We start from the raw sequence: 72089 nt of genomic DNA on the forward strand, positions 1-72089 counted from the left end.
GAAGGTGGTATCTATTGTCCATCCTAACGTGGGCCATCCTAATTTTTTTAATTTTATTTTAAGTCTGGAAATTACTAGTTGACACTGTCCATTGTCTGCCCATTTATTTCTGGCAAGGCTTCCTTGTTTGTGAAATTTTTTTCTTAAGGAAGCACGGAGCCAGTTGAAATGCTTCATAGTATTTTGTATTAAATCACACTGAAGACAGAGGCTTTGCATCTTAAGCTGATGGCCAAATCTGCCAGTTCTTGTTCTCTTTGATGCAGGTAAAATGGTTAAAAGCAAATTTTGAAACGTGGGTGCTTTGTATCTTTTAGAAACTTGGCTGAGAGGCCCACAAATGGATCCCAACTTCTTGCAAAACTCAGTGTTGAATGCTTATGTTATGTTGTTCCATTGTTCTGTGCTGTTAAGCAGTTAGGAATCTGTCTAATCTTCTCTGGGCTCCAGTCCATCAGTAACTGGAATCAAAGAAGTGAAACTGACTAGTCTTTGTGACTGGAAACCTAAAACACACACACACACGGGGGGGGGGCGGGTAGGGAGGGAGAGACTAATAGTCCTTAAAAGTGAAACCAACTAGACTACCCCAGTGGCTAAATATCTATTCCCACACAGTCATACCTTGGTTCTGGAATGCCTTGTGACTCAAACGTTTTGGCTCCCGAATGCCAAAAACCCGGAAGTGAGTGTTCCAGTTTGCGAATGTTTTTTGGAAGCCGAACGTCCGACGAGGCTTCTGAGGCTTCCGATTGAGTGCAGGAAGCTTCTACAACCACTGCACCTTGGTTTTCAAACATTTTTGGAAGTTGAACGGACTTCCGGAATGGATTCCATTCAAGAATCAATGTACGGCTGTATTATGTTTTGGACAACAAACATGCAGTTGAGAAGTATCTAAATAGTCACCTTCCGGCTAGCATATCACAGAGAAATGGCATTTTACCAACATTTATGATATTCTTATTTAATTCAGTTTATTTACACACCTCTTTTCTACAGCAAGCTGTGCTCAAACAACAGTGAGCTGTGGCTTTACAACAGATACCCATTTATTATCAGAATACATGGGAGAGAAACCAGTTAACAAATGAAAAAACAACAAAACCCAACAAACAGAATAGGTTCAGCATTACAAAGAAATAGCCTAGGCTTCACTTTTATTTTGCTCTGTACTTGTGTATAAACAAGCAAACAAGCATTACATGAGTAAATACAGTTCAGAGGAAGAACAGACTTCTTGCCTGGCTAGGTGAGTCACAGCTGACTCCCTCCTTCCTCCTCCAGAGGGGGCCGACAGATCTCCAGAGGTTCTAGCTGCATTCTTGAGTGGAAGTCTGGATAGACGCATAAACTTTGGGATGCAGCTTCCCAGTGGTTTTAGCTGGATGAGAAGAGTGCACAGATCCTGCTCTGGGAGCATCCCATAAGCAATCTGGTTGGGCACTGTGAGGGCAAGGATGCTGGCACCTTCTTGATCTCAGCAGGCAGGGAGTTCCAAAGTGTAGTTGCCACCACACTAAATGATCAATTTCTTACAAATGTGGCCTTATACTACCCAACAGGACAGGTCTGGATCTAATGGACTTAAGGTACAAGCAGGAAGGCTTGGGTGCAATATTAGGCAAAATGTTTTGATGGTAAGAACACTTTGACAATAGAACCAAATACCCACCAGCGTGGCTGAGGACTCTCCCTCCCTGGTGGTCTTTAAGCAGAAGCTGGGCAGCTATCTGTTAGTGATGTTCTCACTCGTTTGATTTCCTGCTTCAAATAGGGGGTGGACTACATGCTCTACGAGCCACTCTCAATCTCTAGGTGCTTTTGTGCTTCTATGCAGTAACTGCTGTTGCTGCATCACTGTTGAAGCCGTCAAGGAAGAGGTTGGTGTCACAAATCCAAATTCAGCGCAAAATGATTCACACAGATGCAGGAAGCAGTTTGTATTATAACACTATCTGGTAGTTTCCAGCTCATTTCTAATTCTTCAACACTGACTTGTTAAAACAAGCCTCTTGTCTTTACACTCTCTGAAAGGAGTTGCATAACATCAATTTCCTACAGGAAGTTGTCCTTTCATCCATGACTACCCCTGCAGCATTATCTTAGTGTTTTCTGATGCAGCCAAGGAATGTTTGTGTGTGTGTGTGTTATTTGAAGAATTTTGGATTATCCATAGCCGGATGGAAATCTGATGTGTGAGATGGGATTGTCAGTAGCCTATCTCTCCATGCTGACGAGAAGCATTTAATTCTGTTATTGGGATATGACATTCTAGATCACTGTTGAAAATCGATAAGCTGCTAAAGGGCAGCCTTACAGCTTGACCTAAATCCATTTAGAGCCACTTTATATACCTCATTAGTAATGTAATTTAAGGGTAAAATGCCTTACCCACATACTGTTATACAGTGTCATTAGTATGTTTATTTTTATTTTTCCCGTCACACAGCATCTTGATAACTGCGTATGTGCCTGGTGGTCTCTCGACGCACACATTTACAGAATAAATAGATCAGAGGTTTTCACATTGTGGTCCAGAAAGCTTTTCCGGGTGGTTTGCAAACAACTGATGGATGACTTGATGGTATATCGTCTTCCTTATTTACAGAGGCTAAATTGTATTAGCAGAAACTAAAAACCCATTTAAATATTTCTCCCCTCATATTATCCATGTGAGTAATTGCTGTAATTTCAAAATGATCTTATGCACTTTTGGGAGGGAGGAGTGAGCTAGTGCAGGAATGCCTGTCTAGCAAATAATTCATGGTACAGGCTAGTACAACGCAGAGAAACCTTTACAAACTCGCAACATTTGAAATGTCTTGACATCAAATGTAAAACAAAGTTTCTAATGAGTTTACTGAGAATTCTGCTAAGAATAATCATCCTATCAAGTATGAACAATTGGTAATGATCACTGTGTGTGTGTGTGTGTTCCTACAAGCAATTATTTTTATTCAACTTCTGATAGATAATGCTTGTTTGTTTCGGTTTTCATTAGTAAAACTATCCCAAGCCTCCCTCAGTTATTCATTTATGCAGCGATGGATTCTGTAAAGGGAGGAAATTGGCACAAAACAATTTCTCAGACAACCACAACACTTTCTTTACCCTAAACTCAGACAGTAGTGCTTTAAAGGTGATCAAAGGACATTCCTTTGTATAGTAAGTCTGGTGTGCCATTTGTAAATAGCTTCAGGAAACCTTTAGAAGAGAAAAGAAACAAAGGCAACGTTTTTTCCATGGAGAAAGGAACGGGTGCTGTGTTCACCCAATCTGTAGCGAAAGGACATAGTGGGACTCTGGGGTTATGCGAGAGACTACAGGCTAAGGTGGTGCAATGACTTTTCCTTTTACAGTAAGGATTCTGAAGTCTCATCACAGGCAGAACCACGTGAGATTTGGACCCTGTGCGGCCTGTTCTTTTTTATGGCTCCTCATAGAGATAAAAAAGGGAGGGAAGAGAGTGTGATGCTAGAGGTGGCAATGGGAGCTGCCCCCTGCCTAGGTGAATAGATGAGGGAGGAAGATTCCAGTTGGGACTGCACTTCTGCCCACTTCTCCCATTTCCTGGCAATTGATTATTTTATTAGAATATCAACTATGCAAGAGCAAAGCATCTGACAAATGTCACATGTAGTTTGACCCTAATGAGGACATCTTTACTGGACCTGCAGACATCAAGGGGGAAGCTATAGATAAGACTTGGGAGAGGCTGGGATATTATTATTTATAAATAAATAAATCTTTTTATTGAAACAAGACTTGAGTGGGACTGGGAGATTTCTTTTTATTATTCATTTCATTTATTTAGAAAAATAAATTCTAGACTGCTTATTATTGAAACAATCTATAAGCAACACGTGTCAAAAGACAATGAAATTGCCAGTATAAAATTTATAAGATGAATAAAAACAGCATCAAGCTGTACAAAAGGTATAGGGCCCAGCATTACAGTGCTGGGAAAGCTCAAGCACCAAGGTATGCCTTCAGGAGATGTCTAACATACACATAACTGATGACACTTTCCCTAAGAGAGAATATTTGTGTGTGTGTGTGTGTGTGTAGATAGATGATAGATAGATAGATAAAACATATTTGGGTATTTAGTAGAAAGTTACTGTGTTTAGCTGTGTGCTGAGTTAACAACCAACACACACACACACACACACACACACACACACACACACAGGCTTTCTTGGAAGATCTTATTTTGTTTAATCCTTTTGTTGTTAACTTTGCAGCAGCAGAAGTAGCCGCCTCTTCAAGCTCAGGTCTGTTGATGAATAAAAAAGAATTTGCCGAACCTGTGAGAATGGGACTCATAGGATTGGTTGTGGTCCACTTTCTCTCCCCCCCTTTGCTTTCTCTCCCCCCTCCCTGTTTCTTTTCATTTTGTTTGAGATTGAATTTGAGAAAGAGCTTTGTTCCAGACAGTTGCTTATGGCAGTGGGTTGAGATGAGATTTCGTTGAATCATAGAACTAATACACAAACAGAAAATATGTGAAAATTGAAATGACAAGGTAGAGTAGCTTGTTTGTTGAGGTAGATAAAATAACTAGGTTTGCAGGGAAATGAGAGGAGGTATGTGTGCTTGTGTGTAAGAGAGATAGATATCCGAACTGGATTTAACCTGAGCCAGGGTTTGTTCTTCATATGCTTATATTCTCCAAACAGCAAACAGGCACAAGGGATTATTTTGCCTCAGACAGACAAGGGTGTTGCTAATTTCCCACTCCTCAATTGGCTACTTCTCTCTTCCTGGTTATTTCCCCCCTTGTTTTTCTGTGACATTAGCTCTCTGTGAGGATCTTCTTGACGACAGGGTGGAAACTGATGCAGAACCCAGCAGCCATGGTACTGGTAGGTCCCACTGGCTGGACACACATTACACCTGTCTTGAAGGAACTACACTGGTTGCTGGTTCATTACAGGGCCTATTTTAAGATACTTCTGTCAACCTATAAAGCCCTAAATGGTTTGGTATCCCTGTTGGTGCTTGCCAGGACTTATGGGAATTGTAGTCCCAAGCATCTGGAGGGCATCATGTTAACAAAAGCTAGGCAAGCATACTATATTAAGCTTCCCAAAGAGGTGGCGTGTTGATGTGTCATTTATATACGATTCAGCTTTTCTTCCAAGGACCTCAATATCCCCTTCCCCATTATAGTTTCACAACAGCCCTGCAAAGGCCTGAGAGACAGTGTGACTGGCGCAGGGTCATCCGGTGGCTTGTATAACTGAGTACAGTTGACTTTATGTGTGAGAATGGTTGTGACTGTGTCATCTTGGTGTCACAGCAGCCATCCAAATCATCTCAGTTCCCTTGAACAGAAGCACATACTATATGGTGGATCTGCATGGCTGCAGACTAGGGCCACCCAAAAAGACCTCAAGGGTTGCATGCGGCCCTCGGGATAGGCATTGGACCACCCTGGTTTAGAGTAACCGGGTACATTTGACACATTGTGTGTTGGTGCACAGGTGTGTACAAAATATTTGTGTAGCTGCAATATTTCTCCATTTTGAGTCATTCATTTTACCATATGAAACAACCAGGGGCGTCTTGCCCATAGAGGCAAGTGGCGCGGGGTGCCAAATTCTGGAGGGCACCAGGGAAGAGGCGGAGGCTGGGCGTGGCGCCTCCTGGCGTCAGCTTGCTGCCCTTGCCTGCCTCACACCGCGCCTGGAGCCTCTGCCTCTTTCCCGCTGGAGAAGCCACCCTCTAGCCGCTGCCTGCCTCCTCCAGCCCCGCAAAAGCTGCCAGCAGTGCCGTAAAAAGGTTGACAACTCTGGGAAAGGGGGGGGGACCGCCGGAGGGATATTTGCACCACGGCGTGGGATATACTTAAGATGGCCCTGGAAACAACATTCTTTTTAGAAAGGTTTAGCTGCTTTCCCTTATCAGTCTGTGGGGCTTTCCAATGTCAGGACACTTAGGTAGGTGGAGACTTCTCAGAACAGAGAGCTTATCAGTGTTTGCTTAGGATCTATTGCTCCCCCTTTTGCCATAAAAAGAGCTATATTGCCTACAGGTGCCATAAACCTTAAGATCAAACTTTTCTCAAGCAAGTTTGAATACAGATCCTCTGCGAAAACAACAGGAGTCAGGACATTTCTTCAGCAGAGCACTTCCAGTCTCCAAGCTCCTCTGGTGGCAGTAGTTATCATTACCTTGCTAATTGTAGCAGTTTCACTACTACAGTGAGATACTGCTGTGCTGCTTATTAGGAGAAAAATAGCTTGCACAGATAGATTTGATAGAGCTATCTATTGCAAACATAACAAAATTCAGATAGTCATATAAGCAATAGACTAATAAAAGTATATCATATTAATAACTATAAAGTAAAATTAAACACTATTCATAATAATATTTAGCAATAAAAATATAAGAATATAATCCAGATAACTAAAAGAATCCATAATAATAATAATAATCTCAAAATCTAAAGATGGACCCCAGTAAAATGTATGTGTATTGTTTCTTTCTGCGAGCTGTAAAACTTAATTGATCTGATTTTAAAAAAAGCTTTAGATTGAATGAACTTTTATTCTAAACATGCAGACTTCTAAAAAAAACCAAACCCAAATATGTTATTTTTATATGCATACTAAAAAACTGGAAGTAGCAATTGCCATTTTAGAAGAGGCATTTGATCTGTGCTTTCGTAGAATAAGGAGTGCCTCTTTTCATCCTATGGGTAATGGCTATTTCTTGCATATCTGCACTAACCCTGCATGCTGCGCTCTTGCCTTCAAACTCTTATCTTCATATTGTGTGGGAGACACAGCAGAACTGCCCCATCCCACAGCGCAAAGGTGACACAACAGATCACATGGGAAGGGCTCATGTCAGAAACACGACAAAATGAGTTTAAAGTGACCAGGAATGGCTTGATCATCAGCCACCTCAGGTGGTAGAAGCTGGAGAGCAACAGAACGTATGTGCCATAAGTCCTGCCCCAGCCAACAAGCTAGCTCCCCGACAACAGGTGTGGTGGATGACATTGCCTTGTCCCCAGTGCTGAAGTAACATTCAGTTGCCAGTCCGATCAGTTTTCTACACGTGGAGTGGGCAGTGGGGAGAAGCATCTCGTACAGGCAGCAAAATTCCCTGAGCGAAACTGGACAAGTACGTGAATTCTACGGATTCTACATTAGAGAAAAGCTCTCCAGAACTTCTGGGCTGAGGTGGGTGTGGGAAAACTGGTTGTGTGATGCTCTCCTTAGCCACAGGCATTGCCTGGTACGAAGGTCTGTCATTAAGAAGCATGGCTAAATAAACAGGTTGGGATAGGATTACTTTAGTGCCCTTCCCTTCACTTTATGCCATTTTATTGTCCTACTAATGGTTATTAGATTAGGTGTGTAAGAGCTCACGAAATATATGCGGTGGAAGAAGTATGCAAGAAAGTAAATGTTTTCCACAGAGAGTCTAGCTTTTCTGTATTTGATGGAGAGACTAATTTACCTTGCATAGATAAGTGATGGTATTGGAGGTGGGTTTGAAACCCGGTCCATTCCATGCTTTTATTATGCTCAGTGCTGTGCAGCCATTATTTTTAATGTAAACTTACAGAGGCCCCTTTGGGAGAAAGGCTGTTATTACAGCCAATGTTTTTGTTTTTAAGATTTACCCATTTTTGATCCGTGTGCTGTGAAAGTGCTCAGTATTGAATTGTATATTATTTTAATTTTTAAATACAGTCCTTCTCGCCATTGTGGATATTTCCAAAATAAATCTGGGAGATTGGATTAGGAACAGTACTCCCAAGGAGAAAGAACAATGATGGCCTACAGTAATTTTTGTTTTCTATCTTGCGTTTGCTGCAGGCGATGATAATAATAATAATAAAAATAATAAAAAAGAGGAAGCTGTGGATGCATAGTCAAGTTGTTTTTTTGGGGGGGAGGGGGTATACAACCTACCTAAAGTTAGGCCATTAAATTAGATTTTATTAAGAGACAGTGTAGCCTACATTAGGATGTCTGAGATGCATACAAAATGACCTGATTTGCATCTCGCTGGCTAATTTGCAGATCTGAACATCTCTAAAAATTGGATTTTGCACTTCTCCAAATGTGGGGGTGCAATTCTTGGCTTAAAAAAAGTATCAAAGTGCATTTAAAGTGCATGGTTTTTCAAATAAAATAAGTTAGAACATTTTGACAAAACGCATTGTGAAATGCATATTTTAAATAAATAAAGTAAAAAAATATGTTTAAATGTTTTTTTTGACGTGGATTTTCTTTTCTTTTTCAAACAAAAATAAGCCATAGATGTGGGAATAGAATGAAATAGACTGAGTGAATGCATATGAATGTAATATGGATCAGAAGCAAACTGGTTTGTCCAGTCCTAGTCTAGATGTCATTCAACAATTTCAGTGGTGGACTCATAGAGTGAGCTCCATGTAGGTTATACAGTGGTACCTCTGGTTACGTACTTAATTCGTTCTGGAGGTCCGTTCTTAACCTGAAACTGTTCTTAACCTGAAGCACCACTTTAGCTAATGGGGCCTTCCGCTGCCACCGCACTGCCGCCACGCGATTTCTGTTCTCATCCTGAAGCAAAGTCCTTAACCCGAGGTACTATTTGTGGGTTAGCGGAGTCTGTAACCTGAAGCGTATGTAACCTGAAGCGTATGTAACCCGAGGTACCACTGTAACTAAAGATAAATGGCAAAACCCAGTGTATTTTAAGACAATTTATCGTGATTGTTTTTCCCCGTGTGTGTGTGTGTTTGTTTGTGTGTGTTTGCGCAAATATATAGGGCCAGATTCAACTAAACAGTTGCGCTTGTGAGAACCAGTACAATGGCTTTCTTCCCTCCCCTCCCCTCCCCTCCCCTCTGTCATCCCAAGCTTGTCCCCAACACAGGGAGGAGAGAGGAGACCATTCCATCAGGCATGCAATGCAGGAGCAATCTCCCAACACTGCTTAGCATTCCAACCATAATTCCTGACTTGAGCAGCGTTACCAACAGAGAATGAATTGCTTTCTGACATTTTTTATAGCATAGGTGCCTATGGCATACACACGTAACATAGGTCTACTTCATTGTTCTTAACACTAGTCACTCAGTGTATAGGACTAGCGACTGCCCAGTAAGGATGTACGAAGGCATTGATTTATCTTCCGACCTGTGTTTGTCACATTCAGCGATGCTTCCATTGCACCCCAGTTTGGCTTCTGACGAAACAGTTGGTCACCTCACTGTGATGGAAAGTTGCCTAGTTAATTTATTACGTTACGTTCTGCACAATTCATTTCAGTGCAAAGGAAAAGCTATGCAAATGCGGGGAAGGGGAGTCATCAATTGCGTATTGTTTTCAAACTGGAAACAACAGGGACTAACAATTGTGTTCACTGCACCAATTTTTGTTAGACATCAGATGGAAAAGGAGACACCAGCAATCTCTGCTCCCATTTCTATCATAATTCCCTGATAGCCGTACGGACCAGAGACGCAAATTTTCCTGAGGAATAGCCAAATGGTCTGAAACACAGAGGATGGGGAGGATGCGTCCTTTGATCTCCTAATCTAGTGAGTAGAGGTTTGGAAATTGAAGGCCTGGATTCGAGTTCTACATCATAGACTCATTGCCTGAGCTTGACCAAGGGGCTGTGCTTCACTCCTTGTTCCCCATGTCATCATTGCTCCCATTTTACACATGTTTTACAAGGTTGTTATGAGAGTAAACACAGAAGAGATTGGAAACTGTTTCGGAAACCAAATTTTTTCTGCAGTTTCTTAGTAGTAACAGCTGCCCAATATAGAGCCTGATCCTAAGTACTTTGGCTACAATCCACTGCAGGTCAGAAATGCTGCTGAAATAAATTACAGCTCTCAGCTGCAATGTGGGAGTAAAGAATGCCGTGTGGTAAAGATCAGGCTTACATGATGAACTAATTGGCTTAATAGGGTTTGAGCTAGCTTAATGTGGATTGCAGTCCTTGTGAAGAAAGGTGTTCCATTAAAATCACTGCAATTTACCATTAGGTACATGAAGTGCCAATCTAAACGAAGACAAATTAAAATCTTCTCCTTGCACCTATGGTAATCACCAGTCCTCAGCATCTATTAATACTTTTTCATGTGTTTACTAAGGAAAAGAGTGTGATAGATGGCCCAGGGATTCTAGTGAAATAAGCCAGATCTCATGGTCACAGCCCACGCCTGGGTTTGCTGCAGGCTGTGTGTGTATTGGAAGGAGGTTTCCCTTCACTCAGCTCTGCGGTTAACTGCTACCAAGCAAGTGATCACCCTTCCGATGTAGAGCTTCCCTTTTTCAGGGGTGGACTTTGTTTCAGAAGTTGCAAATTAGGTAAATTCACATTAGAATGTCAGCCAAACCATTTTTCACCACCACTGCAGGGTCAGTGTTATCCAGACAAGTCCCAGTTTGCATGGTTATCAAGAGTTTCCAACTATTGCTTTCTGTTGGAAAGCTCTGAAGAATGTAAGGCAAGGAAAGCTAAAGGGGAGAAAATTGTTAAGAGTGATGTCAGAGAAGGAAACCTCCACTCTGATGTACAAGGATGCTGCGTTCATGATCAGAGGCCAACAGGCCAACCCCCTCCCTGCTATGTTGTGGTGCTTCTTCCCTATACAGGGCTGCAGTTGATGTGCGCCATATAATTACAAGCAGTCATTTATAGCTATTGTTAAATCAGATGCTATGCTTTGGAATGGAAAAGGGGCAGAGGCAATGAGAGAGATTCATCATTGCTTCTAAAGTCATTGGGATTAGAAGCAGGCATTTCTAGCTTGAGAACAGCATGGGAAACCCTGACTCACAGCATCTGGAACACAGAGTACTCATTTCAACAATTCCTGTAGCCTCGTAGGTTCATGACCTATACAGAGATCTTTAGACCTCTGGCTATGTTTGCCCAGTTTGGCTGGGGCACCACAGGGCAGACGGATGTAGCTCTGGAAGCAGAGCACGTGTCGCCGTCTCCGAGATCTGAGATGGTTGGATCAAATACCTGCTGTCTCTGATTACAATCCTTTGAAAAAACAGTCACCCCACCCCCCACTCTCATCTGTGGTATGTCAGCACAGAAGAGGCCTTTTGTCTCTTTCCCCCTTTCAAAGCTTTATAGGTTATATTTTAGGACATAAGCCCAACCCCCACCTTTCTCCCTAGTAGAAGGAAATCAGGAGACACAAACAACGCTTTTGCCCTTTAGATTTTGTATGTCCCTGATTGTGTAGCCCAGAAGTAGTGCTAAGCAAATGGCAGGCTCACAAACTTGGGTATAGTGGATCTGTGCTCAGCTTGGTGGTTCAAAAATTGTGCAGGTATGCAACAGAATGAGATACCACAATATTTTAGCTATGATTTGTCACATGGCAACAAATCTCAAGAAGGCTGGAAAAAACCAAGGATGGAGAAAGCTAATAAGAACATAAGAGCCTGCTGGATCAGGCCAATCATCCCTCTAGTCCAGTATCCTGTTCTCAGTGGCCAACCAGATGCCTGTGGGAAACCAGCAAGCTCTTCTTCTCTTTGGCGATCACTTGTAGCCAAGTAAGATTGTCTTCCATAAACACGGTTTTAACAATGAGTCTGTAAATGACTGTGGAGACCAATTCTGGATCCACACGTCCTTCCACAGTGGAGACATTGATTTCCAGGCAGGAGATGACCACGGTGTGTATTTGCCAAGTGTGCCTTCCTCTTAGCAGGTTTCTCCCTTGCGTCCTGAGTTCGAGTGTCTTCAAAGCCCATGACACCTTTGGTGAAGGCTGTTCTCCAACTGGAGCGCTCGCAGGCCAGTGTTTCCCAGTTGCCAGTGTTTATACTACATTTTTAAAGATTTGCCTTGAGACAGTCTTTAAACCTCTTTTGTTGACCACCAGCATTACGCTTTCCATTTTTAAGTTTGGAATAGAGTAGTTGCTTTGGAAGACGATCATTGGTTTCTAACAACTGCTATTGTGTGCTTGAATCAACTGTGTGAGAAGTGCTATACATTGTTGCTCTTTTGTGTATTGGAGCAGGGCGGAAGTGGTACAGGACAATTCAAGGCAAATCTATAATGTAGTTCATGCTTAGAATTCATTTTGATTTCCACCCTCTCATTTCTAAAGCATTTAAATTGAGCAGCTCTTTAAACTTTTTTTGGCAACTTTTTCCACTGAATATTCTAATATGGGACAAATTTCTTAACGGGTGTAGCTTTCTTTTGATTACAAAGCAAGTACAAACTGGTTCTTTGAACTGAGGCCATGTGAAAAAAGAACTAAGGTATTAGAGACACCCTCCTCTCCATAAATTGTTAAAGGAATTGCCACCAAGGGGTAGTCTCACAACAAACTACAAATACATTTTCAAAGAACGTCTTTTCATATTTAATGTACAAAGAGTTCACGTTTTCCTAGAAATGTCTGGCGGATTTTCTTTGAACTTAAGAAGTTGCTAACTTCTTCTGAATCTTGAGTTGCACCTTTGGCAAAGGCTCTTATATTTTCAAAGGTAAGAATCAAAGTAAAAAAACAACAACCCTCAAAACCCTGGCATACATGATAGTGAAATCATCAGAGTTTAAGGTTCGAAGGAACCCCAAGAGTCACCTATTCCGATGATTTGTGCTAGAGAACTCATACACCAAAACCGTTTCTTACAGATGCTTGCCTAACACCTGTTTGCAAAAACCCTGGAGATCAGGATTGCACCACCACTCTTAACAACTTAACCCAGCCAACCTGCCAGGTAATATGAGTTTCCTTTGCCTAACATTTAACTGAAAACCTTCTTTGTGGTATCGGAAGTGGCGGAGAGCAGATCTTTACTACCATATATATCTGGCAGCCTGAATGATGGAGTTAGCAATGGAAAGGCTTTTCAGAAGGAATGGAGTATTTAAAGACAAAGAAGAAGTTGGCTTGATGGCTATAGTGTGTAAGGGTGTTTATTGCCTGCCTGTTGCAATGGCCTTCACAGAACTTGCTTCTCCTTGAACTTGCAGTTGCCCAGTAGGACCATCCTTTTAATGCTTTCTTCTCACTCATACCTTCCTCTCCTTCCTGCATGACGTCCTGCCCCTTGACAGCCCCAGATGTGTCTGGGCTGCTCAGCTGACCTGGAGTGATTGGGACAGTCTCAACCCAACCTGATTAGGCTCAGAATCTGCTTCACAGCCCTGGGTACAACATACAATAGAGACAGGGACTGGAAATATATTTGTCCATTGCTGAACATCCCTGCCAGACTATGCTTTGGGTATAGTATTCTCTTGGCATTTGAAGAGTGACTAGGGATGCCTGTTCACATGTGTGATGTCACCACACCTTGAGCCCAGCATTGCAGTGTGTGTGTGTGAACTCACACGAGCATAGTTCATGCTGTTAGTCCAATTATTCTCATTTATTCAGTTAGTTTAGGAATAGCCCATATTCTGTGTTGATTGGAATGGGGGACATTTTCCAGCCCAAGGGCTGCATTTGACCCTCAGGCCTGATTTTCCCCATCCCTGATGTAGTTGGTCATCCTTTTCAGGTGTTACAGTTGGGAAGGAACAACACATAGAAAAGGGCTACAGGCCCTTTATATACCAGAATATTAGGTTTGCAGACGTCTTTAGCATATGTGATGCCGGGGTGCAAAAAGCTGCCCAGCACCCCCAATTCTTTTTTTGGGGGGCAACTCAGAATTGTTGAGCTTTTTTGGGGGGCACGCAACTCTCTGCTGCGAGTGGAGGAAGAAGAGTAATCCCTGCAGAGGCACACAGGAGGGTAGCTGGCCGGCTGCCTCAGTGCCAGAAGAAGAAAAGCCTGCAGCACTCCAACGGGCTCTGCTCTGCTTGGCAGCAGCTGTTGGCTAGCCTGGCTCTTCAATTCCCGGACTCCAAATCTCAGCCTGGCACCCCTGAGAGCCCGGCGCCTGGGTGCCCCGCACCCCTAGGGCCTGTGGGTAAGCCGGCCCTGTTTGCAGATTTAAAGTGGATAAAGGGCTCTGTTGCCTTAGAGCAACAAGTTGACTTAAAACAAGAACAAAACCTTGACTTTTTAGGGTTTGAAAAGTGAAGATGAAATGTACTGAAGATGTGGGAAGATGTGTAAACACCCTAGAAGCAAATCAGGACAAATGCTCAATAAAGACTGGATCAAGACTAACCTTTGCCTTGTGCAAGCAAATGAGAGTAATGCTCTAAGCAGGTTCTCTGGAAAGCCCTAGAACTCCCTAATAGGGAAACTTTATATAAAGCATAGGACACGACTGTATTCTGAAGCAAGATATCCTTAGTCCCAAATATACCTTTTACTGGTTGAGCAGAGACTATATTTCATGTTAATTTCAGACATGTACATTATATAGGTACAGTGCAGGCAACCTAAAACTTTGTTACCAACTCACTTAATGACAAAAAGGAGACTAATTGCGCAGCCAAGCACATGTATTGAAATTCTTATCTCAGTGATGTGCCAACACACATACCCCTTGGGAAGCTTTAAGCAGTTAGTCATGGCTCCTTTGAGCAAGAATCTGCTGTGTCAGTTTAGCTTCTAGTTAAAATGTAAAGCTGTCTTGAGTAGGCTGAAAAATAACAGATCCCACTGTCCCTGATGATTTGCATAGACTATACTAGAGGTACATAATAATTAGTAGAGGTAGAGAAACTTAGATTGGATTTTTGAAACACATTTACCAGCTATTTATTGCAAAAGAATGATTGAATTAGTTTGATTTAATGAGGCTAGCTTGATGTGTGTGAGTCTGTGCCACGTAAAGAATCCAGCGACTGATAGCTCATGACTCCATGACCAGCTTGGTCTAAACATGCAGCAGGATGAGTTGGTAGTGTAGACTATGCCACTTTAGAGTACAGGTAGAGGATAACATTTTTGAATACCTCACTTTGTTTAAAAACTCAGTTCAAATACAAAACGAGTATAGCAGGTTAAAGGCTAGGATAGAACATATTCCCTTAAAATACTAATTTGTGGGGGTTAGGATTTTTTGCAGGAGTCACGTAGTGCAGGATTAATATATCGCCGTCAGTAATCTGAAGTGGGTCAGTCCACTCTACCATCTCATTCTCACCCCCCCTTTGTTGTAGGGTTGACCAGGGTTTGCCAGCCTGCCTGAAAGCTACTGACCTGTCTGGTTTGTGGGATCCTTATCACCTTTACTGAAAGGGTGGTGAGACAAAACCCACTTTTTCTGCCCCTGGCTGGTTTCCCATGAAATAATTGTTATTTGAAATTGCTTTCCTCGTGCCTGCAGAAACCCACCAAACACAGAAGAGACCCAGTCACCTAAGAACTACATGTTGGTAGGAGAAATCCAAGTCGTGGCCCTAAAGTGGTGCCATGCCATGTTACCTTAAAAAATGATCATATGGAATGGTCTCAATAGACAAACTTCCATTAGAGGATCACTGAAGAGAAAGCAGATAGAAAACTGGGATTAAAAATTTGGCACCCCCTTCCATTTTCTATTATGTTATCAAGCTCCAGTCTCGGTTTTTAGCATTCCGCCTCCCTTTCCAGGGGTAAAAAACCCCAAGCAAACAGTAATTCTCCAATAAAGACAGCCGTTTTATGAATGTATGTGTTTCTCAAGGTAAATGAGGATAAGATGTGTATAAAACTTATCTAATCATCTACATAAAATGTTTATGATCAAACATGAGCCAAAGTTTTCCATGAAAGATTATTAACGAAGTACTAATTGCCTAACTATTCTTCAACAAGGTTTTTTATCATATATAAACCAACCACAGCATGACATTTATCTCACATGTGAACTCTCTCCTATTTCCTCCCCTTTTTTCACTCTACCCTCCCTCAGTTTTTCTGTCTCCTAAATTGGAAAAGGAATAAGTTACTTGACTTAAGCAATATTTAACTAACTGCACTAGTCACATGTCATTTAACTGTAACTCAGCAAATCTTCACCTGATGATTGCAAATCTATACCCTAGAACACTTTGTCTTCTAGAGAATGAAAATATTATCACCATCCTGATTATATAAACACAGCAGAAATTGAAACACAGGTTAACACCCCCCTCTCCATTTCTGTTACTCACATACTGTAACAAGAATGGAGAACCTAGGGTTCTCCAAACGTTAGACTTTGGAGCTCCCATCAATCTGAGCTACCATGACCAATGGACATGGATGATGGAAGCCATAGACCAATGACATCTGGAGGGCTGCAAGTTCCCCATCCCTGTTCTATACCACATTAAATATGGAAGCACAATCCCTAGAGGCAGTGTGGTGCAATGGTCTCCTTGGAGCAGATCCATTTAAATTAACCAACCTAAGGTAGTCATGTTTAATAACATTCGTGTGCCTACTGTTGAGTGTGGAATTAAAAATGGTGCTCTTCCAGTCACCTGTGTTAATAAGCATTCCAGCTTGCTAGACAAAACAATCCTCCTTTCTCCCTCCCCCTGAATGCTAATCCAGAGGCTCTCACAATCCACCCCAGAGCCAATTCTGGGGGGCGCAGGGCATGGGGGGGGAGGAGAGGGAGGAAAGACCCATTGTGTAAATAGAAGTCCTTGCTCAGGGCTTCTGCTGATGGGTCTGGTTATGTCAATCCTGCCTTTAGGCTGCAGTCCTAACCCCACTAACCTGAAAGTGGGCCCTGCTGAGTTCAGTAGGACAGACTTCTGAGTAGGCATGGTTAGGCTTGCCTGGTCAGACAAATGTTAAAGACTGAACACTTTCAAAGTGATCTCAGTCTCATCCTCACCTATTAAAATTGCTCTTTGTCAATTTATAAATGATCACATTAGTTGACACAGCTATGAGATTATTGTTTGCAGCCCTAATTTACACATCCCCAGGGGATCGCTTGCAGAAACTTTCCTACATTCAAAATATAATGATAAAGCACCAAGAGGACATTCATATGCACAGCTATCGTTTTAGGGACTGGATGCACTCAGCCAATGCATTTGTTGTTTATAGTCCACACATGTGTCTGGTTTCAAGATATTCTGGTTCCTATTCATTCACATGGTGGAAAGAAGTAACTACAAACTGAGTGGTCAAAACAATGGTTTTTTTGGGGGGAAATTCTGGCAGGATTCTTTGGAATAAGCCTCGTTTGAACTCAATGAACTGAACTCATCTACTGGAATCCCATGTATATCACCTTCTTTGATGAAAAAAAAGGGGGATATAAATGGAAGAAAGTGAAATTATACACTGAGGAAGATGTGCTGTACAAATAAACTTTAGTTTCTTTCTTTCTTTGTTTGTTTATTATATTCTGCCCTTCCTGGTTTAAAAACTGGGCTCAGGGAGGCTAACAGCAAATATAAAACATTGATTAAAATGCGACTTAAAACCAGCATAAAACAGCATAAAATACAACATAAAATGCAGCATCAATATCAATAAAATTCTAAAATTCAGGGGTCATTTTGGGGAAAAACCAACAACCCCAGTCAGTAGACATCAAATGATCACCAGGGCTAACTGGCCAAGTTGGTCCTACTAAGGCCAGCAAGGAGACCAGGGAAGAATTTAAATGTGGGCTCCTAGAAAGGGTTTCTTCAGAGAAGAGAAAAGGGAAAAGGGAATAGAGGATCAAGCTAATTCAAACTGAAGGCCAGGTGGAATAGCTCTGTCTTACAGGGCCTGCGAAAGAAGATCATGTCCTGCAGGGCCCTAGTCTCGTGGGACAGAGCATTCTACCAGGTCAGAACTGTCACTGAAAAAGCCCTGGCCCTGGTGGAGGATAGTCTGGCTTCCTTAGGGCCCAGGACCGTAAACTATTATTATTCATGGATCTTAGGGTCCTCTGCGGGGCATTACCAGGAGAGGCGGTCCCATAAGTACGAGGGTCCTTGGCCTCATAGGGCTTTAAAGGTCAAAACCCAGCACCTTAAACCTGACCCTATACTCCACCGGGAGCCAGTGCAGCTGGTAGAGCACTGGGTGAATGGTAAGGACCCCGTGAGGAGCCTTGCTGCAGCATTCTGCACCCGCTGGAGTTTCTGGGACAGTTTCAAGGTCAGCCCCGTGTAGAGCGAGTTACAGTAGTCAAGCCTGGAGGTGACCGTCGCATGAATCACTATGGCCAGGTCGGGGCGGGAAAGGTCAGGGACCGACTGCTTGATACGGCGAAGATGGAAAAATATTTCAGGTGGTCATTAGTCTAATGATGCGTGCTAGCAAGTTGGCCACAATTCTGTGTATGGTAGCCATCTTTTGTTCCCAGCAATGCTCCTGGGAACTAGTATAGTCGCATGCTATTTGAAGTTGTGGAAGTGTGAGAACAAGATGCTGGAGGAGGAGGAGAGGGAAGGTGTCAGGGACTGGGCAGAGAAGGAAGAGTGGTGAAGACCGCCTCCCCATTCTGGCCCTTCCAGGGAGGAGGAAGAGGAAGACAGTATAGATTTACAACAAGGGTTTGAGGGAGGTAGCAGCTCAGAGGCAGATGGGGAAAAGCTGCGAAATCATGGAAGAGCTGGAACAACACCCAGTTGACGTGTTGTCATTAGAAAGCATTCCAGACCCTCCATCTCCCAGAACCTGGTGAGCCTGAAAAGTAGGAGAGCAAAGAGCTCGAAGACAGAGGGCATGTAGCAGCACCTGTAGAAGTGATGAAGTGGGAGAGATGGGGGTGTGTGAAGATTCACTCGGGACAACACCATTATCCAAGAGGCTCGGTTCTATAGCCTCTCTGTGTAAGGACTGAAATAAAAAAGGACTGTAAGAAGCTTTTCCTTGTCTTTATACTTTCCTGGGCAACCAGCCGGAAGCCGCTGCCAGCATCCTGACAGAATTGTATTTAAGGGAAAGACAAATATTCTGAAAATTCACTCATCCACTGAAGATCAAGCCAATGTTCGGGGAATGCTTTTGCCCCACCTCCTTGAAATTTAAGGAAATCTTTGGGTTGATTACATCTTCCCAGTGCTACTCTTCAATATAACATGGACTACCAGTGACGCAGGTGGCGCTGTGGTCTAAACCACAGAGCCTAGGGTTTGCCGATCAGAAGGTCAGCAGTTCGAATCCCAGCGACGGGGTGAGCTCCCGTTGCTGGGTCCCTGCTCCTGCCAACCTAGCAGTTCGAAAGCACGTCAAAGTGCAAGTAGATAAATAGGTACCACTCCGACAGGAAGGTAAACAGCATTTCTGTGCGCTGCTCTGGTTCCCAGAAGCAGCTTAGTCATGCTGACCACATGACCCGGAAGCTGTACGCCGGCTCCCTCGGCCAATAAAGCAAGATGAGTGCCACAATCCCAGAATCGTTCGCAACTGGACCTAATGGTCAGGGGTCCCTTTACCTTTTACCAGTGATGAGAGAGTTAACTATTGGTGATTGATAGAGCATTGGTGAGGATTGGCAGCCCAAGAACAGTGACATGAAAGAAATGTCTCATAAGTATGGTGGATGTTTAAGGAAAAGAGAGAGTTTGATAGCTGTTTCAGGGTGCAAACCTGAGAATTCACAGTGGCTGTTTGAATTGGTTTTTCAGGAAGCTTTTTATAACCTTGATTTTTATTAGCCTGTTTTCTATTCTATATCCTGCTTTGAATGATCAAACTCTAATAGAAAACAGGACAATTAGCATGCCAAGGGAGCCTTGCAGATAGCACAGGAATGCTTTCTGATAGCATTCTTATCAGCTGGTAATGAGCGCAGAATCTTTTAAAAGTACAGTACAATAACTTGAACTGCCATCCTTCCTCTAAGGGTGAGACTATGAGTAATAAGAAAGACAAGGCTGTTGCCAGAAGTGGTGGCTCCATCTTGCACTTCTCTCTGTGTGTCTAGGGTAGTATCTTTTAAGTCCTCTTATCATTAAGCTGTGCCCTCTTCTATTCTCCCTCTTGTGTCCAGCCCTATCTGCATGATGCACCACTATGTGAAGCCCCTCTGGTTTTGTAGAAGAGCGGGCCTCAGTAATGAGCAACTTGTGACCCTACAAGTGTTGGACTACCATCCCCAACATCCTTGATCACTGGCCACGCTGGCTGAGGCTGATGAAAGCTGGAGCCTGACAAGATTCGAAGGAGCACAGATTTCCCATTCCCTGGTGTAGATGACAAATGTGCATATATATATATATATATATATATATATATATATATATATATATATATAATTAAAAGGTGTTTTATTTAAAGAGTGAATGACTAAAGGGCCTGTTATTGTTATTGTGTGTTTTTAAAGCACCATGGAGGTTACACTTAGTTCAGATATTAAAATTAAATAGAAACCCTGCCCCCAGAACAGGAATGCAATAAATAACATACAATTCTCTCCAAGCTAAATTAAAGTAATTGGTGGGAGCGGGGGCGGAAGGTCGGGGATTTAAATCAGTGGTGTCCAAACTTTTTTCAAAGAGGGCCAGATTTGATGAAGTGAAGGGCCGTGAGGGCCGACCAAAGGGCCGACCAAAGTTGTGGATTTTACGATTTCACCCCAAAGTTGTTGAGCTTTTCTTAGGATTGAAGTTGTTGAGGTTTTTTTTTAGGATTTTACCCCAGGAAATAAACTGCCACAGGGGCCGGATTAAACCGACCAGCGGGCCAGATTAGGCCCCCGAAACGGAATTTGGACATGCCTGATTTAAATGGGAAACCAGAGCCAAGATGTCCAGCTCAAGTGATGGCATACAAGCAGCTCTATGTACAGTGGACGCTCGGGTTGCGAACGTGATCCGTGCGAGATGCACATTCGCAACCCACAGCTGTGCGTCTGCGCACACATGCTTCTGTGCATGCACAAAGCGTGATTTAGCACTTCTGCGCATGCGTAACCACCGAAACCCATCCGTAACCCATTCCGGTACTTCCGTAACCCGAAAAAATGCAACCTGAAGCATCTCTAACCCAAGGTATGACTGTATAGGTAATTTTTTCCAGAAGCCCCAAAGACTTCCTCTTTCTTCCCCCATAAAGGAAACCAGGGAGCCAGGCCAGTGTTTGGATCATCCCCACAAATGCCTAAGATGCCCCTGCCTGGTCCTTGTATCCCCCTCTCCTTTGCAGAAAGCGCACAACCAAACTAAGTCAACGCAGGAGGCTCCTTCAGCAGGGGCACTGAAAGGGGACAGGGAGTCAGGGAAACAACTGCATACTTTTGAAATCAACTTTGAGGCTGAGGCTGCTACTAGAGTGTTAAGAGGGTCTATATAATGAGAGAAATTCTAGGCCAAGTGATTTTGCTGAATTAGTTACTTCCTATAACATCTCTCTCTCTCTCAGGATGACTTTATGTTTAGTTTAGACCTGACTTTTAATTATAGTACCTGGAGCTGATCTTTTAAATTAAAAATCCAGATTTATAGAAAAATCAATGGCAATTGTAAAAAAAAAAAAAAGAAAACTTCTCAAAGCTTACTTTATCTCTTCTGCTGCTGTTCCCAGGAGGAGCTTTGAATTGAATGCAGCTTTCATATTGAATCCTGAGGGATCCTAGACCATTTGGCAAGGAACTCAAGAAAAGTTTTGTTCAGCTGCTATAAGCCTTTCAAGTGAAGATTTGCTTTCGCGGTTTATTTCGAGGAAATCTTAAAAATGCTGTTTGAAAAAGCAATTAATAAAGTTTTGAGAAGGATACTGGGGAGAGAAAACCTACACAAAACCACACATACGCAGTGCACACAGAAAATAGTATTAGAACAACATTCTTAATCCTGACACTTCTTGGCATGAAACATTTTAATGCTTGAGATTGTAATCCTGACAGCTTGGTAAAAGTCCCAGAAATCATAATAGTTTCTTCTCTTCTGCTTCATGGTGCGCCAAGAACATTTGCAGTTATATTGATCACTGCGTGAAAGTCTTTAAAGTGGAAAGTGGGGGGAAGGCATGGCATGGCATCTCCTTTTCTGATATTTGGTTTAGAACAAGATGTTTTATTTAGAAACAAATGTTGCTGCTGTATGAAAAACACATTTGAAGGCTTCTTAAATAAAACCCTAACCTTTCCCATCCCTGACAAGAGATGGGACCTTCTGTAGGCTAAGGAAATGCTCTACCACTGAGCTAAATCCCGTTCTGTACACACTTCAGTCCTTCCATATCTGTTTTGAGATTTGACAACCAGAATCGCAAACACACTCCTGGATCTGTAAGTTTAAAAATGCTCAAGCCTGTGAGATTCTAACAAAAGCCTGAAGGCCAGAAATACATTACATTATCACAAACCACACACGAGCAAGAACACTAGTATTCAGGGCTTGTAATTTGCCTATAACCTAATTCTTAAGCAGATTAACAATTATTAAAAAACTGAAATATATATATACCTGTAAATAAAATAGGAATGAGTGGAGAAAGATTGGGACATGGGAATGTGTTGCATCTGCTGAACACGGGCTCAGGTCCCCATAGCTGTTATGGTCAAATGGGATCTCAGAGCCGTAGAAATAACTTTTATGAGTCTCCTGAGGGAGTAAGACAGAAATGGCGCTTTCCCCCTCCACCGCCTCATGGGTTCCAGGCAAGAGGAGATAAGTACTATAAGCTACTCAGAAGAAAAGAGTCTAATTGGCTATTGATTCCATGGATTTAAAGTTAGATGGAACATGGCTTGATATATTTATTTTTAGAAGTACATCAAATGGTTTTCCATTCCTTGCCATACAGTTTCCTGCTGATAGTTCAGGAGTGACGGTTTGCCTGCTCTAGTATGAATGTTTTCTGGGGTTCACAAGTTGGGCTGGCCTTTCTTGCCAAGCCCAAAAACTGTGGTAACCTACCCCAGCCTATTTGTTTGCTGGTTTGGCCAAGCAGACTCCACCAGCAGCAGCTACGGAAATCCCCTCTCATGTGGGAATGAGATGTGTAGAAGTTGTGTGGGTACCAAGGTGAGTGCCTCAATCAAGTGGCAGCCAAGGACATAGGCTGCTTCTCTTTCCTATGAGAGAGGCCTGAGGGCTTTCCCCACTTGACGGCCATAGAGCTAAGGAGCTCATGCTCCGAAGCAGGAAAGTGTGGAGACTTGGCAACCAAACCACTCCCAGCTAACCTTGAAGCTAGCAAACGGGTGGAGGACCACACATCCATGCTCCCACAACTTCAAAGCTCCAAAGAGTGGTCAGCATATTACACTTGTCAGACTGCAGCAGGTTGCCCACCACAGCAAGCATGGCAAGTGAAAATGTGGAAGCCTGAATGTAGTATTTGTGGAATTGCAGGATGGCTACTTTGTGCTTCATCAACAACTTCAATTATCTGAGACTCTTTCCCCCATTTGAACAAGGTTCAGAACACCATGTTAACTATTAATGGGATGCAACAAGTCACCGTTTTACAGCTCTTTCAGGGGAGTGTATCATACAAAGAGTACATTGCCAAGTAATGAATTACTTTGATTGGTGTGTGTGTGTGTGTGTGTGTGTGTGTGTGTGTGTGTGGTAGCTTGTCAGCAAATGTTCAGAGAACACAAAGTAGTAACACTGAACAGAGGATCTAAGAAAGTACAGTGGTACCTCAAGTTACAGACGCTTCAGGTTACAGACTCCGCTAACCCAGAAATAGTACCTCAGGTTAAGAACTTTGCTTCAGGATGAGAACAGAAATCGTGCAGCGGCAGCGGGAGGCCCCTTTACCTAAATTGGTACCTCAGGTTAAGAACAGTTTCAGGTTAAGAACGGACCTCCAGAACGAATTAAGTTCTTAACCCGAGGTACTGCTGTATTTGTTCTGCTTCAGCTAGTGCATTTCTGTGGAATGGGCGCACTTGCAACAAAGAACTGGATTGACTGCTTTCATGAGGGTTGCTAAGAATGTATTTGTGTCTCTCTAGTGAGTAAAGTGTAAATGTGTAGGGTGCAGGACCAAACTATGAACTTGCACTTATAATCATAATCATAATCATAATAATCATTATTATTTCCTTATTTATTAATGTTATAAAATTTATATACCTCATGAGTGCAGGAAAAACCTCAAAGACCTTCCCCTGAACAGAATCTCTAGGAATAATTGAGGGCTAAGTTGGTAAATTCAAACACACAAACATGCCACATATATTTAACTAATTCACTTATTTTCTGTGGTAAGTTATGTGTGTGGTGGAGACTAGTTATGCAGAGTGTACATGTTTTAGATGCTGTTTACAAGTTAAAGAGGCTTGCTGCCGTAGCCTGTTATGTTTGCAACTTATACACTATGAAATATTGTGAACTACCTTTATAGCTACAGTTCTAAAATTTCAAAGCAAGATACACCAAATGATTCCCCCCCCCATGAGGAAATCATCTTATTTTTCACATTAAGAAAAATACGTATAAACCAAGCTAATGAAAATAAAATTAACATTTCCATCCAGGTGGGTAAGTGCTTTTCCGGCTAGGATAAATTATCTAGAGAAATTCTGTCTTTACAATATATGTTCCTGTTTTCGTTTTACATTTTAGCTTGCATTTTAGTAAGTATTTGCTATGAGAAAAAAAACTGTTTCAAAATCATGACAATATCCTATTCAAAGCCACTCATGTCAGATATATCTTCAATCTCAGTTGCAGGATTACTTCTGACACATGCCAGTCAAGCCAGAAAGAGCAACATCCACCTTCCTCCTTGACATTTCCCATGCTTACAAGTGTAAAGTGCATTGCCTTCATAGTAGCTTTATTTGAATAATTATTAAATGCATACCCCTGAAAGAGAAAATAGTCTATAAGTACAGAAACATTTAACAGTCAGTGTTGTGACGCAATAATAAAATATTTTAAAGATCAGACTATAAATAACATATAGTGTGTGTGTGTGTGTGTGTGTGTGTGTGTGTGTGTTTGTGTGTTTGTGTGTGTAAAGGTATTATGATGTTGGCAGTTTTATTCTCAGTCTCTTTCCTAATGATTCCTAGCATGGAATTTACCTTTTTTCACAACTGCAGTTCACTGGCTTGACATCTCCACCAAGCCATCCAGTACAATCCCATGGCCCCATTCTGAGTCAGCCTCTGTTCAGACCCCATATGTGAAATTAAGATCCGGTCCCCCCAGTTTTATATCTCTTGCTTGCCAATTTCCACCTCAGTTAGAGGAAGGCCCATATCTCAGTGGTACAGCATTTCCAATCTGGCATTTCTAGGTAGGTCTAGGGGGACACAACTATCTAAAACTTTGCAAAGCCATTGCCAGGTCTGTCACAGTGCTGATAAGCTATATGGGCCCGTGGTCTGATTCATTATGAGGTAGTGACCCATGTTGCCCTCTCTGGAACTAACTTTGCCATACAATATTCACAAACCTCTTTCTTGCCTTGCTACGCAAGGAGGACTGTAATAATCACAGCTGCTTAATTAGAAAAAGTCTTTCTGCCTCTGCAGTCTTGTACTTATTTATGTTTACCTTTATATCTTGCCTTTCTTCCAAGGAACTGAAGCTGGCACATATAGTTCTTCCCTGTCCCCATTTTCTCATCACAACAAGGCTGTGAGGTGTCTTAGGCTGAGAGATGAAGACTGGCCCATGGGTCACCCAGTGAGCTTCTTGGCTGCATAGGAATTTGAACCCTGGTCCCACAGGGCCTTGTCCAACCCTGACACCGCACTGGCTCTCATCTTATGGAGTTTCTATTAATTTAAGTCCTATAATTTGTGTGCTGTAAGAGACAATCTGTTGTCAGCCAACAACAAAAAAGAGGGGGGGGCAGTTTTATTTTGTTTTTTAAGAAAAACTGGAAGCATTTGAGTCAAGCCAGTTGGAACTCTCATTTAAAGGCTCCCATGAAATGTCCCAATATTATCGCAAGAAATAGCTAATTGTGTCCCATAAAAAGGGGAATGATACAAGGCATGGCATGGCACACTTAGCTGGTTTTATGACTCCTCCCATTGCAACACATAAGTGATATAGTTAGAGTTAGCACTTGGATTATCAATTACTGATTGCCAGAAAAACAGAGTGGTTCACATCTTCTTTCCTGGAGAAGTAGTCACTTTCAAGGTTTATGTTCAATGATGAGGATCTCTGAGTCCGTCCTGGACATGGAAATGGCAAATTATACAGAAGTCTTGGATCCCAGTTATACTAGTCTGGAGTTTGAAACAATGCAAGTCTTGTATAATGGCAGTGGTGAGTTTGTATCTTCTCAGAGATGAAAACCTGAGTGTTTGAGTGAGCAAGAAAGAAAAGGAAATGAACATTATAAAAGGGTTTTACTCTTAATTGTGTAGCTGAGGTTTGCTTTTGAAAATTACATTTCTCTGTGTCTCTCTCCACTTCATCTCAAAATGCATGTTAATAACATTATACCATCTTTATGGTACAGAAAATAAAATGGCAGTTCTGCATAATAAAGTAACTGAACAGGATTGTCATCGGTCAGTTAATCAAACAAAGAAAAATGTTAGAGGAGGTTCTTTCTGTGTTTATTTTATTTACTGTAAGATGCATGAGTAACTATCTTTGGCAGTTTGGGAATGAGAAATATTTTTGTACATGATATTTTAAAATGACAGTTAAGATACAAATGTCCAGAGGGAAAAATAATGGGTCACACAGAAAAAGTATATTGATGTCTATTTGCAGCTGATAAGTTTAATATACGGTAATATTTCCAGAGCGTTGATATGCAAACTGGACTGAGTTGTTAATCACAACAACTCTCTCCAGGCTAATGGTTAGCTGGGACAACTTTTAGCTATTTGGTTAAAGTCACTTTTTAACTTTGGTTGGGTAGAAATTGCCGACACAAAGAGTGCAGTAAGAACTCGTGAATGGGATATGAAGCACATACTATTTAACTTTTCATATAAAAGCAGATTAACATGTTTGGACATAATGGTTAAATCTTTTTGATCATGTTCCTTGTAAATAAGTGTTCATCCTTTATACCTTGTATCAAGACATTTAAGACTTAAATAGTGCTAATTACATTTAAAACTATATTCACACAAATTTGATCTCTTGGTATTTATTGGTATTTATCAAGGTGAAAGGAACAAAACCATTTAATGAAAGAGAAATCTCCGCATGATTTTGAGAGTGTACAGTTGCTTTGCTTTATTTAAAATGTTAGCTTTTGCATTGGAATACATGTAATATACATTGATGCTGTGGTTTAATAACAGAATAGGCAGAAGTGGAGCAATACCGGAAGCAAGAAATTTTGGGGAAATACCAGTCAACTGCCAATTTAAGTTTGATTATTTGTTTTCATAATTTTGATTTTTGAAGAGATAAATAAATTTTTCATGTAACTATTAATTTAGGGTTACCAGATTTTTTCAATGAATCCGGGGACACTTTTCAACTTCAATGGATTTTGTATGGGGGCTGATTTGCAAATCTGGGGACTGTCCCCAGGAAACAGGGACGTCTGGTAACCATATATTAATTCTGGGTAGAATTCTTTAGCCGTTGCAACCAGTAAGACTTCCTACATTCATCAAACGGTGGGATTTCATTGAACATAGCTTCTGATACCCCATTAACCTCAGCATGCTTCCTACTTCCTGTCCTTTAAAAAATACTCACAACAACATTATCCTCACAACATCAAAAACAAAACCCAACATGCTTCCACTGAATTCTTTGAACAAAACCACAGCTGAATCACTTACAATTATGTAAGTGTCTTAATGTAGTGAAATTGTTGCATAAACATTTTTCTGGTTGCAGGATATAAGAATGCTTTCCAATCGCAGAATTCCAGCAAGGTTTCCAACCCAGTATGTTCCATGCAGTAAAAACATCTAACATCCAGAAGCTGAAATCGGCCCATCTGGTTGCTCCTTAACTGGATTAAGATTGCACACTTCCACCAAAGAAACAATGGGTCCTGTTACTTTAACCAGTGGCAGTCACCTGCCTCAGAAGGTTGAATCGAAACACAAATCCTAAACAGTGGTGACAGATGCTGTCTAAGCTGATCAAACCGTTTTAGCAACAAGATCCTTGGCTTTGGGGGGAAAGCCCAAAAGCTTCATTATATAGCTTGATGCTAGGGCTATAAGTTTACCTGCAGACGGTCCTAGGCTCACTCTACAGCATCTCTTGAGTAGGGCTGGGCATGTCCCCTATCTGAAACCATTGGCTCCTGCTCCCAGTAGGCGAGGGTGATTTGCCCAGTAATGTAGGAAGTGAGCATAGACAGTACTGAGCTTAATAACCCAAGGCCGGACTACATATAATACAGCTTCCCTAGTTTCTGTTTGTGTGGATGGAGGCCCCTGGATATTACAGCTTTCTTACCGGGAGTCAACCATGTTGCTGGCCACTGTCAAGTCATCTGAAGATTAATGCACAGTTAATGCATACCAGCCTCCGAGAAAATGTTGCCTTATGGCATTGTCCCTCAATTATTTAAACTAACAAAGATATTTAAGTAGTTAGCTACACATGCAGAGCTGGGCAATTGTGTCAGTACTCTCAACTTCTATCGCAAGCCGTGGAGTTTAAACAAAAAGCATTCGTTGTCATGAGCATCATAAATTCTGACAAGTGGGCACGATAGGTTTGAAGGCATTCATTAGCATAACAATCAGGGGTAATTAGGCATGTTGTGTTATCTGCAGTCTTGGGATGGTGAATGCTAATTAAAAGAGAAGGCCAGTAAGCCCCCACCCGGATGGTATAACTTAGCCACATTGTTGTATTCCTCCCTGTCAAGGCTCTACACCAAACTGTACACCTTGTTCTTCCCTTTCCTCAGACAGTTGCTCAGCAGAGCCGCTCGGCATGAACACTGCAGACAGTGGAATTGGTGGCCTTTGTGCAATATGCGGAGACAGAGCAACAGGCAAGCATTATGGCGCCTCCAGTTGCGATGGATGCAAGGGGTTCTTCCGACGCAGCATACGAAAAAATCATGTTTACACCTGCAGGTAGGAGAAATAATCCCATCTCAGAGGTACATCATGCAGTATTTATTTATTTGAACCTTTACTATCCCGCTCTTTATAAAACCAGGTGGGGTTCCAGAATCCAATATACAGTGGTACCTCAGGTTACAGACCCTTCAGGTTACAGACGCTTCAGGTTACAGACTCCGCTAACCCAGAAATAGTACCTCGGGTTAAGAACTTTGCTTCAGGATGAGAACAGAAATTGTGCGGCGGCAGCGGGAGGCCCCATTAGCTAAAGTGGTACCTCGGGTTAAGAACAGTTTCAGGTTAAGAATGGACCTCTGGAAGGAATTAAGTTCTTAACCCGAGGTACCACTGTATTGAGATGACAGGTGTCATATTTAATGGGAAGGGATCATGCCTTATTTGGCAGAGCACTCGCTTTTGATGAAGAAGGTCCCAGGTTCAAAAGATGTGGCTGCAGGCAGTGCACAAGAGACCCCAGAGAGCCATTGCCCGTCAGAATGAACAATACTGAACTAGATGGGCAAATGGTCTGACCACGGTATTGAGTACATTCCAATGTTCCCTTACCACTACACAATGCCAAGACTAAGGGCCACTGTCACAGCTTACACAGCCCCCTCCACATTGGGGGAGCTGAAGGTCTGCATCAGGGTTCCCACTCTCAAGTGAAAAAAGGGGAAGATCAGGTTTCTTACTTGTGCAGGTTCTCATTGCAGAAGTTCAGACCCTGACGCATGGAGTGGCGATGTAAAGGGCAGGAAGTGCACCTCCTCTTTTGGCAGGTGTGTTCTTCAACATACTGTTGACTCCATAATAATGCCTCAGTGGTGGACCATCCACTCACCATTCTGCTTTTTTGGTTGTCCTGTGATGCTATCTAAATGTCACCACAGTATTGCCATCCTGTGCTATGGCTTAACAAAAGCATGCCAGAAAATAAACTGGAGTTTTTTGTGGTATGAAAAGTTACAGGGTTTCAGTGGGAAGTTACGGGACATGCACTGATTGGAAATTAAGTGGCATGTCTACCCTGAAACTTTTGCAGGCACAAACAGGCATAAAAATGGGATCACATACTGTATAACCATCCCAATACCACCCCGAGCACAGGTAATCATGAATGCACAATAAAAAGGACACCTGGCAGTTAAAGGAGGTTTAAAGCTTGTTCAGATGAAAATATGTCTTTGAAAAGCAAAGCAGAATGGGCAGTAGCAGATTTCATTAGCAAACAGCTCCACGGGATTGAACCCATTAAAGGTTTTACTTTATAGGGAGTTGCTGTCTGCGAAATGATCTGTAGGTACTAAACTTTTGCCGATTGGGAACAGCCAAAGCAAGTTCAATCACATGATTTTCTTAACTGGGGTGACGGCATGTACAGGAACAGATCTGGATCCAAAAATCTAGAACTGAAGGTAGACAACGGTCTACCCTTGCAGGCAACTCTTCAGTCTGATTCCAGTCCTGGCAAGACTTGAGTCCCCTGGGTGTTCAGCTGCCCACTGCCGCTTCTTAACAGCAAGATTCTGCTATGGGTCCTTTTAATTGTGTCTCTTGTCTCTTAATCTTTGCAATGCTCCGCTGTTTGAATGCAGAAGAGTTTCCTTGCAGAGTGGTACTTGGCACATTAAAGATGAAACTGTTTTCCTCAGCAGTCATTTGCAATCCTGGACCAAACCATTTTCATTTGCAAATGACAACAAATGTAGATTTTGATCGTCAGCTATGGCTTCACAAGCAATGCTGTCTTGTGAGGTTCCTTCCTATCCTTGGCTCTATTTTGTCCCTCTATCTCTGTTCTTTCCCCCCTCAAGTCTGACTAGATCTGTGCTACGAGGTGCCCTCTGGCATTTCCTTTTATCCCCTTCTCGTTTCTCAGGAAGGCTGCCTAGGACTGTTGCCGAGGTTAAAAGGTACTCTCCCTCCTGCTTTTACCATCACTTGACTTATCGAGATCTTCAGTTATCTTGAGACTCTCAGATACAAAGACATCTCCGTATGTTAATATTGAAATCCAGGAGAACCTCAGCATTTATCAGTGTGTACTTGATTTCAGTCCTTACACAAGTTAAATAAAGCAATTTAACTTGCCTGATTGCATCAGCCCATTTTAAGTGCAGCAGCTCTAGTTAATTGCACCACCACAGCTAAAATGATGGTCTAACCCAGACAAACAGCCAAAAACTATTTCTCTGGCTGGGGCATTCTCCTGCTTTGCCCCATAATTACTTGAAAGCTTGAAAGCCCTGCACTCTCCCTCCCAAGACAAATGTGTTATAGGGTGTCCCATCGCTTCAGGGGAAGAAAACCTTCCTAGGTGCGTCAGTGCATCTAAGCTGGGGATATCACCTCGTTTTGACATGGGTATCACTTGCAGAGTTTGTTTTTAAATTTGGTTAAGGCCCTCTTTCCTATGGATCCAGTGGATCCATGGGAAAAGTCAATCAGTGGTGGGTAGAGCAAGAGACCATACAGATACAGTACTATGATACCATTTTAAACAGTCAGTTCTTCCCCCATAGGATTCTGGGATTTGTAGTTTGAAGGGTGCCAAGAGCTGTTAGGAGACCCCTATACTCCTCACAGATCTACAATTCTTAGAGTGGTTCAACAAACAATCCTTCTTCACAGGGAACTCTGACAATTGTAGGTCTGTCAGGGGAATAGCCATCCCCTAGCAACTCTCAGCACCCCTAACAAACTACAGCTCCCATAATTCTTTGAGAGAAGCCATGACCATTTAATATTGTATCATAGCACTTTCAGTGTATGGTGAATGTGGCCAGAGTCAATAGCAGGGTTAGAATTGCCTTATTGCATGGTGTCCCACCCCATTCTTTCTCTTCTTCTCTACCTCTTCTCACTCACACAGACACACAGGTGCACATACACTCACACATGGAGCAGAAGCAGTTCTCAGAGGGGCAGCAAGAGTGAGAACACAATGTCTGAAGAGCTGAGTGATTGTTCGTGAAATTTGGCCTAGGGCCACATATGGCTATTGGGCTGCATTCAGTTATAAAAGTTAGCTTGGTAAAATAGAACCAGTGTGGTGTAGTGGTTAGAGTGTTGGAGTAGGACTTGGGAGATCAGGGTTCAAATCTCCATTCAGCCATGAAGGCTGAGTAACCTTGGGCCAGTCACCATCTCTTAGCCTAAGCTAAGAGTACATTGGGATAGCTCAGTTGGTAAGAACATGAGACTCTTAATTTCAGGGTTGTGGGTTTGAGCCCCACATTGAGTGAAAGATTCCTGCACTGCAGGGGGTTGGACTAGATGACCCTCATGGTCATTTCCAACCCTACGATTCTATGATCTCATCAGTATCAAAGGCTATAGCCAGGCTCATTCCAGTAGCTTCCATGAACAAAGGCAGTCTACCTTTGAATTCCAGATGCCAGGGACAAGCAAGAGCAGAAAGCTGTTTCCTTCAAGCCTTGCCTGAATGCTTTCTACAAGATCTGGGGGCCCCCTTGGAAATCACATGCCAGAGCAGACAAATCTTTGCTCTGATCTTACAGTGCTTTTCTTTCATTTCCTATTCCTGACCATTTGCCCCAGCAGGATTGGATCAAGCTGTAAGAAAATTCATCCTAAACATTCACGAGACTGGGAGCAAAATTTATATGCCTTGCGTTCACAAGATGATGAATAACCTAATGGGATTTTACTTGCCCATCACAAGGAATTATTCCGTAGAAGAATGGCAAAGAGAAATGTTTCAAGGCTGATTAAAGAAAAAATACCACTGAAGGTTGATAGTTGGAGACATTGTTTTGACAGTGCCCATTAATTGTTTCAGCCGTGCTAATCAGGACCCTCCTTTACTTGCACTCTAATATATTTACCCTTGATTCTGTCCAACAGATTTAGCCGGCAATGTACTGTTGATAAGGACAAGAGAAATCAATGCAGATACTGTCGTTTAAGAAAGTGTTTTCGTGCTGGGATGAAGAAGGAAGGTAACTTTTTTTTAACCTCCTGTTCAGAGGAAAACACTTCATATCAATTAGCAGGAAACAAAATCTATAAGCAAATGCCTAATGAATATATATTGGTTGTGCCTACAAAAGAAGGAGATTTTTATAGCAGTCGAAATATGTCTCCAATAAGAAGTCAACTTGCTATGTAATTTTTGGTTAATGCTAAGATTTGACACATGGGTCATTTGAAAACAAAGCAAAGCATGCTTTCCTCTAGTTTTGCATGCTACGAGATATTCTTTGTTTTAGTTGAACTTGATAAAAAAAATTTTTTACTCTTCTCAAGTCATTGTGGCCTCATGGACAAAGTGGTGGATTTAGGCAGGTAAGATCTGAGTTCACACTGGCTCAGCTGTAGTTTGGTGACCTTACATACACTCTTGTCCTCAGATCTTCACCTGTAAAATTGCAATAGTAATAGGAAACATAGGTTTGTTGTGAGGCCTCTCATATTATTAATACTATTCCCAAATTATTGCAAACTACCTTGTGCATCCAGTTCTTTAGAAATGGGACAGGAAAAAAAGAACCATTGACATAGAACATCAATGGTTCTATACAGACCTCATTTCTATGCAGAAGGATGTTTAAAAGCAGACTCATGAGTTCTCCTATATTTTAGCATGTCTGGAAGTAGGCATAGATAAACTATGGAATCCACCCCAGAAGTAGTGGTGGCTGCTGGATGACTTTAAAAGATTCGACAAATTCACGGAAGATAAGAATGTCGATGGATACTAGCCACCATGGCTGCACTTTGCCTCCATGGTCAGAAGCAGTATTTTTCCAAATTCCAGTTGCTGGAAACTGCAGGAGGGGAAATTGCTGTTGTGCTCAAGTCCTGCTTGCTGGCTTCCAATGGGCATCTAGTTGACCACTGTGAAAACAGGACGCTGAGTCAGTGGGCCACTGGCTTGGTCCAGCAGGGCTATTCCTTTGTTCTTATGTTTCCTGCATGGTGGGAGCTTTAAGATAAAAAATGGAATTTTTAAAAAGTGGGGTTCAACATTCCATACTCTGCTGTTCCACAGAGGATGCTTTTCATTTCTTCTTCTTCAAAAATTGTTTTTGGGAAGGAGACACATGACTCCCAGTGTCCACTGCTCTTTGTCTACAAGGGCAGCTTTTAGCCCTCAGCATGTGTTGAATTCAAGATCATTTTGGACAGACTGAAGGAGCTTCATTGGAAGGCAGCTTATATATTCACACTGAACAAATCCCATCTGTTCTGAATTCCAGGTGAAAACATTGTATGGTGGTTGATTTTTAAGTCAAAAGGAGGTGGTAATGCTGAAAATCCCAAGGGATGAGGGAGAATAATGCCAAGCTTGATTCTCCTTTGCAACTGGTGTATTCAAAGTAGAAGTTAAATTTCAGGCTTCTTGCAATGTTGTTTTGTTTTGCCCTCTGTGGGTGTGTGACAGACAGACAGAAATTGCTTAGTGCTTCCTTGGAAAAGACCTTTCTCTTGCTGTAGAAGACTTACACGCAGCTATACTTGTAATTTCAGAACGGTACTCCCCAAAATTCTCAAGTGCATCCCTTTGAAAACAGAAAAATGACACATTAAATCACATCAATAAGATTTGTTTAGCATTAAAGAACTCAGTCATAGTATTTGCTTACTAGTTTTATCACTGTTCTTTTTATGTAGCTATGACCTTGTAAAATCCAAGACTTTTTAAGTTTGTAGAAAGTCTTGCATATATTTGGCAGGGCTTTCCTCTTCTCCCACCATTGCAGCCTTCACATGAAAGTTAGTTTCAACCTCTCCCAGCTTATAAAGGATCACAAGCGAGAGCTTAGGAACAAAATTATCTGGGCACTAGGAGCTGTGCCAGTGTTCCTCCATTATTGCCTTTGTGTTCTTCCTTGAGTCCTCCAAGCTAAGGAATACCATTTCATTCTATTTTCACCATAGGTTTATTACATTTTTTAAAACAAAAAACAAAACAAAAAAATAGTCTTTTCAAACTGACTAGTAACAAACTTTGAAGTTGAATTATGTGCAGGCAAAACATTTATTTCTGAAAAACTTCTCATTCTTTTTTTTTAAAAATGGTTTGTAATGCATTCCCACCATTTATTCAGGGTGATCAAAGTAGTTAGATGCCAGTCCTCTGGTATAATTTTATATTTAAAGCATAACTACATTTTGTTGTTGAGGTGCTGAGTTAAGAAATGAAAAAAGATAGCTTTTCTCCAGTTAAAAAAGACTGGAGCATCATTCTTGATTCACGTCTACGTGACCATTTATCACTTAAGTGTTTATCACTGTACGACATTTCTTATTATGACCTTAATAAAAGGCCCATCATGAATGTCCTTGGCTAAGAATCTAGTGCGCCTTCACTATAAAGCGTGTTCATTCTTCATATAAACTGCAGAACACTATATAGTGCACTGAGCACATTTTTATTGAAGCATTGGTGCTGCCTTCTCAACTTCTCTGATGCAGATTGCTTCCTTAAAAATAACAAACGGATCATTGGAAATACAACTGATGCTTTTACAAAAGGTTATGAGGTTCTGTGTGGAATGGAGAAATATGTTGATCACAACTCTGTTTTTCTCTCCTTGATATGACCTTGGATATAAAATAGGTTCAGCAAAGCTGATGGGTAGCCTTATTTATCTCTTTCATTTTTGCATTAAAAGGGACACCTTGTTCGAACACAAGCTTTGTGTTCCACCATGCCATTCTCTTTCGAAAGGCTACTATGCAATTATTTTTGCTCCATACTATCTGCTCTGAACCCTAATACTAGCATCTCTCAATGCTACATCCTTAAAAATGAACTCTGGCTGGAAGTCAGTTGTTTTTGAAAGCTGAAAGTGGTTTTAGAGAAGTTTCACATTAGGGATGGAGTTGTGTTATTTTTTAATCCACTTTTTAAAGCAAACTTTCCTAAGTCACTAGTCCCGAAGTTATATGCAGATTGAAACATAGCTATCAGTGTGATTGCTTATCCTCCCCCCAAAAATCCATCAGCTACTACAGCAGTTCAAAAGCTGTGTAAAGAAAAAAGAATGTTGGGGCAAGGAAGGAAAGGTTCAGACCTATCTCTAAAAGTTATGAGACTTTTTTGACTTCAAAATTTCTAAACTTGAAATGGTGTTCTTTGTAAACAGAAATTATTTTAGGACCGTTTCTTATAATGCTTATATAAAATGTTATACAAATGTTTGCCATTGCTCTTCCATGACTTTCTGCAATAATGTCATGACCAACTTTGGATATCTATGGTTCATACAGTTTCTTAATAACACTTTGACTGCATACAAATCATAACGAGGTAGGACTTTTGGCTTATCCTACAATGTTTCTCAAACTTGGGTCTCTAGCTGCTGTTGAACTGCAACTCCCACCATCCTTTGCTAGCAGGTCAGGAATGATGGGAGTTGCAGTCCAACAACAGCTGGAGATCCAAATTTGAGAAACACTGTAACATGTCGCAAACAAACAAACTGTCTGACTGCTCTAGCATTGCCCCTCCCCTGGCATGAGCAAGATAGACAAATCACAAACCTTTGACTTCCCATTACATCTGGATCAAGGAACATGATTTGTCGCTCACTAAGAAGCCACAATTGCTAGCCAGCTTCAAGCCATGGTTTATTGTTGGTTTGCTGCTTCTTTTAACTGGCTTATGTTGGCTTGCAGATTGTATTGCATTTGTACATAATGGCAAACCAAGGCTTCTAGGTTTCTTCCTCCTGCTCTTGCCAGGGGAGGATTAGGTAGCACCCTGCTCATTCCTGGTAAACCATGATAAGCTGGAAACTCTGGCTTATAGTGATATGTAAACGCTACCCTTGAAAAGCTGTTCAGTATCATGGCCTGCATGCAAACCAATGTGCAATTTTGTTTCCTTTCCCAGCTGTGCAAAATGAACGGGACAGGATAAGTACGAGACGAAGTGCATCTGATGGCAGCAACATTCCTTCTATTAATATGTTGGCTCAGGCTGAGTTGCTTTCTCACCAGGTACAGCAATCCACCATCATGGCGTATAGGATCCCCATGACCTTTAAAATGTTCTCTGTTTTATACATGCACCTATCCTTTTGCGTTTGCAATACAGAAATGAGATGGGAAGATTCTCTCTAGAAAATTATAATCTGATTCAGCTTCTTTTGCAAGAAGCTTTATACATCTTTCACTTTCAAAATACTTAGCTGCCTGATTCGGGTAGAGCCATTAGCCCTATTGAGTGTGATTTGTAAGCTATCTGAAGAAATGTTTCACTGACCACTTGGAATACTCCTGTTGAAGTTAGTGAAATATCAGGGGCTGAATGCCTAATTCTAAAGGTCTACTTTTTTCTGTAACAGTGAAAACAGAGCTTGGTTTGTGGGGTGCTAAGGGAAGGAAGTATAGTGTTGGTTTTTGACACTCAGTAGGAATATTCCTATGACCAACATTATTTCTGTGTTTAAGTTGTTTTAAACTGTTTTTAATGTAGTGTTTTAATTGTTTGTAACCTGCCCTGTGACCTTATGGTGAAGAGTGAGTAAACAACAACCAAGAAACCCTACAGAACAACTTCTAATTGTTTATATAATTCAGATCCTGCTTGTCTTTGATGCCAGATGTTCCTCATCTGAACTGCCATTTTTTCATCCTTTCCTCTTAAGGTTTAGCAAAGATTGTTCCTCTTTTCCTTCGCATGATATTCAGAAACCCCATTACTTTTGGCTCCCACCTTTGCTTTCTCCTCCTATAACTCCTTGACTTTGTAGTGTGGATGCAGAAGTGGCTGTCACGAAATGGAAAGTCCAACAGTGCAATCCTATGCACACTGGTCCCATAAAGCTCAAAGTTTAGGCAATTGCATAGTGTAGGACTGCATCCCACATCTCTCTCACCATGCATATGAACATGATATACTCATTATTTGGTGTATATATGGGCTTGTATATACTCGCTATAAACCTATTTTCTGTTGGTATGGGGGGGTTATAATGGGTGACTGTAGGCAGACAAAACTTTATTATAAAGACTGCTGGAATAATGCGAGTTCATAATTTCTCTCCACTATAACCAGCTCCCTGTTTCAAGCCCCTGTGCTGGTACTGACATCAGCGTTAAGAAAATTGCTGGCATTAGCGAAGTATGTGAATCTATGAGGCAGCAGCTCCTGGTGCTTGTAGAATGGGCAAAATACATTCCAGCTTTTTGCGAACTACGGCTGGATGATCAGGTATGGGATAATGAGCTGAGAAGCTACAATAATGGCTCTGTGTCGAAGGCTCTCTTTTCACAGAAGACACTTCTAGGATGTTAAGCCAAAACATCAAGGGAAGCTCAAGGGAAGTAGAGATCATGGGGGAGCTGGTTCTGGCATATATACAGTTAGATTCAAGAGAGTGGGTAGGCTTGGGTCCAGAGAAGATCATGCCACACAGCAGGAGCCAAGCAAACAAGCCCAGGTGCAAACAAATCCACAGTAAGCAACTGAGATCTAAGAAAAAAGAGGGGAAAGAATCAGGAAAAATCTACCTTTTATGAGACACACTCAAGTTACTCTATAAGAAAAATGCCCAAAGGCCTCTTCCTACCTGCTTTCAACAGGGGTAGTGGGAGGCAGTGGGCAATTCTTGTTTGGCCTTCACTAATCTGGTGCCTTCCACATGTTTTGGACTACAACTCCCATCAGCCTAACCAGCACAGGACTATTGTCCAAAACACCTAGAGAGCACCAAGTTAGTTGCTCTAGGAACAGCAGAGAGAGCTGAGGGACTGAGTCTCAAGGCCTGATTTTCAGGACGTCATCAGGTATTGCCCATATTCAGAAACTGGAAACAAAGCCAAAACAGAGCAACTGCTTATCCAGATAGACAAACTTCCATTGTATTTCTAAAGTGGAAACCTCTTGTCTTCAAACCACTATGTCTTCACATAGTGTCAACAGCTAGTGTATGTGATTCATCTTATTCCACTTGCTTTATTTTTGAAGTTACTATTGTTCTATGCACATTGTTTTTCCCAAGGTTGCCCTGTTAAGAGCACATGCTGGAGAACACCTTTTGCTTGGAGTAGCAAAACGCTCTATGCTTTACAAAGACATTATTCTTTTAGGTAAGTTTATTTTTATTTTACTTTTTACAACACAGTCCTGGGCATATTTACTGTCTCACTGGGCCTGATTCAACTAAGTAGGTGTGCTAGCAGGAGCTGGCTTATGAGTTCTGCTAGGACAATGGGACTTTCCCCATCCTCCTCCAGCCCAAATTGACTCAAATGTGGTATAGAGAAACACTCTCCCCCCCCCCACACACAGGTGGAGGAGATGGGAGATTATTCCGTCAGGCTTGCTAAAATATGTTGATGGAATGACTGGAAGAGCTTGGATTCTTTGAATAGTGTTATTGGGGTTTACTCTTAGTAATTGTACATAGGATCACCACCTAAGACACATCATGCTCTAACTAGGGATGAGTGAATCTGCCAGTTTTGGTTTCTCAAAGTTTCTCCTTTTCCCAATTTTCAGTTCTCAACATTTCCACATCAGTAAGCAACTTTTAAAAAATAAAGTCACCAGCATTTTAGTGCACATGTACACATTTTGCATGCAATTTCCCACAATCCAGTCATACCTTGGAGTCGAATGGAATCCATTCCGGAAGTCCGTTCGACTTCCAAAATGTTCCAAAACCAAATTGTGGCTTCTTTTTGGGTTCCAAAAGAACATTTGCAAACCAGAACAATTACTTCTGGGTTTGCAGCATTCGGGAGCCAAAACGTCGGAGTTCCAGGGCGTTCAGGAGCCAAGGTACGACTGTACACATTTTTGCAAAGCCATTTCTGTAGTATAATGCATATTTGTATACATTCTCACTAACTTGTTCATTTTTTTGGTACATGTTACTTGGCTGGAGAACCACATTTCACAATTTGGAGTAGCACAAATTGCAAGGGATGGCAGTGTTTCAGTTTCATGTTGATGCAGAAATTGTGAATTAAGGAGGTTTGCCTTGCCTTGTGAACCGAACTTCTCCCCATCCATAGCTCTGACCTTTCCAATTCATTATCCACAGCACTGTATCTGCTGTTCAGGTTTGGAGAGAGGCTGATATGTTGATGACAAAAGCTTAAGGTGTGGTCGTGCTGGCTGCTGCAGAGCTCAGCGCTATATAGCAGCATTAGTCAATGGGGTGCCCTCCACATGTTGGACAACAGTTCTCACCATCCTTGACTATTAGCTATGCTGGCTGGCCCTGATGGAGCTATGTAGTTGGCAACATATGGAGGGCACCATGCTAAATACCCTGGTATATAGGATTCATGGTATATTGGATTCAAAAAGGGAAGATTCGGCCACCCATCTGTCTTAAGATGAACCTTGAAGATTTTGCTCTCCTTCTTGGTGGATATATTATGATTATGATTCCTCTGCTGGCATATTATTTGTGGAAATAAATATTGCATGTGTGGAGAAAGGCCTTTTGTGAACACATTCATCTGCATAAATGCACTATAGAAAATGGAAGCTGAATATGAATTTTAAGGCTACTTACGTTGTCAAAAGAGTTCTGATTTTGTTTTTGCTTCTTTAGGTAATGATTTTGTAATCCATCGCAACAGTTCCGAAATTGAGATCAGCCGAGTAGCAAACAGGATACTGGATGAGATAATACGACCATTTCAGGAGATCCAAATTGATGATAATGAATATGCTTGCTTAAAAGCAATTGTCTTCTTTGATCCAGGTATACTTCAGAATCCAACACACACACACACACACACACACACACACACACACACACACACAATGTGATAGAGATAGCATAGTCTTAGCTGAAAAGCTGAAGATTTTCCTATGCTAATGTTGACCTTGATGTGGTTCCTAATTTAACAAAATATGTCTTTGTCAGCCTTCCCCAACCCAAGGCTCTCCAGTCTTTGGACTAGGACTCCTATCATCCAACAACAGTTAAAAACAGAAAAAGTTCAAAATGACAATCAGTAAACCACTGTCAGAGGATATAGTCTTGATTGCCTATATAGGCCTGTCAGAATAGGATTTTTTAAAGCAGATGTTTAAAAGCTGGCACAGAAGGCACCATCATGATAGTAGAAAGATCTGCACAGCAACTAGTCCGCCCCTCCTTCCTCTTGAAATGCCCTGTTGTGAGTATAGAGGTGGTTTTTTTTCTACAGGCTACCACTGGTTGTAACTTCTGCCCATCTGTCATTGGGCCAGTTACATTGGTAAGCTCCAAGTTGGTGGAGGGACACCTCTGTTCCACCCCAAATCCCCTCCAGCATAGTATTTGGGGAATTTGGATTGATCTGTGAGTCTTCTTTATCCCCAGGGCCCACGTGGATAGTAACACTACCAATGATACATTGCTTTGGTGCTTTCTTCCATACCCTTATGAAAGATTTCTTTGTTGTTTGAAGATGCGAAAGGACTGAGTAACCCAATGAAGATCAGGAACATGAGGTTTCAAGTTCAGATCAATTTGGAGGACTATATCAATGACCGTCAGTACGACTCCAGGGGACGCTTTGGAGAACTCTTACTACTTCTGCCCACCCTTCAGAGCATCACGTGGCAAATGATTGAGCAAATACAATTTGTGAAACTGTTTGGAATGGTTAAAATTGATAGTTTGCTTCAAGAAATGTTACTGGGAGGTAGGTGTGTCAGTAGGTTTTATTGGACTTCCTTGTGTTTAACTGTACAGTGGTACCTTGGTTCTCAAACTTAATCTGTTCCGGAAGTCTGTTCCAAAACCAAAGCATTCGACAACCAAGGTGCAATTTCCCATAGAAAATAATGCAAAATTGATTAATCTGTTCCAGACTTTAAAAAATAACCCCCGAAACAGCTTCCGGGTTTGCAGTGTTTGGGTTCCAAGTTGTTTGAGTACCAAGACATTTGAGAACCAAGGTACCACTGTACTCAGATGCACTTATATTAGTGCTGTGCCCCCCCCCCCCGAGATACATTTTCCTGCTACTTTTGGGTCAAGAATTATTTTTGGAAAATTTAGGGCTAAGGAGGTTTGTCATTTATGTAATAACTGTATGTAAACAGATGTGGAAGACTTCAGGCCCTGGAACCAAATGCCCCCTTGTAGGCTTTTCTGTTTCTCCCTGCGGACTCTCTCCAGGCCACACACCTGGCCTGACCTGTTCTGTGCCCTATGAGAATGTCCCCTCACAGGACACTCAGTAGGAGCTAGCAGTCAAGGAATAGTGGTACATCTCATCTTCCTCTGTTTCCATCCTGGCTTTGTTAATAAGTGAATTAAGGTCTTGCAGCTCCTCTAAGTGAGGGAAATGTATTTTATTTTGTAGAATCAACCAGCATGACACTCTTAATTTCAAGGTTGTGGGTTCAAGCCCTCTGTTGGGCAAAAGATCCCTGCATTGCAGTGGGTTGGTGTAGATGACCCTAACGGTCCATTTCAACTCTACAGTTCTCTGATTCTCTGATTATCTGATTCTCTGTCCATTTGCACAGACAAACGCTTGGGTTTTCTGTTGCAGGTACGTCTAGTGATGCCACGAATCTCCACCAAGTTCATCCTCATCTAGCCCAAGATCCCCTCACTGGACAAACTCTGCTTATAAGTTCAGTGTCTGCTCCTGTACATGCAGAACCGATTTGTAAGTTTATTGTAAATATATCACTTGAGTGTAACTTCTGTGGGTTATTTTTAATTAACTGCTTAATTGGTTATCAGTGCTTCACATCTTTTTTTCCAGCCTTAATTGTTTTCTACTAACAACATTACAACCTGAGTTTAAAATTTAATTTCTTATATTGAGCAAATTTTTAGTGAAGGCTAGGCTATAGCATTGCCAAATCTTCATCCAGAATTTTTTTTTGGGGGGAGGGGGTCCAAAGAGTGGCTTTCAGAGGGCATGAAATTTTTTTTGAACAAGTCTTTAACACTGCCTTTTTCATTGCTGTTATTTGAAGAGGTTCACAGTATTCATTTTGTAGTTTGCTCCTTCTTCCGTATCATTTCTCCCTCTGGGCTTTCTTTCGATGTTATCTCAGCCAACTGCAGATCCTTCATCAAATATGATGGTGCCACAATACCATGTAACCAATAAGATTAGATGTTTTAGGTTTGGGGGGGTTTTGTTTTGTTTTTACAATATAGAATTTACCATATTTTTCACTCTATAAGACGCACCAGACCACAAGACACACCTAGTTTTTGGAGGAAAACAAGAAAAAAAATATTCTGAATCTCAGAAGCCAGAACAGCAAGAGGGATCACTGTGCAGTGAAAGCAGCAATCCCTCTTGCTGTTCTGGCTTCTGGGATAGCTGCGCAGCCTGCATACTCTCCATAAGACGCACACACATTTTCCCCTACTTTTTAGGAGGGGAAAAGTGAGTCTTATAGAGCAAAAAATACGGTATATAAATTCTACGAAGTAAATAAAAAATCATGAAATAAAAGGGTTGGCTACATCAGAGTTTCCCAAACTTGGGTCTCCAGCTGTTTTTGGACTACAGTTCCCATCACCCCTGAACCACTGGTCCTGCTAGCTAGGAATGATGGGAATTGTAGTCCAAAAATAGCTGGAGACCTAAGTTTGGGAAACCCTGGGCTACATGATGATGGCACTGAGAACCAACAAGCCAGTGTCCTCACTCTAAACGGGTATAGGGAGGTGGTGGTGCCTCAGTCCAAATTGACTGTGGGGCTGAAGCTACTACGCTCCATTGGGAGAGCCAGCATCCGCTGAAAGGCCTTGACAACTGGAAAGCCCCTGTGGACATATTTCCCACGTTCGGGCCCTCGCTGAAATAGTAGGGATTTCTTCACGGCAGGTGAAAAATGTTCATGAAAAGCACATTCCCTGCCTCTTGTTTCAGCGCAGCCCTAAGTTAAGAGAAGCTTGATTTGATTACTGATAATTCCTTTTCAATTCTTCCCCAGCAACTCCCGAAACTCCTCTGCCTTCTCCTCCACAAGGCTCTGGTCAGGAATACAAGGTAGCTGCAAACCAAGTTACGGTTATTTCACAGCAATCTCTTCCAAAACAAAAGCCATTGTGATATTGATCAATGCTTCTTCTTTTTGTAATACAAGCACTGCATTAAGCCATTGTGACACTGGAAAACTCAGGACAGATAACTCAGATCTGCTGTTAAAGAGACAAGTACAGTTCCTTTTCGAGAAGTTTTTATATATATATATAAGAAAACAACAAATAAATCACTTTTACTAACTTTTTTTTTAAAAAAGGTTGAATTCAGATATAATTTGTGGGTGCAAGTAGGTGAACGGAGCAGGGGAAGCTGTTTCCTGTTTGCAATGCGTTTGAATCAGTATTGAAGAAATTTAATTTATTGTCCCCTTATACATGAAAAACTCTCAAGTATCACTAGTGGAATGCAAAGCCTTGTTTTAATAGAACTGCAAGCTGAAATTTAGAAATAATGAAACAGCAAAGCAAGTAGTTTTAACAGTTAATCAAAGCAGGTGTCTCATTTTCTTGAATATACAATGGAGGTTGAAAGCCAAAATACTTCCTGCAAGCATCTATGTGACGTATGTGTGAATTATATAGTGAAATCCTGTACATGTTTACTCAAAAATAAGACCCATTGTGTTCAGTGGAGCTTACTCTCAGGCAAGTATGCATTGGATTCTAACCTATGTGGAAGCAAATCTCCTTAATTTCAATGGAATTTATTTTAAGTAAGTGAATACTGCTGTGGGATTTGTTTAAAAATGTATTGTCTTTTGTTCTTAAGTAAGAGTGTCTTGTAAATAAGTTCTGCTTTTAATGTTGAACTGTGGGTTTTTAAAAAAGCTACTATTCAAAATGTGAACTATAATTTTTAAAAGAATTAAATAAGGATGTTAGCAAAAAGTGGAGAAATATTTTCCCCATTTACACTTTCTCTGAAGTGAAAAAATTAGAAATTTTTGGGGGAAATGAAAAAAAAGCACATATCTTCTGAAGTATTCTATTAGAATGAATAGAGCAGTGTTCTAAAATAGCACTGTTGTAGCCAATACACACAGCTGCAATTTTTTTAGTTCCAACATTCAAAGTTGGGAATATTAGTGATTAAAGCATTGGTACTATGTTTGGCTTGGTTACTAAACAAGCAACACTTATCACTTGATGTTGAAAAAGTACAACTAAATATTTTTCAGTATAGAATACATTCAGATAGCTAGTAGCCTAACAAGCACAGCCTCTGACTGTTGATTCTATTTTGCATTTTTTGTATCAAGTGAAATAAATGGATGAATGTTAGAAAATAGACACATGCCCTCTTAGAACACGCAGACAGGAAAGTGTCGAGAAGCTTGCTTCAGTTCATACAAGACCTTCAAATGTTGATGGTTTATATTTTCATCTTCTGTCTTTCTCTATTTTCCCAGCTGGCAAAAAAGGGAGGGGGACTACAAAAGACTTTGATACCAAAAGCTTACAATAGCATGTCATACGCTGGATTTTTAATCAATAAAAATAAGCATATCCAATTTAAAATGTCATGCAACTAAAAAAATTTCACATACTGAATAGCACAATGTGTTGTGCTAAGTTTTTTAATGAGCAAAGTGAGTTTAACTTTAATAAGAAAGTACTGGATATATTTCAATCTCCCCCCAAAATTCTCTCTTTTGTTCTAGAAAAAACAAACAAATGGGAAAACATCCTCCACGTGACTTTAAAATATCCATAGATTTTACAACTGTACACCCTTCTGATGTTATCGGCATAGTATCAAAGCTGTTGCAGTTCAGTTCTTTGTCATGCTTTTCCGGTAACATCAAAACCATTGGACCAATGTCATGGCAACTTTCTTACACCAAAGTTGTTCCTAATAGAGATTGGGTTGTGTCATAATGCCCACTCTGGGTAGCAGATCCCAGAAGGCCCTGCAGTAAAGGCCATGGAAAAGTTAGATATAAGAACATAAGAAGAGCCTACTCTTTGAGGCAAGTGGCCCATCTAGTTCACCATATTGTTCTCACAGTGGTCAACTAGATACTTATGGGAAGCCTGAATGCAATAGCACTCCCTCTGGTGTGATTCTGAGCATCTGGCATTCAGAGGCATACTGCCTTCAACAGTGGAGGCAGAACATAGCCATCTTGGATGGTAGCCATTAATAGACTCACCCTCCATTAATTTGTTTAATCCAGACGCAGGTCTGGCACTGGTCCTGAGCTGAGACCTTTGCTCAGGAATGCCCAGAAAATGCTTCTCCACCTGGAGTCCCAAATACCACATCACTGGACCACTGGCATAGGCAACAAACCAAGAGGGAACTAACAGCAAGAGTGGGAGTGAGTTAGCCTGAGCATGACAATCTGGGTTGAGTACCATAAAAGGGAGTAGTTGGATTAGTAGGTGGATCACCTGGAGCTCTCCAAGGTCCTGTACCTCTACTTTGCCTTGCCCTTTGGGCTTCCATTTCATGATGGGATAGGACAAGATGGTGGTGATGGTGAAGGAGGCAGGTCCACATTGTGGATACTTCCTATCTGGTCTAAGTGCCTATTGTTACCTGAGCATTGCAGCAAGAAAGCAGAAGAGCAGAGTTTTTGGTGCTTAACACTGTACATAGCTCTCAGATGAATGACTAAATGATTTCCTAGACTGCCAAATGAAATGAAACTTTTCCTTTTTGAAACTCTTAATGTTGTTATCTATTTTATACAATGCTTTTCCTTGTTAAATAATAAGTATATTGTAATTTATTGAGAATCTGATTTATTTTCTAGGTGTAAAATTATTTTTGTAAGCCTAATTGTACAAAATCAAAATGACTTGCTTTGTTCGAATGGTATATTGTGCTGAGCTGTTTGAACCATGATGTAATGTATGGATGTTGGCTTGAGTAGCCATGAAATGGCTGCTGCAAATGTTTTCAGATAGACTGTTTTTCATCAATGCTCAATAAACAGATATTGAAAACATATGAATGTTAAATGGGCCTTGAACTAACTTTTTTTCTTTGCATAATGTAAACAGCAATGTTGGGTTGTTGGGTTGTTTTTACAAAAATTGGCTGTCATAACTATGAGCAGAAAAAGTTAAACTGTTATTGAAATCAGATGAGAACCACATCACAGCTCAAACTGCATCGGTTAGAGCTTTAATTAGGCTAAATTCCTTCTATTTCTTACTCAGTTCATTGAAATCCTTAGAATTTCTAAGAGGTGAGATTGCTCTTTGGGGATGGCAGTTATTGTATTGTAAGTTAATAGTTTCATTCCCCTCCCCCCCTTTTTTTGGCTTTTTGAGGTTTCAGATCAGAAAATTATGTGTTATTTAATTCAGGGAAGAATGGATGAGATAAAATTTTCTCCGGTCAGATAATTGTATGTTTTTGATCTATGTGTCTTTTTTCAATTTTTAAAAGGAAAATAATTTACAGTCTCTGCGTGTACATTCTAGTGGATCAGGTCAAAGACCTACCCAGTTCAGCAGCCTGTTTTCACAGTGGTGAACCAGATGCTTAGCCATAGCCCTTAAGCAGAACATAAGGGCAACAGCACTTTCCCCAAGTGGTATTCAGAGGCATACTTCTTCCAACAGTGGTTGCAGAACATAGCTAGTGATGATGTTCTTGTCCATGAATCTGTCTAATCCTTTATAAAACTCACCCAAGTTTCTGGCCATCACAACATCCTGTGGGTAGGAATCCCATAGTTTAACTGCAATGTATGCAACCTTATTTTCTTTTGTTTCTCCTGACTCTTCCAACATTCAGTAGCATTGTGTACTCTGAGGCTCTAGTATTATGAGGAAGATTTCCTCCCTCTATCCATTTTCTTCACATCTTGCATAGTTGTTTATATCTCTATCACGCCCCTTATTTTTATATATAAACTTGACAAGCTACACATTTTGTAACTCAAACTAGTTACTCCAACCAACAGTTTTGGTTGTCCTTTACTGATCCTTTCCCAGCTCTACGATATCCTTTTTAAGGGAGGGAACCAAAACTGTACACAGCATTTCAATTGTGATTGCACCATACATTTGTATAATGATGTTGTTATTAAACTGGCAGTTCTTCAATCCCTTTCATAATGATGGAATTTGCCGTTTTCATTAACTGCTCCACACTGGATCAACATATTCATTGAACTATTCATTGAGATGCCAAGATCTCATTCCTGGCACTGAGCTATACAGCTGCAACTAAAACGTTTTGAGTGTGTTGTAAATTGCAGTATACAAATGTGACACTAGATGGCGATGGTGAGCTATGTCAAATTCAATATATTTTTCAAAACGTTTTTTAAAAAAGCATTTTCACGGTGTTTTTCATATGCCTGTAGATTCAGCCATAATCATCCACAGTATAGACTCCATTAGTGTGGATGTGAAATTAGGATTTATTTATTGCTGAAATGTACACCCTTGCTTACATTGTGTTGCATTTGCCATTTTACTGCCCATTCACCAAAGTTACGGAGATCTTTTGGAGCATCTCACAATCCATTTTTGTTTAACCCACACTGAACAATTTGACACCACCAGCAAATCTGGCTACCTTGCTGCTCACTTATATAGCTATGAGACATGCTATGATCTTTGTACTTCCAAAGAGTTAAGGAACCCATAATGACATCACCTGATTAAATTTATTGTGGTAAAACAAGTAGTGAATTTTGTTTGAGAAAGTGATAGAGTCATGTTGTAGAGAAAGAATGACACTCTTTCCTGCTTCCTCTTGAAGTTCTTTGTACTTTTCAGATGAATTCTACTGGATCCAGCTTTAACCAGATCCCGTTGAAAAATAAAATCTTACTTTCTCTTTATGGGGAGCTGATCTGAGGGAGGGGAAAAGAGAAGTGACCAGATGGGGTGGCGCCCATAATACACACTCAAAAATCCAAATGTATCTTAAAAGGTTGGTGACACCTGAAATAGCCAAATGCCAGGCCTAGCCACCATCTGTCTACCCAGCAAGCAACATTTCCTTAGTGGATTACTTGTTCAAATGCCCTACTTCGTGTTAGTAATGGAAAAGGAATAAGGAAGAGTATATCCCCACCTCCTTTCCAAATGATTTGCTAAAGCAAATCATGCCTAAAGTTGAGGAAATAAGGCCACAGGAAAGTGATTTAAAAAGATAGAGCCCAGACTGTTTTAAGGCAAGAAAATTTGTTTTCCTCTTGGCCCTTCTTTACAGCGCTCATGATGAAGGCTAGAGGTAATATTTTCCACACTGATGGTATCTGTGGGTGGGCAAATGCATTTTTAAAAAAACCTTCTCAATTGTTGTGTGTTTCAAATAAACTGCCCATTTAATGTTCCTCTTGGCAAAAAGAATTATTTGATACCAATTATGGCTTAGATCTAAAGGTGGCCTTCCTCTAATGCAGAGGTGGCGAGCCTCAGGCCCAGGAAATGGATGCAGCCAACAAGGTCTGCATATCTGACCCTGCAGATTCTCCTCAGCTCATGCCCTCACAATGGACCACGCTCCTACTTGGCCTGCTCAGTCCCTCCTGAATGCTTTTGCATAGGTAGCTTACTGTTCTTCAAAGCTCTGGGATGGATGGAAGGAGTTATTTATTTTTATATAAAAAAGGCACTGATACAAAAACACAACCTTTATTATAAAAATTATCTATTAACATGGGGAAAGATCCTCTAAAGTTGATCTGACCTTGTATAGTTTAGATAGAATTATCTGCAGCTATCGACCGTATTTTTCTATGTATAAGACTAGGCTTTTTCCCTAAAAAATAATGTCCAAAATCTGGGATAGCTCTCTCCCCATTTTCTTATATCGGAGTCCCACAAAATAGGGGGCGTCTTATACATGGGGGCATCTTATAGTCAGAAAAATATGGTAACTATCCATAATACACTCTGCTTACGTACCTGAATAAAGAAAAGAAAACAAGAAGGAATATAAAAAATGGTAGCCATACAGCACTCTGGATAATTACGTTTTTTGAAATCGCTCAGCTGCATAGCCAGTGGCCACAGTTTGAACTTCTAAGTTTTGGGAAGAAATCTACATATTCAAAGTGCAGGCAGAAAGGGAGAAGCAGATTCAGGATCTCTGGGAATTCAAAAACAACTTTGATGTAGAACAAGTACATAAATATAGCAGCTGAAAAATTACTTTGGCAAAAAAAGTGACATAGATTAAAAAGTTTCTATACACCAGCCACAATAAATTCAATACACATAGATTTCCATCAAAGCTAGAGTCAAGTATTTCTTTCTCCATTTCATATTTTCATATCTTCTTACAACTTCATATTTCATTTTTGCTACTGTCAAGTGCAAGGAAAATGGAGATTCCTATGGCAGACAATAGCAGCAGCCATGTAGTTTGAACATTTGATGACCCAATTGTGAATTGGTGTCCAACTTGTGGAGATGGCAGCTTTCAATCTAAACAGTTCTTTGGCTGCTTTTCCCCTGGGATCTAGTCAAAGCAGGTTGATGTGCTGAACAAAGTCTTGCTCCTAGGCTGTAGAACTGCTGGATCTTAACAACGCTCATCCATGAGTAACTATCAACATTAAAATATAAAGAATGTACTCAAAATGGGTGCAAACTTGCAGAATAACAGACCATTTAAATTATCTTTGTTCCCAGAAATAGTTTTGCTATCAGTGAAATCATTGTGCAGTATTTTGATACTCTCTTCTGCAGCACACACATTGCTTTGTTCAATCTCTCTGGAACTTCTACTGAATGAAAAAATACAGTTGTGAAAGGTATTCATGCTGAACCCTACACACAACCTCCACCCTAAGTTAAAGACTGTTAAGAGTAGATTGACACCTGGACACATTCATTCATCTACAGTTGTACCTTGTTTTGCGACAAGGATCCATTCTGGAGCCCCAGCCACTAGCTGAAAAGGACGCAGGGCAAAGTGCTGCATCTGTGCACACATGTGGAATGGTTTGTGTTTCTGCGCATGTGCGAAGCACGATTTAGTGTTTCTGCACATGCGCAAGCGGCAAACCCAGACGTAACCCGTTCCAGTACTTCCGGGTTTGCCACGGACGTTCACTGGAATGGACGCTAGATGAGGCGGACATTCGCAGAGGTATTACTGTACTTTCTTATCTCAAAGAATGCAATCCTATCATGTCTACTCAGAAAAATACCCAGTTGAGTTCAATGAGGCTGTTCCTGGTGTGTATAGGATTGCAGCACTGGTCACAGTAAAATTCATGTAAAAGTTGGCTTCCTTACAAGCTGTCGGAATTCAAGCCTTAGTCAGAGGAATTGGCCACTCTCCAGGTGCCCGGCTTGGATTCCTTGTTGATCTCCCCCGTCAGCGACTCCCGGCAAGACAAGGCGAGATCTCGGCGATCCTCCTCAAACGTGAGAAGAACACACCATTCCTCCCCTTCCCTCATTCCCAGGGAGGGGAGAGAGACAGACAGAAATGTATTTACATGCCTTTATTTCTGTCTTTCCAGCAGTACAGAGAAAACGTGTCTGCACTCTCTCAACACCAACAGCAGAGAGAGAATAACTCCTCCCATGTACTTCCAGTACAGGGTCATGTGACACTCTGAGCTAACATCCGGTGCTCAGTGCACAGAATAGACTGTCCCTTTGTTCCCACGGTACAGTCCCATAACATCAACATCCTGTTTGGCTTTCCAGCCATCTGGAGCACTCTTCAGCATTGCTCCTTTTTCGTAACACAAGCAACAGCCTTATTTTAGATCCAACTCAATGTGAGAGATTTAAGCATGGATTGATGCTTCCATTGAAGTCAATGGGTTTTGAATGAGTTTAGGTCTGTCTGGATTATAACCCGAGTATGTTTAACACATAAGGTTAAATATTTAAGAGTTAGGGGTTCACAGATCTTGGAGGAATTCAAACTCATTAATATCTATCAGAACACTACCTAGTTGCAGTTTATGAAAATACAATATACAGTGGAACCTCGGGTTGCGAATGTGATCTGTGCGGGAGGCACGTTCACAACCCGCAGCGTTCACAACCCACAGCGCTGCGTCTGCACACTCACGTGATGGGATTTGGCTCTTCTGCATATGCTCAAAGTGCGATTTAGTGGTTTTGCACATGCGCGAGCGCTGAAACCCAGAAGCAACCTGCAGTGTTCGCAACCCGACGTATGACTGTTTATGCATAAAACTTGCTCTTTTCATGACACAGTGGCTGCAACTGTATTCATAATTATTTGGAAGCAATTCTCATTGAATGGAGTGGGACCTGCTTCTCAATGCATACAGACAGGTTGCCAACCCACTCTTGCAAACTTCATCGGTGTCATCAAATGGCCACTGAATAATCTGCTAAAATTTTCTAGGAATGCACATGTCAGTTTTAATCAAATGCATTATTTTCAGAATAATAAAAAAGAGGAAATGGCTCTTCGACATTTATTCAGAGCAAAACCACCAACTTCTTTTGACTTTGATCAAAACTGAGAAAAGGAAGGCGATGAGGGCTGAAAATTGAATGAAGTGACATACCATTGCTCAAGCGTTACTGTTGAAGTAGCAGAAAGGAAACAAGCACTTTCTACTAATATGACAGAACAGCTTCACCCATTTTGAGCACCAGGGCAAGTTGTAGGGAACTTAATAAGGAAGTGAAATAATCAGGAATAAGACTTGGAGGACAAAAGACAGCAGTATCACTACTGAGACAACATGTTTATGTTCTATGAAATAACTTCCACTGTGAAATTTACAAGTTTGGATCAATGCCTGTGCAACTGAAATCAACAGGACTCAGCGGTTCCTCTTCCTCATAGAAATAAACATAGCATCCTTTTCCATCCTTTTGCATCCTCACCAATAATGAAAAATAGCCACAAGGGGTGCTTATCAATTAAGTCATATGCCACAATTACCAAATGCAAGAAAAAGCAAACCACACATTCGTTCACTGTGAATATGGCTCATGCAGGAATGAATTCCAGACTTCAGTGGTGCCATAAATGAAGTATGATGGTTTAACCAAGTTTTGATCACACTGCCAGATTCCTTTCTCAACACACATCTGAAGAACATTATGTATTGTAGAGAAGGGCTTGTGGACACTCTTAATGCTGCTGTTCAGGTCAGGATTCCTTAGGAATTATTCTCTGTGCAATAGCAAATGTTATGGTCACCACTAACAGATGAAGCAGGGCTGGTGTCAGACTCCATAGAGCCTTTGGCATGGTGCCAACTGGGACCCCTCCCAGCGCCAACCCCCAAATCAGGGAAGGGTCCAGCCCTGTTTGGGGTGCTTGCAGGAGCTGCCATGCTTTCTCTGCCACCCCTGGAAACACTCCAGCAATGTGTGAGTGGCAGAACTGGAGCAATCCTCAGTTCCTATCCATGTTGGCTGCCAACGATCTTAAACTGCCCCAAATGCAATGCCCGGACCAAAAGATAAATGAAATTACTTTTGGCAATTTAAAATGGCAGTGATTGGCTCACAGCTGAATGGGTGCTGAGATTGGCTCACGGCTGAAAAGAATTTGCAGGGCTATCCAGGAATGCAATTAAGTTGAATGCAATTAAGTTGAGCTGCTACCAAGCCCTCCCCAAGCCCACAGGGTGCTTGATCTAATGTGGTCGACATCTGGCACCAGGCATGATATGAAAGCTTTTGCCAGATCCAGCAGGTCAGTTACAACATGGCGTACGCTTGCGACAGAAAGGACAACTGAGAAAGCAATCAGTGCAGGTAATTTGGGTGGTTTTCAATTAAGTTTTACTCAGAGTAGACCCATTGAAATAGATGAACGAAACTTAGACATGCTCATTTATCTCAGGGGGTCTACTCTGACTAAAACTTAGTTAGAAGTCACTCTCTTTTAATCAACAAATTATCCACTTCTAATGCAATGGACTGGGAAAGAAAGATGGTTTGTGGAGGCTTGGCACACATATGGGAGCCAGCAGAAAATGCACTGGGCTAGCTCTGCTCCTTCAAAGATGTCAGGGGGCTGGGCAGAGGAGGAGTGGTGGTGGAGATCCTCTCCTCATCCTGACCCTTCCAGGGAGGAGGAAGAGGGAGACAGTATAGCTGGCTAACATATTGTCACCAGAAAGTATTCCAGACCCTCCATCTCCCAGAACCCGGCAAGCCTTAAAAGTAGGAGAGCAAAGAGCTCAAAGACAGAGGGCACGTAGCAGCACATGTAGAAGTGACGAATGAGGGAGTGGGAGAGACGGGGAGCGGAGATTTACCCGGAACAATGCCATTATCCAAGAGGCTGGATTCTATAGCCTCTCTCTGTAAAGTTTGAAATAAAAAAGGACTGTAAGAAACTTTTCCTTGTCTTTAGAATTTCCTGGGCAACCAACTAGGAGCCGCTGACAGCCCCCTGACAAAAGATGATACATGTGATAGCAACATCCCTCAGCTGACGTGTGATTGGTTCAGTCTTGAAGGAAGCAACTTGAAGATATATAAGGCAGCCTTATCCAACCTGGCGCCTTCCAGAAGTTGGTCTACAACAACTTTAATCATCTCTAACAATTGGCAACAATGACTAGGAACTGCAATCCAAAAAACCTAATGAGCACCAAGTTGGAGAAAATGGATGTAGGTTCTCTCTATGGGGGCAAGAGCTTTGATTGACCAGTGTTCCCAGCCCTGCGGAGGAAATTCTATGTGCATCAATTGTCTCCTTTCAGCATGAACTGATCATGCGTCAGCTGAGAGACATCTGTATACAAGCCACTGAAGGATTGTGCTTTCCTGTTTTCTTCTTCACTGTCTTTTCCTGTATGGTGCTCCACAACACACAAAGGAGTTCAATGTGTCTGCTCCCAGTTGTTTAAAGATACCACACACAGTTATTTAGAAATAGTAGTAATTATTCTTGTACTTGTCTGGCACCAAGAAGGAAGCTTAATTCAAAAACCCAAGATAAAGAAAATTTTGCATTGTAGATAAACATTTTTGCTCTTGCAGTCAAATGACAGCATATTTGTGAGATTACATTTCAAAGGCACAGTTGCACTGGTTCCATGCAGCAGGGTTATCTTTGATGCTTGTCAGACTTCTCAGGAGAATAGGCCCATCATTAAAGAAATGCATTATATTCATTATTCCTTCTTTCCCCCACTATCACCTCTCCTCTTCTTTATTCACTTTGTTCCTTCTGCTGTACTGTGTGGGTCTTTATTTTCAAAACAAGCCATTTGCGTGCTACCTTTTCAAATACCTTTGGAAAATTTAAATATATAATGCACTTAACGCTCCCTTTATCTTTCGTGCCAGAAATATCTTCAAAAAGTCCAGTGCATTTGTAAAGCAAGAACAGCTCTTCTGGAATTCTTTCTGGACGTTGTTAACTAATACCCTTGTCACAACTTTCTTTCTTTTACTTCCACTACAAATTAATCCACCACACCTCTTGTAATCTGAATTATCTTGGTTTCCTGCATCATCTCTGAAGAGATGTGAAGAGGGGATCATAGTCATGTTTGTATTGCAATAGGCTTCTATTCCAATTGGAAGAATATTAAACCTAACAGTGACAGCCCAAGTCCCCTTCCTCTCCTTTCTTCTACACCCCTCTGCACCCCTCACAGTCTGCTTGGGGAGTGTCCTACAACCAGGAGTACCAACTTGAATAAATTATAGGGGGGTAGGTAAGCCCTGCCCCATATAATCAATCACATGATGTGGTGCAAACACACCAGTTGAATGGCAATGGCCATCAACTCAAATATTTTATTGTGGGGGTCAAAGGGACCTCAGCCCCTGGGAGTGTTTGGAGACCAGGGTTTGAATCCCCACTCAGTCATGAAGCTCACTTTGTGACCTTGGGCCAATCATCATCTTTTGGCCTAACCTACCTGACAGGGTTGTTGTGAGGATGAAATGAGGAGGAGGAGAACCATGTACCCCACCTTGAGTTCCTTGGAAGTAAATGTGGTAAAGGTAAAGGTAAAGGGACCCCTGACTGACTCTGGGGTTGCGGCGCCAATCTCGCTTTATTGGCCGAGGGAGCTGGCGTACAGCTTCCGGGTCATGTGGCCAGCATGACTAAGCTGCTTCTGGAGAACCAGAGCAGCGCACGGAAACGCCGTTTACCTTCCCGCTGGAGCGGTACCTATTTATCTACTTGCACTTTGACGTGCTTTCGAACTGCTAGGTTGGCAGGAGCAGGGACCGAGCAACGGGAGCTCACCCCATCACGGGGATTCGAACTGCCGACCTTCTGATCGGCAAGTCCTGGGCTCTTTGGTTTAACCCACAGCGCCACCCACGTCCCATCAAAAAAAAAAAGTGGTATATAAATGCAATAAACAATTTTTAAAAAATGTTACAACTCACAGAGTTGGGGCCAGGCTAAGGGATGAAGGGAAAATGTTGATTCAGTACTCATTTAAACACAAACCTACCTGAGTTGCACTTCCTGGAATAATACAAGAACTAAAAGACAGCCATTTTTTTGAACGGTGCCCTTCTCTGAATTTTGCGATGCAGTCCTCCAGGCAAGTAATGTGTAAAAGAAAAAGAAAAAAAATATTCTGGGGTATAGTAATTTATCAGTTGTGTTATATGGTGGTTGGGGAATCCCTTGCATAAATTTGTATGTTAGTCAAAACTGCATTCAAAAAATATGTTTATTAGGAGGAATTCAGATCCAAAGTGCTGACAAATTGTCATGAAGATATATTTAAAAAAAAAAAAAAACCCACAAATTGCTGCAGAAATGTGGAGAACTGATCTGAAAAATCATGTGAAAGAAAATGGACACTTGGGCACCCTATTAGAGACACATAGCACCTGTCAGTGGAAGAAAAAAAGAACTTTGACACTCCTACCTGGCACTGGGCATTATGGAAAAGTAGTTATCAGCTGTAAAGAATTGTCTCACCTCTGGGATGATGGACATGGAACGCTTTGCATTTTTGAGGACAAATCTATTTATGTGCAAATGATTTCTTGCTGCTGTCGCAGGAACTACAGCAAGCAGTGCCAAATATTTATTTGGTTACAAATTGAATTTGCAGAGGCAAACTGGACACAGGAGGACCATCAATCACAATGGGACCTAACTGTTTATGATGATGATGATTATTCCTGTTTTTCTGCTTTTATAGCTTTTTTATTTTATTTTATTTCAAGCATTAGACACTGGATGCAAAGGCAATTACCATCCCTGCATGGATGCTGCTCTTTTTCATTTCTGTCGCTTTATTATGGCAATTGAATTCCCATCCCTATCCCATTTTCCTTTTTATCCTATAGGGGGATTCGGGGATTCTTTTTTTTTTTTAGTTTTTCTTTCTTTTTTTTCATTACACGGTATTATTGCTATTTTCAACTCTTTCCTGATGTCCTTTCCAGGACTTCATGTGACTTGTCTGAGCTTCTTCAATCATAACCTTAGCTGCAGTTCTGCAAATAGCAACTGTTCTATGTGAATGGGAGTCAGAGAACTTAGTTCTCTAAATTCACACAAAAATGGGAAACTTTCTTATTATTGCCATTACTGTGCCTTGTGTATAATATTTGGAATCAAAGCCTACTTGGGCTTGACATTTTGCTAGTGATGGGCAATGTCTCTCTGCTCTGTTCAGAACTGGATTCAGAAAACAGAGTTCCTTCCCTCCAAAAGTCAGGAAATAGCCTTCTTATTTATATTTTAATTCGTCCAGTTTTGAATTTGGTTCCTATTGTTCTCCCAGCTATATTACTGGGAGGGTAATGAGGTCTGAATTCTCTGCCCCCAACTCCCACAAGCATCCCAGCCGCTGGGGACCCTGGGATATTCATTTTCCCTAAGACAGCTAACTGGTTCTCCAGTTTATGGTAAAGGTAAAGGTAAAGGGATCCCTGACCATTAGGTCCAGTTGTGACTGACTCTGGGCTTGCGGCGCTCATCTCACTTTATTGGCCGAGGGAGCCGGCGTACAGCTTCCGGGTCATGTGGCCAGCATGCCTAAGCCACTTCTGGCAAACCAGAGCAGCGCACGGAAACACCGTTTACCTTCCCGCCGGAGCGGTACCTATTTAGCTACTTGCACTTTGACATGCTTTCGAACTGCTAGGTTGGCAGGAGCAGGGACCGAGCAAGGGAAGCTCACCCCGTCGCGGGGATTCGAACCGCCGACCTGATCGGCAAGTCCTAGGCTCTGTGGTTTAACCCACAGCGCCACCCATGTCCCTTCCAGTTTATGGTATTTAGAGGTTAATAATATCCTAAGGTTTGCGATTAACACTGTTACTGCCCAGTGATAGAGAACTTTGCACAGAGACTAAAAAGGGATTGTGGGGTGTGTAGCAATCCTACTTGTAATGGAGCCAAGCATTGCAAGTGGAGCAAGGTCATAATATGAACCAGGTGTAGGGAACCTGGAGCCCTCCAGATGTTAAGGAACTACTACTCCAATCAGGCCCAAGAAGCATGGCCATGGATGTTGTAGTTCAGCAACATCTGGAGGGCCAAAAGTTCCTTACACTTGGACCAGATAATTATCAACTTTGGCAGCACCCAAATTTTTTGCAGAATACAGATTCTTCTCCACCCCACCCTGAAAAAAAGTGTCCTAGTGTATACATGTAAGTTTCCACCTATTCTTTAGTAAGTAAAAGTAAATAATTGTCAGTCTCCAGAGGAAACATCTGGTAGCACAGTGAGTACCAAGGACAAAGAGTTGTAGCAAGAAAGCTGAAAGTCTTTGATTTAAATCTCAACTCAAATTCATCCTTTGCCCCTAAACTGCAGTTCTAGCCTTCTTACAGGGCTGTCACTGAGATAATTGCATAAGTAGTGATGGTGTGAAGATTGTGATTACCTGATCGGAGATACAAATTTGTCTAGGTCATAAAGGCTGGATGCATTCCAGATCAAGCACCATTTCCCAAGTTCTTCTCTGGCCTGGCATTTTAAATGAGAAGGATTTATTTATAAAAGCCTTCCTGCCTCACCTTAAAAGGTTCCCCGGGACAACTTGCAACCATAAAAAGCACACGGTAGTACAATAAGAACAGAGAGCAATATGGCACAACCAAAAAGATGACCCTGTGTAGGAATCCTGGCATTGTATTCAACTAACTTCTATTCAGAGCAGACCTATTGAAATTAATGAACCTGAGTTGGTCATGTCTATTAATTTCACTGGGTATACTCTGAGTATGACTAGCATTGTCTACAACCCATCGTGTCTAGATGAAGTAGGTGAGTTCACTAAAGTCATCCGTGTTAATATCTTACTTTGGATTAACCTCTCCTTGGTTATCATAGAATTCTAGCCTGCAATGCAGGAATATTGTAGCCCAGTGTGGGGCTCGAACCCACGACCTTGAGATCTCAAGAGTCTTATGCTCTATTGAGGGGTTGACATGAAGCTGCATGGTTTTTTTTAATGGGCACATAAGCTACAAAAAAAATGCAATGTGCACAAGTAAAGTCATTTTTTTGAGTTCCTTAGGGAGGAAGGGCAGGATATAAATTTAATAAATGATAGAAATAAACTGGGACAATGTCTGAGCTGTGGCATTGCAGCAGCTAATGCATTTGGTGCCATGTCGCTCCCTGCTCCTGCCAACCCAGCAGTTCGAAAGCACATCAAAGTGCAAGTAGATAAATAGGTAGCGCTCCAGCGGGAAGGTAAACGGCGTTTCCGTGCGCTGCTCTGGTTCGCCAGAAGGAGATCTTGTCCATCATAAACAGGAAGCACGTTAAGTATTTAAAGTATGCTATAGAAATTCTCAGTGTTATTATTTTGCATTATGCAATCGTTCTTCTGAGCCGTTGAGTAGACAACTTCTGTCATTGTTTTTCATACCTAGTCTTCTTTAGAGCTGCCCATTCTTTTCTCTCTCCTGGATACTTATGTTTTTCACAGCCGGAACAGAAGTACAAAGCCAGCAGGTGAAGCTTCCTCCTATCACTGACTTTGTACCCTAGAAAAGGCAATGCTTTACCGCCACTTGTCAAGCTCAAGGAAGGTGACAACCTTTTCCTACTGTTTTTGCAATATGGACAAACTAGCAAATCCTGAATATAAAATACGGTTTTAGCCCTGCAGATAAATCACTAAGGGACTAATTGCATGCAAACCTACCTTGGAGAAAGTCCCATTCAACTTAACGGGGCTTACTTCTGAGCAGCAGGCATAGGCTTGTGCTATAAATAAGGGTTGGCCATTGGATGGGGCAGCTATATTTATTGGTCTCAAAATTAGAGCTCAGTATGCATTGTTGTTTCTGATGGTTGGGATTTAGCTGTGCATATCCCCACCCTTCACAGAGAACACTATTGGATCAAGTTTTGGTGTGTGTGTGTGTGTGTTTTTTACTGGGACTGAACCATATTACTGAATGCTAAGTTGATGCCTAGTCTCCAATTCCATGGTAGATTTGGCTGGAGATTTTAATGCCAGTGTTGGAAATTCGATTGTTTGATGAGTCCCTGATTTTTGCTGATTACTGTTTTATTATGGATATTATGTTATTTTATTCATTAGCATTTTCTTTTTGAATTTACTGATGGTAAATTTGAAAAGCACTGAGCATTCCACACAAAAAAAGCTGTTCAGCTGGCGGTGGTGTTTGCTGGCTGAACGGCAAACCTATACTTAAATGGAATCTTTCTTTGTAAAGTGTAAAACGGGTGGCAAGTCCAGAGTCCTGTGCTTTCAGATTTTCACCTGCTGGTCCTGGGAATCCCAGGCACATGTAAGATTCTGGACCCAGAGTCAGAGCTATTGACAGAAATATAGCTTCTTTTACAGTCGGTAGAGCATGAGATTCTTAATCGCAGGATTTGAGCTCCATGTTGGGCAAAAGATTCCTGCATTGCAGAGGGTTGGACTAGATGACCCTCATGGTCCCTCTAGCTCTGCAATTCTACGGGTCTGTGCTTTTATAGTAATCAGTGGTAAACAACAAGCACATTTGCAGCACTGTCTTCAAAAGCAAGTATATTTGATGAAATTAGTTCATTATTTCCATACTTTAACATTTCTCTTTTTATCTGTGCAGGGAGACGAGAACATGAAGCTAGGGAATTAATTGCTATTTCACCTGGAATGTTATGCAATGCATTTCATTATTTGGGGTCTTTGCACAAATCTTTCTCGCTAATGTGACTAACAGAAAAGAAAAGAGGAAGATATAAGGAGTCCCTTCTTTTTGCACGCTGAATCCTGAAGTTTCGGAGTGGTAAAATTTTAAATGCTTCATGCAAAATCAGGTCAGCTATAGACAAATGTCAGTAGACTGGATGCAAAATGCACTGCAGGCAGAAAAAGATGACATTTATCAGTCATCCATACATCAGTAACTAAAACAATTTTAGGGTTGTCTAGACAGGCATCTATTATTTCTTAAATTTAAAAGCTTTAGTAGAAAGACAACAGCAAATGCTCTTTTTATATTTAGGATTTTCTCCCCTTCCAAGAGAGATGAGACAGGCAAAGGAAAAATGGCAGTTTTCAAACCGAGAACTGCAGATTTGCTGATATATAGAAATATTTTTGACAGATGTACTCTATATATATGTACATGAACACAGGATAATTTATTGCTCTATATCAACGGCAATGGAACTAAATTATCAGAGTATGCATATTGTATCGGATGTTATTACTTTGGTACTCTGTATTAAGGGCACAACTGAGCTCAAATTAAGCACTTTTAAGTCTTACTCATTTCCATGGGAGAGTTAAGCACATGCCCACACTTTTTATCACATAAATGGATGAATGCAAAAAAATGTTAATTTTTATTTGCCATACTGTATTTGCATCCAGACTTTTCCTTAAAGAACTCTAGCAGTCTATGTGGATGTCTGCTATTTTATTCCCACAACAGCCATGTGGGTGAGATGGAACCTTGCTAAAGACTATTCAGTGGGCTCAACATCAAACAATCTGAATTGGAATATACACAATTCCAGTCTAACATTCTGGCCAGAGTGCTATTGTGCTCACATTCTACTTTGGGGCTTCCCATAAACATTGGGTTTGCCACTGTGAGAACAGAACACTGGACGAGATGGATTTTTGGTCAGATCAAGCAGGGCTCTTCTTCACTTTAATACACTCATGTAACAATGATATAAAAGTACTTGTCAGTTAGAATGGATCATACTCAGTATTGAGCCAACTGTGATGGCCATGGTACTAATTGCAAAGAAAGGGTACATCTGCTTTGGCAGTTTTAGAACACAGGAAGTATTTCCGGAAGTATTTCCGGTCGGGTTCTTTTTTGGTCCTCCCTGGAGATGCTGCGCCACTGAGCTACAACCCTTCCCATTTTCCCTGCTCCTCTTTCCCTCCTCTTTGGCTGCCCTGCTGCCGTCTGAGTACCAATGCTCAAAGCAGTCATTGGAAGAGCCACACATAGGACTTAGTCTCAAAACAGCGATTTGAATGTGTTATACAACACCAGAGGGAGACAGAAAGCAGAAAACCTTTCTACAGTGGTACCTCATGTTATGTACTTAATCCATTCCAGAGCTCCGTTCGTAACAGGAAACCGCTTGTTACATGAGGTGCGCTTTCCCTAATGGCGCCTCCCGCTGCTGCAGCACCACCAGAGCGCAACTTCTGCTCGCATCCCGGGGCAAAGGTCACAACAAGGGGTATCTACTTCCGGGTTAGTGGAGCGCGTAACCCGCAGCATTCGTAAGGGGGATGGTATGTAACACGAGGTACCACAGTATAGCATTTTTATGTACTTTTTCTTTTTCTTTTGTTATAATGATTTAATTTCTGACTTATTTATAGCTGGTTTCCCCCCTGTGTGTAGATCCACCCTGAGACCCGATGCTAAATGGTCTGCAGCATGATTTTAAACAGAAGTACAGTGGTACCTTGGGTTAAGAACTTAATTCGTTCCGGAGGTCCGTTCTTAACCTGAAACTGTTCTTAACCTGAAGCACCACTTTAGCTAATTGGGCCTCCCACTGCCACCGCGCCGCCGGAGCATGATTTCTGTTCTCATCCTGAAGCAAAGTTCTTAACCCGAGGTACTATTTCTGGGTTAGCAGAGTCTGTAACCTGAAGCGTATGTAACCTGAAGCATCTGTAACCCGAGGTACCACTGTAGTAGCATGCCCAGAGGCGTAGCAAGGTCAGGTGGTACCCAGTGTGGAAATATTTTGTCAGCCCCCCATTGATGGCTCGGGGTAGGCTTGGGAGTTGAGGGGGCGGGCGGGCGGCAGACCGAATATCACCCCCTCAGCTATGACACCCAGGACATTCTGTCCCCCGCCCCCTTCCTATACCTCTGAGCATGCCTTCTGAATTTAGAGCAGTGCACAGCCCCCCTTATCTGATTTGGAGCCTGATTCAGTGCTTCAGAGTAGCTCTGTTCCAACCTGGGATGGTGTGGGGCCAACCTGACCCAGGTCCAGGTCCCAAGCCAATTTTGGAGCCTTGTAATCAGGTGGAAGGTGGGGGAGAAGGAGATGTGGTTCCTTAAACATGGCCACATGTTTAAGACACTGGTTAAACATGCAGTCTGGAAGGAGGAAAAGGAGACACACAGAATATGTTTGCATGTCACCTCCTCCCTTTCCTGACTACCAGACCCTGCTTTTGACAACCCTGGATCAGTCAGTGGGGGGGGACCTCATTCAGCTCAGTGTCGTCTGGGGCTGCCTCAATCTGGGTCATCACAAATCAGTTCAGGATACAGGATTCAGATGGATCTGAAACATAGCCCTTGAAAACATAGCACTCTCGAGTTGCCTCTAAAACTCCAGTTCTTGGAGTTTTGTGGTGGATGTGTAAAGTAGTTAAAAACTTTTGGGAGATGATATATAATGAAATGAAAAAAAATATGTTCAAAATAACTTTTGTTAAAAAACCAGAAGCTTTCTTATTAGGAATTACAGGTACCGAGATCCCAAAGGATCAGAAAAGATAGTTTATGTATACGACAACAGCCGCGCGGATACTACTGGCCCAGAAATGGAAGGAAGAGTCAACCCTGGCCAAAGAAGAATTGCAAACCAAGATGATGGACTATGCCGAGATGGCAAAATTAACTGGGAAGCTCAAAAATAAAGAAGACAAGAACTTTAAAAAAGAATGGGAAAAGTTTATAACTTGTTTACGAGACCATTGCAAGCAGGTCAAAACATTTGGCAGGATTTTAACCACACTTGTAAAGTAATTGAAAGTATGGATAATTTAGAAGGAAAATAATTGGATAAATACTGATATGCAGTTGTAAATATTTTCATTATGACCCATGGAAGAGATGGGGGGAAGTCAGGAGATTCAGAGTAATCACAATATTCAGATTTTGAATGTTTGTTTGTTGTATGTTTATATTTTGTAAAATCAAATAAAAATATAAAAAATAAAAAATAAATGTCCAGTTCTCACAGTGCTCTCTTCCCAATTCAGTATTACATGTTTCTAAAGGTGCTTTAGAAGTGATGACATCAAAGGTTATATTGTCCAGCTGACTGGTGATACAGGAAATCCACTATGGCAACATCCGATAGGTTTCCACCCAGTCCCTGCTTAGAAACCTTTAACAGAGGAAAGTCCACCATCTTCCAAGGAAGTCTCTCCCACTGTCAAACAGCTCCTACCACCAGGCAGTCCTTGGTAATGTTTTGCTGAAATCTCCTTTCTTGTAAGTTGCTTTGGATTCCTACTGTCTGTAGCCACACAAAGAAAGAAAGAAATTTGCTCCATCGTCTATTAGACAACCCTTTGAATGGTGTTCACATGTTGCCTCTTAATCATCTCTTGTCCAGGGTAAATGCAGCTTACACTATTGTATCCTGAGTACACTTCATTTCCCATTTCCAAAGCAGGTATGTTCGTAAACTGACTGTAGCAGTTTCATTTAAATTATTTGTTAGTAATTTATTTTTATCTCATTAATAAACTTACGTCCTGATTAATAAACTTACGTCCTCTTAAGCTTAAGAATGTTTAACAGAATGTTTAAACTCGCAACAGATCTGATATTTTTTTCTTATTATTATAGTAAACAAATATGTTCAACTTTCTCATTTTCTTCCAGGACAGACAGGTGTGTGAGTGTGTGTGTGAGAGAGAGTGCTTTACACTGCCGTGCACATGTTGAATGCATGTTTTAAATGCATTCCCCAAAATGTGTTTCTTCAAAATATTTTATAAGTCCATCATCAAAATGGAAACCGGTGCTGTTTGCAACAAGGTAAGAATGAAAAACAAAAAAAAACCCCCAAACCACGATTGAAAATAGTATATAATAAAGCAGAACACAAATGAAAGTGGCAGATAAAAAAATCAGAAACAGTCCATAAAATGCCTGGATCAATAAAGAGGATTCTCCCCCACCCCCTGCCGGTGCCAAAATGATAACAATGTTTTCATCAGTTGGGCCTCCTTGGAAAGGGAATCTGCAGACTGGGAGACCGTATCTGACACAGCCCTCTCCCCAAAGGCAAAATGAGGGCATTGATTTACTGGGGATAAAATCAAGGACTCTCCCTGGCTAAGGCAGGGACGGGGTTTAAGGTGTGTTGTGTGGGGAAAAGATCTGGCTGGCAGGCTAATTCCTGAATTTCCCTCACTGGCTACCAACCTGTCAACAGGGATAGACAGATCCATTGGTTTCAGTTCTCCATTCTTCCTATCTCAAATGCAGCTTTTCACATTTCCATAGCAATTTCCAATTACGGTTATTATTTTTTAAACCCTCGTGAACATTCACCACCCATTTAGTACAAAAATACAAACACACTGTTGCATGCAATTGGGACTAATACCACCCCCCTTTTTTGCAAGCCATTTCCCATTATATAAAGCATTTTTTTTTGTACTGTGCTTTCACTAATCTATGCAATTCCATGCCCCACAAAAGGATACATTTTCTCTCTTCATATTGCTTGGCTGGAGAGCTGCAGAGCAAAATTCAGGGAAGCGCAAAATGCTTCTTCTCACGTACTGGTCTGAGAATGAGGTGAATGAGGGAGCGTCTCATCAGGATGCAAACAAAATTTACTTTCTCCTCCATCCTACCTGTCAGCTACCTGACAGCACCCTCGAAGGGAGAAGAAGAAACGCCACACTCTCCAAAGGCATTCAACCTCTTTCCGTGACACCCCCCCCGAAGCCTATAGGCCACCAGGAGAAGTCTCGAGGCTTGCAGACTCTTGTCACCCCACTCCCTCCCCTGACTCACTTGCAGCCCATCCTGGTGGATTATAGGTCAGGCTACTCGGGAGTGAGCAGTCAGTCTAGCTACTTATTCTTCCCATTCACTGTATGCATGCTTCCTCATATGCATTCACAATATGTGGTTATGGAACTTGGAAGGGTTCCTTCCTTCAATTAAACTACCTCCAGGTACCCGGTAGTGAACGGTGCACAATCAAAACTCGAACTGGAGTGTTTGTCCTAAGCACTGACAGCAGGGTTAAGGCAGAATAATTACTGCGATGTAATGATCGTCTGACAGTCAGATGCAATGCTCTCATGAAACCGGAGCGTTTGAGGCTGCTGTTAAAATTCAAGCTGGGGGCTGTATTTTACTTGTCAACATCTCCCAGATAGGGAAACTTTTCCTATCCCAAATTAGGAGGGTCCCCTCCCATGAATGCAGAAACCTGAAAGTATGTTACAGTAATTGGAAGCAAAACTTTCTCCTCCTGTGTGTACGTGCGACACAGAACTTAAAACCTGGTCAAGCCCTCTGTTCTCACTGTGGCCAGCCAGATTAGGAGCACCACCTTTGTTCTGGCAAAATACAGGGCAGGGTAGGCTGGGCTGTTCAGGGGCAATTGTTTTGTTTTGTTTTAATCTGGTGCTGAAGTGACTTCAAGGCAATCCATTACACCCTATGGCAGCACACACACATGAATTTGTAAATCTGTTTGTGCTTGGCTGGCCAGAGTTTGTACATGACCTTTCACACACATGCATTTGGAGAGGATCCCTAACCACACACACACACACACACACACACACACACAGAGAGAGAGAGAGAGAGAGAGAGAGAGAGAGAGAGAGAGAGAGAAGACCTGAAATACTGTATCAATACAGGAAATATACAATCCTGTATTATACAGGACATGTGGCAACCCTAAACCAGATGCCTATGGGAAGCCCAATGGTTTCAGCAACTGATACTGAGATGCATTACTGCCTTTGGCTGTGGAGGCAGATAAAGTCATTGTGCCCAGTGTAGCCATGAACTGCTGGACACTTAGGGCACATTTCAAAAAGTCAGCTATTGCATGCGCCATGCACACTATGGACATTTTAGTCTTTAAGGGACCACAGGAATCTGGATTCAGCCAAAGAACTACATGGCTGTGTTTTGGGAAATTGCAATTTTAATGATTTTTTTTCTTCCCAAGGGAAAAGCAGATATGGGAACAAAAAGCATATTTTATTGACACTGTATTCATCCTTCCAAATTGGTGCTGTCTTGTGCATTAAACATTACTTTCAGCTCATTTCCCCTTATAGCACAGTTTACAAATCATAGCTCAATCCAAAGGAAATCCCATATTGTCCAGTGGCTAAACTGGCACAGGATTTTGGCTTCAGAATTCCCGATTTACTGTACCCTATTGTAATCCACCCAGTTTTGAAGAGTAATGTTTGATGATATTGATTGAACTAGTAATCACCCTGCTTTTAATATGGTACCTTTGTATAAGTTCAAAAACACAAATGTATTTTTAAAAAAAGGAATGTAAAATTCAAATACTGAATATGAAATGGAGAGAAGGGATGATGCCTTCTATCCCCTAGCAATTGTAGGGTTGTTGTTGAGTTGCTTTCTTGTTTGTCCTTTTACATTTCTTCCTGCCCAAAGATGCTTAAGTCCTGTTTCTTTGATATTGCCAAGGGACCGAGTTTCAAGTGTCTTTCATTTCCTATTGCAATCGAGCTATCTGCCCACTAGGTGGAGCTGTAACAATAGGTTTCTTCAATTTATGATAATAAGGAAAGTCATGAACCAATTTGAAAGGCAATGTTCATTTTAACAATTCAGATACACTCCTGTTAATTTGTATTTTATAAAGGTTCAGCAGGCTTCACTGAATGTCTTGTTAACCAGAGTTTTAAATTTGCTTCCAAATCTGCCATTTGATTGTGCATTTTAGAGTGATTTTTCCCCCTTTATGGGTGATTGTATGGCATATTTGTATGAAGTGTATGCATTTGTGTATGTGCATTGATATATAAAAATATTCCCTTCACATACACGAAATATGATTTTTAATGCAATTCTTCTGCATGGATCAGGACGTGATCAAAATGCAGTGCTAGCACAGGACACAGACGCAGTGCCACCACGCATTGTTTAGAAATACGCCCAAATGGAGAGGGTGATTGCCCTCCCTTGTAAAACCCAGCAGGTACGCTATTCAATATCCAAGAGAGAGACAGAGAAAGAGAGAGACATAGCAGACATGGCTTTCTTTGAGGAAACACTTTTGTTCTTTAAGGATATTTATAATCTCTTAAAGGGCCAGTGTGTTGACAATGAGCTAGCCACAAACCTGTGATTAGCGATGAAAGGGGTGGGATTTGAAGGATCTCGGAGAATCCCGATCCCAAGGCCACGTTTCTCAAATCAATTCATTGTCAGGACCGGATTAACTTCAGGCAAACACAAGCGGCGGTGCCGAATTGCAAAACTGGGAAGCTCCAACGCGATTTAACGCCACTTGCATCCATGCCACGTTGCTTGGATGCAAGCTCCATTGAACCCAGTGAAACATTCTTCTGAGTAAACATGCATGGGCTTACCCTGTGCATCGCATACGCAAGGCTGGGTTTGGACTCCCTGTTCCCTTGAGGCAGATGCTGTTTTGCGCTCTCTAGGGTCCCCTCCGGTTCTTATAGCAACAGCCCCCACAACTTGGAGTTTCTCCAGGCTTGGGAATCTCCCCTTTCTAAATTTACGATGCTTTCTGAGGCTGCCCTGCTCAGCGCCAACTCTTCTGCAGCGTGGAAAGATTCTTTCACGTAGTTGTGCGTTCATACAGTCTGCTGTTGCTGCATGCTAGGATGGGTGGGGTGAAACAGGGGGTCCCTCACTGGAAGTCTAGCGAAGCAGCCCTATGTCTACTCTGAAGTAAGTCCTATTGAATTCAATGGTGCTGGCTCTCAGATATAGCCATCCTCAAACCAGGCATGAGGAACACAGAAGTACAAAGGAGAACGTCTTTCTACAGCTGGCACTTCTCAAATCACATTGGGACGATGAAACAGTAAAGAGAATCCAATTCCTGGGGGGCGTTCAGTCTAACCAGATTTTGGGGGTGGAGAGACAACTTTTATGAGGAGTTTGTCTGACTCTGGGGCTGTCTGCCCCCTGGAGTGGCTCCCACATTATATGAAGCCACAACTCAAGAAATATGTTGATAAGAGGGGAAAGCACTCTGCACATGCTCAACAGCACTTTGTTTCCCTTTTGCAACAGAAATTCTAGAACCAGCCCATTATTATGTACTGTAAAATAATATGCTTGCCCACCCCTAGTGACCCATTTTTTTGGTCAGCCATGTCATGTTTATGATTTATGAGGGCACAATTTTGTAACGGGATTATAAACAGAGGACTCTTTCCCTAGGCGTGTCCAAGAGCAGGGCTGTTGTGTTGACTGCTGTCAAAACACATGTGTGTGCACCCCATCCATAACTGCAGGATTATAAACAGGGCTCCACCTAGAAACAGAGTGTATGGGGTGGTGTCCCTCAAATTAAGAGGCTTCCTTTGCTCTTGTGTCTAATGCCTACATCGCAGGAAGGTTGTCCTTTGATTTCTAAAGGGAAAGAGCCCCCCTGAACTTAGCTGGACTTGCTGTCAAGTAGACGCACACAGACGAAGGCTGCAATCCCAAACTTGCTCACTTGTAAGCAAACCCCATCAATTCAATCTCAATCAACAAGGCTAGGGTTGTGGCCTGGATGGGGTAACTTTAGGGGGCTTTTGGGGGGAGGGGGTGTCTGACCCAGTAGCAGCTGCAACAAGTTTCTTTCCAAGGGAGCACTGAGTGCGGAAATGGTGGCTACAACCACAAAGCAACCTTTCAAAAGGAAAGAAGTGGGGAGGAAAGCCACAGTCCCCCCCCAACTAACAAATAAAGGCATGGGGGGGTTTCAGTCCCTCTTTGATCTCCATTCCTCTCTAACATTTGAATTGATCAGTCTTAGCAGACCTTAGTACAGCTCCACATATGACCATTTTTAGTTGATACCCCCCCATTAACCTTATGGCAACATTTGTTAAGGTGCTTTAACATATATACAGTGCTTTTTTTCTAAAAACAAATCATGTTTAGGGGTACTCTCATTTTGACTCAATAAAATCACCATTTTATAGTTCATATCAGGGGAAAATGAATACGGGACAAAAGTATAAAGATTCACAAAATGTTTAGGGGCATGAGTATCCCTGCGTCCCCCCAGGAAAACAAAGCACTGAATAGATATATTTACTTGCAACACTTGGGGAAGGAGAAATACACAAAGCCATAGAAGATGTCAATTTGTCTGGATTCTGCAAAGCTGAACATGAGTTGGGTCTTTTGGGCTACCACAAAGACCTCTTCCCTTCCCTAAATGGCTCTTTCTAGCTAATTTGCTAGAAAGTATAATATGGTGGTATCGTTGCACATGCAACACCCAGTTTTCCCACTGGCTTTTTCTTCACTGACACCAGCAAGCTTGCCTATGAAAGGGAGGGGAGCCTAGGTTGCTGCATAAACATGGAAGAGCTGTGGCTTTCGGCACTGCAAAGAAGGGTTGCCCTGTAAAGATGCGGCCAGATCGCCACGAACTTAGATGACTTTTAAAAAGGGATTAGATGCATTCCTCAAGGACAAGGCTATCTATGGCTGATAGTCGTGATAGATGGAAGCTACCTCCTGCATCGGAGGTGACATGACTCTGAATATCAGATGCTGGGGGACAAGACTGGGAGAATGTATAGTGTGCTTCTGTCCTGCTTGCAGACTTCCCAGAGGCACCTGGCTGAGTGCTATGAGAGCTGAATGCTGAACTAGTTTGGGCTTTTATTTTATTTATATAAACATTTATATCCTACCCTACTAGTACCCATGCGCCACTCAGAGTGGTGTGGAACAATTTCAAAGTTACGCACACACACAAGCACGCGCGCGCGCGCACACACACACACACAATTAAAATATACATTAAAAATACACTGAAAGTAACAATGGCACAGATCACAGGTAAAAGTGACCTTAGCAGGCAAAAGCCTCTTGAAATACAGCCAGCGAAAGATATCTAGAGAGAAGGTCATCCAGACTTCATGGGGCAGAGTATTCTACAGTATTGGTGAACCCACCAAAAAGGCCCTGTCTCTTGTTGCCCTTACCTGTGCCTCTGCCTGAGATGTGTCTCAGAGAAAGACCCGTCCTTTTGCTCTTAGGAGAAGGGCAGAAGCTGGGTCAAGGCATTTTGGGTGCTTATGTTCCTGACAAACGCTAAGCTATAAACGATAACTCCTGCACTATTGTGAAAAATGTCACTTCAGCTAGTGGCAGTGTGTGTGTTCCAATAGATGTGTTTCCCATCAAAATTACAGAATGTCAATCCACACCAGATTACTTTCGTTCAACAAACTGATGGAAAAACAGCTATTTTGTGATGATGTTAATCAACAAGAATCTGGCGATGAGCGTGCCTCATAATCAGGGCATAATCTTCCAAGGTGGGAGAGGGGAAGGGAGCAATTTATTTTTTTACTCCCAAAGGGACTCTTTATTTTTTTAGTCACAGATATTTTTGGGCATCTGAAAACACACCTTCACAGGAGGAAGACGTGGCTGGGGAAAGCGAAGAACAGGACTGCACAGAAATCACACAGCTAGAGGTAAATCTAAAGGGACTTCGTAGGATTTTCATTACAGCTGGGTTACCTGATTTCACCTACCCAAATCCAGAACTGTCTAGCACTAGACAATGATAGACTAATTTGCTTCTGATGATTATGTTTCCTTAATTAAAATATTTTTTTAAGATATGAAATTAGGTTTGGGGGATTCACTGCCCTAGTGGCTTTAAAGTGAGGCTTCCAGACTGCTCTGCAAATATGTTCTTTTATATACATGGTAAGTCTGGAGAATGCCTGCTGGAAACAAGATGCACCCTAAGCCCTTTGAAATGTGGCAAATCACTGTGTACTGTAACCTCTTTGAAGTTTGTTTGTTTTTAGACAAACAGCTCATCGTATAGTAAAGCTGTTCCTAGAAACTGTTCAGTTTTTCGATTGCACAATTGCACCACTGAATGGTTGTGTGTTGGTGTGCCCGGGGCACACAAATGCACACACTTACATCCATAGAAACATCCACAAATAGAAAAGTGTGGGTGATATTCAATTAAGTGCAGGACACCCCCCCCCAAGTATCCCTATTTTCTAGGAACAGTCCTGGATTTACAGAAGCCATCTCT

At 41.7% G+C, this 72089-nt stretch overlaps 1 protein-coding gene across 3 annotated transcripts; it reads left to right on the forward strand.

Annotated features, from left to right (window-relative positions):
* The first annotated feature begins 12637 nt into the window (after window positions 1–12637).
* HNF4G (hepatocyte nuclear factor 4 gamma) lies at window positions 12638–46690 on the forward strand. Of its 3 annotated transcripts, XM_083623577.1 has the most exons (11): window positions 25862–26031; window positions 28613–28784; window positions 32643–32737; window positions 36640–36746; window positions 37807–37962; window positions 38753–38840; window positions 40319–40471; window positions 41166–41402; window positions 42261–42380; window positions 43672–43727; window positions 45385–46690. In XM_083623577.1, exons 1-11 carry the CDS (start codon window positions 25914–25916, stop codon window positions 45418–45420), a joined length of 1338 nt encoding a protein of 445 aa, XP_083479703.1. In that variant the 5' UTR covers window positions 25862–25913; the 3' UTR covers window positions 45421–46690. The 3 variants fall into 3 exon arrangements, with proteins under 3 accessions (XP_083479704.1, XP_083479703.1, XP_083479702.1); XM_083623578.1 differs by lacking the exon at window positions 25862–26031 and adding an exon at window positions 12638–12731 and having other exon boundaries at window positions 43672–46690; XM_083623576.1 differs by having other exon boundaries at window positions 43672–46690.
* Window positions 46691–72089: the final 25399 nt, after the last annotated feature.

This window comes from Podarcis filfolensis, assembly GCF_964270895.1.
Source record: "Podarcis filfolensis genome assembly, chromosome: 7".
Taxonomy (NCBI): Eukaryota; Metazoa; Chordata; class Lepidosauria; order Squamata; family Lacertidae; genus Podarcis; species Podarcis filfolensis.

Bases quoted from the DNA above. Each gene is read 5' to 3' on its own strand.
- HNF4G (XM_083623576.1), top strand. From the start codon at position 25,914: ATGATGAGGATCTCTGAGTCCGTCCTGGACATGGAAATGGCAAATTAT. The intron at 32,738-36,639 runs GTAACTTTTTTT...TTCCTTTCCCAG, and splicing joins TGCTGGGATGAAGAAGGAAG to CTGTGCAAAATGAACGGGAC. The intron at 42,381-43,671 runs GTAAGTTTATTG...ATTCTTCCCCAG, and splicing joins TGTACATGCAGAACCGATTT to CAACTCCCGAAACTCCTCTG.